The following is a 65,472-nucleotide window of genomic DNA, read 5'->3' on the forward strand; positions in this document are numbered from 1 at the left end:
CTCTTCCACTTTTAAATATAAAATTAAGCCTAATTTAGGCATAAAATATTTTATGATATTTTATCATATTAAAACAAAATTAAAATCAATTTTTACCAATTTTATTTATAATTAATTTGATAATGGAAGAACTGATCATATTAATCCATAATTTACTCTAGGAAATTTATTCCTTGATAAAATATAATTTGTTGAAATTACTTCACATCGACTTAGTTATAATTTATTTTAATAAATATATCAATTTTATAATTTAAAATAAATTTTAAATTAATTTAATCTTTTTAAATATAATTTAACTTAAAATCAATTTATATTATTAAATAATAAATATTAAGTTTTAACAAACCAATAAATTTCAAAAGAATAGGATAAAAAAAAAAAAAAAAAGCAAGCGTCGTTTTGGGTTGATAGGAGAAAAAAGCCCTAGGATTACAGTGGGATTTCTTGCCGAAGAGGGAGAAGACGAGGAGTACCACCCCTCGGCTTGCGGCTTAAGACTGGCTGGTTCCATCAACTCTCCCTTCGAACTGTGCTTCCAACACTCCATCTCTCTCTTGACGGCCCTCCAGTTTTTTTTGTTTTTTTTCCCCAAATAAAATCTGTGGTGTGATACTTGGATTTTTTTTAAGTTTTCTGTATAATTGGCTTATGCTTTTGGCAACAGAATAACCTACTATGTTGAGAAATTTAATGGGGTCAAAGATGGTGAAACGAAAGAAGGCTGCAAAGAGAAGTTCGAAAACTGGGTTTGAGAGTTTTCTTGAAATGGATATGCAGAAAGATATTTCTGCCCAAGAAGATTTGGAATTGGAAAGAAAATTAGCCAAGAAACTTAGGGTTAAAAATGGGAAATTAGGGGGAGAGGATGATGATGTCAACTTTTTATTTGAAGGTATCCCATCTGTTATTGGTTCTTTAGGAGAAGAAGGAATCACAGAGGCGGATGAATTTTCTGTCAAAAGCTCTGCGAAAAGCTCTTTGGGTAAGAAACGTAAGAAGAGAAAGCCATTGGAGCAAGGGTTGGAGGGTGGCACTGCAGTTGGAGACTTGAATCGTGTGGAAACCGATGGTGAGGATTTAGCATTGGAAGAAGCCCCTGCCAAGGTGCGGTCGAGAAAGAAACATAAGAAGAAGAAAGAGTTGTTGGAGCAAGACCATGAAGGTAGGATGGGAACCGAGGCGGCAGTTGAGGGATTGGAGCCTGTGGAAACTGCTGCAACAGAGACTATATTAGAAGAAGCTCCTGCAAAGGCAACTGCATTGGAGGGTAGTGTAAAATACATAGCTCCTCATTTGAGATCTCGTGCAGGAAATGAATTAGGAGAGTATCATCAAATTCGAAGACAGATACGAGGTATGGAAAAATTGGTCTTTGAATCAAATTTTTGCAATTTATAGATATTGTGATGGATAAACTTGAATTGCTTGCTAAAACTCAGACTTGTTCCAGGTCTTTTGAATAGGCTGTCCGAATCCAATGTGGAGTCAATTGCAGGGGAAATGTCCACAATTTTTCATGTATGTTATTCCTTCCTGTTTCGTTTTATTTGAATATTTGGCCTTTGTGTCTGGATATTCACAACCCATTTGTTTATTGGTTTCAGTCATAGTATAACATAAAAAACTTATATTTTTTGACTTTGTGCCTGAAATCTGAGAACACAACATTGTACAACTACACATAGGATGCAACCATTTTTATGCTGACTGTTTTGTAAATGTGATTAGTTATGTTTAATCATTCTAAATGTGATATTTTGAGATTTTTTTTTCATGGTGTATAGTTAAATACTTGCCTTTGAGACCGGGGAAGTGGAGTAACGTTTCCCAACATATGACAGATAATCAGTTATATTAAGTCAGATGTTTAATGCCTTAATTATGCGGAACATATTGAACCTATATATTCAATTTTTTTGGGATTAGCATAGCATTGTTTTTTTGTCAAGATCAATAGAAATATTACTATCACTTCCATAATCAAAATTTACCCCTTTGCAGTCTGCTGGTCGCCGTGTTGGCTCCCAGATTATCAGTGAGGAGGTTTTGGCATCATGTTCTGGAGGTCCTCGTGGAAATGAACAGTTAAGAGTTGATTATTTCTCACTTCTTGTTTCTCTTTTCCATCTTTATCAATGTTGCATCTAACTAACTAAAAGACTTGCTAATTGTAAGTTGGATCTAAATTGTGGAAGATTTTTATTTCTTCTTCTCACATTATGTTTCCTTATTATCTCTGTGTTTTGAAGTTGAACTTCCTCCTTGCATAAATTTCATCTATTCACTTATTTTTCCATGTTGGGAACAATTTTCTTGAGCAGCATTATAATTTATAATGTGTCTGACTCACTACAGAAAGTGTATATTGATTTCTTGAGTTCTAAATTGAAAAAAGTTACTACTACTGGGAAGACATTTTCTGACATGGTGAGGCTTGAAAAAGTCTTGGTTGACTGGAATTTAAAATTGATTTATGTTTTTCATCACATTGATTTTGGTTCCTGGAATCAAAGAAATTCTATAATGACATTCTTCAGAGAAAGAGAGATTTCAGAATTCTTTCAGTAATAATATATCCTTTTCAAGGAAACAGACACATCCTTAAGGAAGTATAAGTCTTCACCTGCGTTTAGTGGAAGAATGAATCATGAACACTGTTGTTTTGGTTTCACATTTCAAGAGGATACCCTCAATGCCTTTTTGATATTTTTTCTTCTTTTTTGGATTGGTATAGGTCCATTATTGTAGCCTTCTCATGTAGGCCGCTTTGTCTTTTCTTTTCCTCTCTTTTCTTCTCCTTCTCTTTGCTACTGTTTTTCCATGGAATATAAGCAGCAAAAAATGGTTCATTTTCAATCTCAGGTTTCTTAAACTGTTTAAATTGTCAATTGGTCTCTTCTGGAATCCCCCCATACCTCCCACAACATCCTCCACCGCCCAACTTTTTTATTTATTTGAAGTTGTGAGCCTAGAGAAACAAACCTGGTCCACCTGGCAGTAGCAGCATCAAAGAAATGAAGAATTTGTCTATAATTATGGTGATATGGATTTTAGCATTTGGAGCCTTGCACTTATCGAAGAAAAAAAAAGCATTTGGAGCCTTGCAAATGGTGGCAATTTCTACTTAAAATTTTGTTTTGACATTGTTCAAGGAATTGTCTGACTCACTGTCCTCCTTCTAGGTTGAGATAATTTGCAACCATTTGCTTCTTCTAAAAGCACACTACACATTGAGCGAAAATCCTTTTTCTGAGTCAACATGTTGGAGACTTCTTGAAGAATGAGTCTCTGTTTCATCATCTTTACTATTTGGTTAGGTTGGGGAATCAATTTCATCCTTTGCCATGTGGGCTATAGGGATATGATTTTCTTGGCATCATAGAGTTGAATTTGGTTTGTCTTCTTGGTATCTTGAATTGCATATGCTTCATATTACACCACTATTTGCATATATAGAGGCTGGTTGTTATTTTTATAACATCATGCTAGTTTATAATTTAGTCATGCTTGTGGTGTCATACTATCCAATTTTAACCAGGGTCCTTTTCTTCTTTCCTGTTTTTCCTTTGGTTTTATTTTGAACTTACCTTTCTTTTTTCTGTATTTCTTTGTGAAGGTATGCTGCTGTTTTTGCAGCTTTTGTTGCAGGCATGGCTTGCTTGGTTGGGATTGACTTCAGTGCAAAGCTTCTTGCTTCCCTTGCTAAATCTTTTGAGGTTTATCTCTCCAACCTGACCAAGAATTTTTTCATTTAGTCCTGGAAGAGACATTTTTAGCTGATAAATTGAAGTGATCTATAGTATCTAGGCATTTGCATTATAACTTCAGTTGGCTTGTAGCATGTGTTAATTAGAGCTTTTGAATATTTTAGTTGTGAATCACGGCAACTTCAACAATTTTTATTTTCTGTATCAGGATGAGTACATTAAAGAAGACAACCTTTCATTGCGAAATCTGACTCTTCTACTCGCCTATTTGTACATATTTGATGTTTTTGCAAGGTGAGAAACCTACACAATTCTGGATGCTAGGCTTTTCTCAAAACTAATATTGAGCAAAATAAGAAAATTGCAGGACAGTACTCCAGATATAGATTCCATTGCTACCTGTTAGAATGTGTTTGCAGATTAGATCATCTTTTTTGACATGGTTAAATTTGTGCCTATTGAAACTCTTCACTGCATGCTAACAGATATAGTGTTAAAATAGAAATTAGTTGGGGTATGTCTCCTTGCCCAAAGTCACTGGAACTGTTAGCCTCATGGTGGTCCCCTCTCTCAATGCAAATGAAACCCGGTATCATTTTACTGAAAAAGCAAGGGATATTTTAGCAGTACAATTATCTCCTTTATTACTGAAATGACTGCAGAAATCCTCTCTAGCATGATGATTGCCACAACTATAGCTGATCTTGGACCTTCCCTTGCTAGCTAGACCAGTTGTTATGAGTGTTGGATTATGTATTTTCCCTAGAATGGTATATGCTTTAAATTGGTCTCTGTATGTTTCAGCAATCCCATGTTAAAAACAGTGATTTGTTTGATGCTTTTCAGTGATTTGATATATGACTTTCTGATCATTCGGAGCAAGCAGCTGCTGGAGATTGATGTGTCTACTATCTTGACAATTCTACAATGTAAGCTTGTTATGATTGTTTTCATTCCCCTCCCCCCCCCCCCCCCCCTCTCCCCCTTCTCTCTCTCTCTGGACCGGTTTTTTTTTTTCTTATTTATTTATTTATTTTTATTTTGGACAATAATGGGGTTGATCCCACATTGGTGACACAAATTTTGGAGATTTTACCAGTAGGTTTGCTGGCATCTTCCATATTTTAGCTTTTGTGTTTATGAATTTTTGTCATGTGTTTTAAGTATTAAACTTAACTGGTTATTCATGAAGCTACCTATGACAAAGGAATGCGCTTTAAACAATTTTGACTTTTTTTAGTTACCTTTTTTCTTGTTCTTGCAGCGGTTGACACATTATTTTGGTATTTACACTATAAGAACTTTATTTTGCATATCAGGCTCTTAAACCAGCATGTAACTCAACTACCAACATATAAGAATATAAAAGATAATGAGGGTTGCAAACCAACCAGTCATGGCTAACATGAGCGGTAAACTGAACAGGTTGTGGAATGAAACTAAGGCGTGATGATCCTGCAGCCATGAAGGATTTTATTCAGAGTGTGCAGAATAGGGTGAATGAGTTAAAGGCTGCCTCTGGAGATGGCGAGTCAAATATAAACAACAAAAGAGTATGCTTTGTATAAAATTTTATTCAGAAACTCCTCTGATTTTTATATGCTTCTTTACAATTGTTTTCCTTGGCAATCCTTGCAGATGGAGTTCATGCTTGAAACCATATGCGATATAAAAAACAACAAGAAGAGAACTAAAGAGGAAACCATACAACATACACGGATAAATAAATGGCTACAGAAGGTATTGCTAGTCATTGTTAATTGTTTGTTGATCGTTTTTCAACTCTTTCCTTTTGTAGCAGATGCATTGCTTGAACCTATCACCCCACCCCATGGTCTGAAGAGACCCCACCAATCAATAGGTACTTTATGGGGAGGTGCACCACCATTATGGGAAGTCACGCTTCTGACCTGCACTTAAGCACAGCTCTTTGCACCAGCTGTGCTTGGGCCTAGAGCTCATTGGTGGACCTTTTACTTAAAGTTTATTTGTCTTATTTCTAATGGGTGATATTTTTCAGCTCAGTCAGCTTAACTCTTGATAGTTTGCTCTGAAACAATGAGGTTGGCTTATAACAATAGTTAGCTGTGAGAATAAAATGAGGGAGCACATCATGTGAGGCTTGTCATCATATTGTCAGTAGTACAGTCAAGAGTTATTTATAGCACTTGATACTTTATTTGCAGTTAAGAGTAGAAGATATTTTAATCAGAGGGCTCAAATGGAGCAAGCTACTTGATCCTAACAAGAAGGGCCAGTGGTGGTTGTCCGGGAATATGACTTCCCCAACAGATAATGCTGAAGAGGTTGCCACCAAAATTGACAAGGAGGTTCTGGAAGCACAGAAAATGCTGCAGCTTGCTGCTTCACAAAGGATGAACACAGATGCCAGAAGGGCAATCTTTTGTATAATAATGAGTGGAGAAGACTACCTTGATGCATTTGAGAAGCTTCTGAGGTTGGCTTTGCCTGGGAGGCAGGTGCTAATGGTTTCTTTCATTATTAATTTTTTTTTTTTTTGTTTTGTTCTTCCATTTTGTGATACTTTCTCGTGTGTATTTACAGGATAGAGAGATCATGCGAGTTCTTCTAGAATGCTGTTTACGAGAGAAAGCATTTAACAAATATTACATTGTTCTGGCTTCGAAATTATGTGAACATGACAAAAACCAGAAGTTTACTTTGCAGGTACTCCATTTGACTATAAGTAAGCAGACAATAGATAGGAGAAAAAATGGAATAATCTAGGAAATACACTTCAGTGGCAAAAGTGCTGCATTCTTCATAAACATACACAAATACACACACTAATTGCATTTTGTTGAGAGAAGGAATTTGTTTGTACACAATCCAAACTGAAAAAGTAAAGGTGTTCTAATCTTAGGAGATAAAATTAGTGACTGAGATGAGAATACTCATGTTTCCTCCCCTAGTGTATAGAGCATTTTTAGTTTGTATGCATTGCCTTTTTTGTCTATAGTAGTTTTGGCTTTATGTGGAGCAGTATTGGTATCTACTTTCTGATCAGCTAATGTGTATCTTAGAAGGATTGCCAATCCTTTGTATTTAATGAAGATGTTTGTTTCTAATTAAAACAGAAAATATTTATTCAGTTGATTGCAAAAGAAATGAAGGACAAAAAGGAAAAGGAAGAAAAAGAATATATGGCCTTCAATCTCATTAGCCTTATGCCTCCTAATGCTCTAGTTTGTGGTTTAACAACTATGTCAAAACCATATTGATTTGTGGAACTGAAATTCATGATTGGACCATATCATCTTTTCTGATGTAGTTGTCCATTTTCAGTTCAGGTTTGTGTACTTTTCCTATAAAATAGATGTACTCCTGTGCATTTTTGCATTTTAAAATAAAATTAGCTTTTATCTGAAAAAGGGGAAAAAAAATAGAAAATCACTAGTCTTGCACCTATATCTAATGATCTGGAAGTTAATTATATGCCCGATTGTGTATGCAATTTCTGGGGTCAAATTTTGGTTTTTGTTTGTAATTTGGAGCTTCTTGTACATTTGCATCATAATTAAATAGCTTGGATTTTGCTGACCTCAACTCGCATGAAAGTGAATTTTCCTCTAGTTTCAATCAAAAGTATGCTAGCCCTGCAATAAAGAATCAAGTCCAAGTCCCATTTAGTACCTTAGGTGTAAAAGAAATGACCTTGATTTGATCATTTCATCCATTGAAATCCCATTGATTTAATCATTTTTTGAGTGATCAGAATACTTTTGGAAGGGATTAGAAGAAAAATGGGGATATCGATTGAAGTAATCTGATCCATACAATCTTTTATAGTGTAGGGCTTTTAGTAAGAGCATTATATATAGTGGGTTATATTCCTTTTGCTGCTGATATGAGTTAACTTTAATGCAAACCTGTAGGAAACTGGAGGATTGCTGGACTTGCAGCAAGACAACCTTATAGTTGATGCAACCTTATAGTTAACTTTAATGCTTTCTGTTGCTTGCATTCAATCTAGTTCTAGTTGATGACCTTATGCACAATAGAAGCATTCCTCTATGTTATTTATGTGTAGAAGCATTCCATAATTTTAATGGGAAAGTGAACTTAGAATGAAATGGTAAAAAGGGGATCGCATACCTGACTGGAATTAGTCATACTTGAGGCTTTCTAACCCAAAAGGACACCACACCGGTTTCTGTCTACCTTCCTACCTTGCTCAGCAGTAGGGAACTGCCCTTCCAATACAGGAAATGCATCTTTTATCGGTTCTCGCAGGATTGCATAGAAGGGGAAATAAGTATATTTCTCAACAATGTAGAGCCTACTAGAGTAATTTTAAGGCATGTTTCAAGGTACAAGCTGGATTTCTTTTATGCAGTTGACATTGCATAGTACACTGTATTATTGACCTACTAAACTGAGAAAAAACTTACCAAATGTTGTTATCCCTAAAATTTCTCATATACGTTTTCTGTTCCTGCTCTTCACATCCAAAAATCAAATTGATAAGCCACTTCTGAAATACAAAACCATGTCTCCCGAATATTTGCTTGTTCATTCATATAGATGTTGCAACTTCTAGGCTCATGTAATTTGGTTATAACTCATTATTTCCCTTTCCTCTGGTGCAATTTGACAGTATTGCCTCTGGGACCATTTCAAAGAACTGGATTCAATGGAGCTGCTCAGATCAATGCACCTAGCAAAATTCATTGCAGAGATGCTTACATCCTTCACACTCTCACTGTCAGTCTTGAAGACAGTCGACCTGAGCGACTCCCTTCAGCTAACCCCAAGAAGGATCATGCACTTCCGGATGCTATTTGAGGCCATTTTCGAGAAGCCAGACAAGCTCGTGTGGAACGTCTTCACGCGCATAGCCGTCGCTCCTGAGCTTGAAACCCTTCGAAATGGCATCCTGTTTTTCATCAGGGAGTATGTCGCCAGCACCAACCAAGCTGCTGCTAAGAAGTTCAGAGTTGCAAAGAAGGCCCTCAATAATCTGGAAGGAGTTCTCATGTGAGTCTGATACTTACATTTTTGTCGCTAAATTTTTGTAGTTTACAGCCAATTCGTTAATTTAATTTCTGGGTTTAGCGGGTAATGACTGGATTCTCTTAGGCTGCAGTTGTTTATCAAAAACTGATCAGGCAATTAGAACTTTTAGTTGGATTATGCTCATGCTTAACTTCAATTTTTTTTTTGGGAAAATGTTTGAAGTTGTGATTGTAACATTATTGGTGAGAACTGATATGATTATAACATTGTTAGTGAGAACAGGGAATGAATTTTGGTTTGTGGTTTCTTCAAGCCAGGGTATAAGAAATAATAAAGGTATAAGAAAATTGAATTTAACTTGGGAAAATAGCCAAATAATTCTTATATTTTTTTATTATTTTTAAAACTAATTCTAATTAATATTTATTCAAGCAATTTTATGTTTTGTTAAAAAAAAAAAAAGTTCTGAAATGTATTTTATTAAACATATTTTCAAATCACTAAAATTCAAAAAGTTTTTTATTTTTATTTTCTAACAACTTGTACTAAGCTAGCGTGTCAATAAAAATTATTTAAACACTTACAAATTTTCAAATTCATAAAAATTAAATTTTATTTTTCAAATTTTTACTCATTTAATTTATCCTTTTTTTTTTTCTTTCTTTACTTTACTATCTTCTTTCATTTTCTAATTTCATCCTAAAGTTGCCCATAAAAAGCACCAACCTCCGCTTATAACGTATGTAATTTTTTTAAATAACAAAATGGTACATTATATTATGTACAATAGTTTTTATTATTTTTTAAAAAAACTACATTAAATTCATTCCATGGGAATATGAGCATCCACATGAGTAAAGCCAGGGACTGAGGCACCATGCATGCAAGCCAAGGGCCGAGGCACCATGCATGCGAGTTAGGGGCCGATGCACCATGCATGCGAGCCAGGGCTGAGGCACCATGCCATTCTATGGTCATCCATAGATTCTCATAAGAATTTGTAACACTTTCCTTTGAATGACCAACGTATCAATGGAATATGTCTATTGTTAAAACTTTATTAAAAATGATTTTATGGGAAAAATCTCAGTGAAGAAAAAAAGTATAATATTCTTTTAGTGTTCTTAAACTGCTAAAATTACTTTGTTAGAAACCTTACCGTAACCTAATGGAACAAAATCTAGACAAGGGAAAAAATATATAGAGTATTAACATCCTCAGTTATTGTGGATATGATTATGCTTTTTCCAATACTTTAGTTTTAAGATCTTTGAATCTTTGCATGATAATATTATGTATGACATTCTTGAATGTTGTACTAGATAGAACTTTTTTGAAGAAGTTTGTTATATTATCACTTGATTTTATTTGTTAAACATCGATTTCATCATTTTTTTGAAGCCCCTTATGTATAAAAGATTTTTGATGAAATATGTTTGGTTTGATCACCTTTAATATATCCTCTTTTATTTTGTGCAATATATGTAATATTGTTAAATTGTCTTTCATGGAGGATAATTTACACAACTGTTAAATATGTTGGATAATAGATTTTAATCACATACATTCACTACTTGTCTCATGAATCTCTGGTTTTTTTTTTGGATAATTTGAGGAAGTGACCACCATTGTTTGCTAAGACTTTCCTTATGATATCGCAATATTACCATAAGTAAATAAATATCTTGTGGGAGATCAAACTTTATGTATAAGGATGTAAAAGATATTCAACATTTGCATATCCCAAGAAACCATGGTTTTGAAATTTTAAAATAAAATAATGCTTGTTAGTTGTTTCATGAAAATATCATGGTATATATTTAATTCCATTCTAATGCTTAAATTTAACTAGCAAAATTTATATATTTGCTACTAAATTGATAAAGAAAGCTATATTTGGTTGTGCACAATCTACAAAATAAATCAATGCACCCATTGCATTTAGATATGGTACTTTTTGACCAAGCATTTCATGACTATCCTCGTTGGGATGAAATGAGTTATTGTTTACTTTAAGTGAATGAACAACCATAGGAGAATTAAATGAGTATGATTTATTCATATAAAAATGCTTTAAGACTTTCTCTATATATGTCGATTGATAAAACAACACACCACTTCGAAAATACTCAATTCACAAGTTAAGGCAAAATTTTGTTTTTTTCAAAATCTTTGAGTTCAAATTTTTTTCTTTTCATAGTTAGCTATTCTTGTGAGCATTTTAGAAGTATCAGTAATTCAAATTATTTATATATACTATAACAATTTAAAACACTATTTTTAAATTCTCAATGAAGATGCATAGGTAGTGTGATTATTTACATATGCTTCTTTAACAAAATTCACGAAGGCAATGGTACTATTGTTGGAATTTGATATCTTTTTGGCTTTACAGTGTATGTATTTAAGATCCTAAACATAACAAAAGTAATAAAAATAAAAACTTTGGCTTTATAGGGTGTGTTAGAAATCATACTTAAGGTTTGATTGTTCACAGACCTAAATCCTTTCACAGATAAAAACTTGGTGGTCCTTTGCCCAATAGCTCTTTCTTAGATCCATGACACTTGTGTAGTGTGGCTACACACCTTGAGAGAAAGAGAGATGAAGGCTATGGTTGTTTTTCTAAAAGAAAGGAATGAGTGGGTTGACTAATCCTAGGCCCTTAAGAGCTTCATATTGTTGGGATAAAACTCTTAAATACATAACATGATGTAACAAAATATAAATTTATTAATAAATTTATTTATTATGATTATAGTTCCCTTTTTCTATCCTTATTTGCATTAATTGTTATATGAGCATTCATACCCCTATAACTTGAATTATACATGACTTGAGTTGATTAAAAGTTGCACAAAAGATCCAAGTCATGAGTTCCTTACAAGATGATAAGTAGTTCACACTTAGTTTATGAATTTGATAATCCATTAATGACTATAGCGCATTAACTCCCAATTGGAGGGAAGACTTATCTATAGTGCACTACCTCATAATTGGAGGGACGACTTATCTTAGTCATCAGGATGGTTTTCCCATGATGATTACATTAGTGTGTATGGTTACATATTTGAAATGACCTATGGTGAATTATAATGTTAGCTACTAGGTACTCATGATTCATCAAACTACTATACTATATAGACTCCGATCCTTGAGAGAATTGAAGTCATCAATGGCTATGACCTATGAGTGAGATCCTAAGATGGTCATATATTCCATAGGAGTTGGGTCATTATTGATGGAGGCTAATGACAACAAGTATTCTCAATAGAGGCACCATGATATCCCATGAGTTTGAGATAATGTATCTCCTTGGGTAATCCTAAGGATATATGATCATGAAAATTATGGATATAATGTCAAGATAGAACCCTTGAAAGTATGATATGATGTAACATATATGAATTTATTATTTATTTAATAAGATTTTGGTTTCCCATTCCTATTTATCCTATTCCATGCATTATATTTTATGATCATTATAACTTGACATCTTTTGCATTGTATGTGATTTACGTGCATTAGGAGTTGTACAAAAGATTTAAGTCATGAGTTTTTTTGCAAGTAGATGATTCGTTCATAGTTGATTCATGGACTTGGGCAATCCATTTGAGGTTGCAGTGTACTACCTCATAATGGAAGGGATGACTAATCTTGGTCATTGGGATGAGTTTCTCATGGTGAGTGTACTAATGTGTATGATTACACATTGGACAAGATATGTGATGAATTATAACATAATGCTATTGTGATCTGCATTTTTTACGTGTGTCCCCACTCAATGGCAAGACTCATTTTTATTGGTGAAAAATTAGTTTTGAAAAAGTCAAAGTTGCCACTTATTTTATTTTATTTTAAAAGGGAAAATAAAATAAGAAAGAAAACCCTAAAGAAGTGACTCTATAGTTTTTAGAAAAATGTGTCTTTGAAAAACTCGAGCCTAGGTCCGAGGACCAGGTTACCTATTGGGAAGGTACCTTTAAAAGGTAGCACCCCTCTAAGCCTTACAAAAGTTTCTACTGACTAAGTTGAAGGAAATGTGACAATTAATTGGTTGATTATAGATACCTAGGTAGGCTAGGTGATTTAAAAAATAACATGACAAACAAGAAAACCAATCATAATCATAAAAAAGATTTAGGGTGTGTGTACTTGGACTACTTCTTGAGTGCTATCACAAGACATCAATGGTTAGTTTGGAAAATAAGACACATAACATGTATTTTACCTTAGTGTCTTAATCAAACATGGCAAACTAAACAAACTATAAAAAAGATATGCTAAACAGGTTGAAAATCGCATACGAAGCAATACATAACGATCATATATAAATCAATACATAATTTATGGAATTAAGATAGGAAGGTAAGAAACATACCTGAATAGTATAGGTAACTTGCAACGTGCTTCTACAAGACATGAGGGGTTAGATAATAAATAATAAAATAAAGAAATCCTAGCATGCTTGTTATCTAATTAGCATAGCAAAAATGAACAAAGTATACGAAATCATCAATTATCACATACATCTTGTATATAATTTCTAAAAAAATAGATAGATATGATTACAACAAGTAGCAAAGATGACAACAAAGATGAGTTTTGAAAAAATGATTTTATGTAGGGGTTTCACCAATTCCCTAATTGATATACACAAATCTAGTATAGAATTGTCCCATTTATTTTAGACTATAAGCTTGGATTCATGTCTTACTCAAAATTGTAGTTTTTATTGAAAATTGAGAAAGATTTGAATCAATCAAAACATGGTTGCATGTTATTAAAAAAAAAGGAGATTTTGATTCTAAGGACTCTAAATGAATTTTTAAAATAGATTTTCATGAGGAACATTTTGGGAAAAGGTTTCTTTATAAAAGGAAAGAATTAATTTGCAAACGACAATACTCAAAGATCAAACATAGGCAACCCAAAGGAAAACAAAATCACAAAATAAATTTTTTGACAACCAAGTCGACTAAAGTGGCAAGAATAAGGCCAACCTTCATGGGTTCCAGTGGCCTTCAAGAAAAAGGATTTGACCAACAATCACTAAGGCAACAAACTAATGACTTCCAAATTAAACAAACTAACAAAAATATTAATCAGGACTAACATCTAGAATTCAAGAAGTGCATGAACTAAGATAAAAACCAATCAAGGATTAAAACCAAACTTAACATATGGAGATAATAACATGAGATCAATTTAAGTAAATTAACTAAAATTATAAAACCACTTTGAAATTAATATTCACACATCAAAAATTAAATAAAGAGCTCTAACTTACATTTTTCAATAATGCATGGGCCATTTTCTACCATTAAAGCTACTGCACATGGGTCATCAACTGCAGCTGGGGTGTTCTTCTTCTCTCCAGCTTTCTGAATCATATCCTCTTGAGAATCTTTTTTCCTCCCAGCTGCTTGTGTATCATCGTGCTGCTTGTAGAGACAAATCAAGCCGTTTACGGATTGAAAAGTATTCCAATGAGGGGATCCGAAGAGTTGGCGCGTTTTTCCATCGCTTATGGAGAAAAGATGTCGATTCCTGCGAAGGCGGTGCATGTCGGGGAAGGAGATGAGGAGAGTGATGGCTGAACGGGATCGATGGGCCTTGACAAACGATAAGTAGGAGATCATAGACCGCCAGCTCTTGCAAACACCCCTGCATTGGAGTAGAGATTTGATAGGATGTAAGTGACTATTTCAAAAACTAACCCATCAGGGATTGAAACTGGATTGTTCTTCTCTCTGGGAGATTTTTTAAAGAAACACTTGCTACTAATTGTGTTAGAATGTGGCTCCATGGTGTAGATTCCTTCCAATGGCAGCCTTTGTGTGTGGTGGAGAATGCGTGTGATTGCATAGAGAAGCGTGTGGATACATGGAGAAGATTTCTTCTTTACTTAGAGAATCGTGCGACCGGTTCTTGTCTTCCTCAAAGCAACATGATATTCCGGGGGGTTATTCTTCTATGCGACTATGTGTGTGTGTTCTCTCATGCGACTGTGGAGACTCGTTTGTGCACGAACTCTTTCAAGGATGCAACCGCTTTGCTTATGGCAGTGTGCCCTGGCTATGCGTGATAACATGGAGAATCTCTTGATAGTGTTGCTACATGCGGTGTTTTATTTTTTTCTTTAATTCTTCTTGTTTCATCCTCCATCTCCATGCGTGCTATATATGGGTTTCCCCTCTTGCAAGCTGCTTCCCCGTCTTTTTCATCCATAAAGAAAATTCTCCCTCAAAAATTCGTTGAGTCTCTCATTCTTTTGATCCGTTGAGAAAAATCATATCATGGTGCGTCAGAGTGGCCACCCAATCTGCTATTTGAAGTCCTCTACTGATATCCAAAATCTATGTGTGCTTCCCTCCTTTGATCCGTGGAGAAAAATCCTCTCTTGGTGCATCATAGTGGCAACCCAATCTGCTATCCGAAGTCCTCTACTGCTCTCCAAAATCTATGCATGCTCCTAGGAGTGCCTTTTCCTGTCCTTATATTTTTATTTATTGGCAGCCAACTTTTTCTATGGCTGTGTGAGGATCCCAAAAATTCCTCTTAGTACAGCCAACCTATAGAGATCTTCTTATAGGAAGTGGGAATCTTCTGTGGCAACATTTCCCTCATTGAATATTCTGTTTCCTTTTTGAATGCATGTGGATATGGGAAGTGCATATATGCATGGCTTACTTGGAGATTTCCTCAAGGATGCAACTCGTGTCTTGTTTGGTAAGTGATCAAATCCTTCTAGAATGCCTATGCGAAAATCAAAGCGATGGTTCTCTTGGAAGCGAACTGTGCATGCTCCACTCAATGTGCGCAAACTATCTATGTCTTTGAGAGCCTTTTGTCGTGGCTTAATGAACCTGAATTGCAACCTGTATATAAAGTGAATGTGGTTGTGGACTGTTTGTAAAGATCCTTAAAGTAATTCTCAAAGTGGCCTATTGTCGGTGCGTGTCTTCTTGGAGAATAACCACCAACTGTGTGTGATGTGTGTTAATGTATATTATGGGTATATTATGTTATGGGCTTTAGGCCCAGTTAGGTTACTTGTACCGCACACATATGCCTCCTATATAAAAGCACTGATGTATATTCTTTATCTCAGGAAATACAATACAATCTTTCAGTATTTCTAACATGGTATTAGAACCACTGCTCCGACCCTTTCTTAGCAGTCTATCTTCATTAGTGTGACTTCCTTTCTTTTGAACGCTTCCGCCATCACAATTGCCGTCGCAGCCTTTTGCCGTTGAACCACCGACGTCATCCAGGCGTTGTCCTTGGGTTCCGGACCTGCAGCCACCGTCCTTAAGGAGTTTCACACCGCACAAGATCACTGTTTTTCGCATCACCGCTACGAATATTGCTCCGATTTCAATTTTGACGGTACCACTGAGATCGTCCAGTGTCGATCTACACATTCGTGGAAACCTCGTCGCCATCGGAGCCCGCACGCGCCCTCACGCGCCGCCCAAAGATTCGGCGACGCTGATCACGCGTCACACGCGCCACGCGTGCCTCCACTCGCCAGGCTTGTTCTGCTGACGTCATCCTCTCTGCCACGTCAGCCTTAGCTACATCACCACTGCTGACGTGTCAGTGCCACGCTAGCCCTAGCTGACATCATCTCCACGTCACCCGTTGACCAGCTGACCGTTGACTTTGACCAACATTGACCGTTGACCACCCGTTGACTGTTGACCGTTTTACCAGCGTTGATCGTTGACTTTGACCAGTGTTGACCGTTGACTTTCCTAGGGTTAACCAGGTTCTTCTTACCCAGTTTTTCGCGTAGATTTCACTTTTGTAGTCTGTTTTTGCATATTGTGTCTCTAAATGGATAAAAAAGGATATTTTTCTTTCTTGCCCCATCAATATTGTATTGGAGGGAAATAAAAATTACTTATCTTGGTCTCAAGCTATGCGCAGTTTTCTTAAGGGTCGCATGCTCTGGCATTATTGTACTGGTGCAATGACTATTCCTGTCAAGGGAGCAAGTGAAGGAGATGTTGTTTTTCTTAATCGCATGATTGAATGGGATAGTCATAACCACATGATCCTCACATGGATTCGGAACACTTCCATTCCCTCTATTTCCAATATGATGGGCAGCTTTGATGATGCAAAATCTGCATGGGATATGTTGGCCAAAAGGTACTCCACTACTCATGGATCCCTGAAATATCAGTTAGTGGTTGAATTACATCAACTCAGGCAAGAACCAGGGCAATCCATCAATGACTATTATGATCAGCTTCGCTTTATTTGGGACCAAATTGACCTTTCTGATCCAACTTGGACATGCTCAAAAGATGCTCAGCAATATGCTTCCATTAGAGATGAATTTCGGCTCTATGAATTCTTGATGTCACTTCACAAGGACTTTGAGCCCATTCGTGGTCAGCTACTCAATCACAGTCCTGCTCCTTCTCTTGATACTGCTGTAAATGAGTTGGTTAGAGAAGAAGCTCGTCTTGCAACCCTTCAAGCCCAGAATAAGCTCAATGTTTTGGCTATTACTCCATCTACTCCACTCATAGAGCAACCCCAGCAATCAGGTGATTCTTATGGCTCTAGCAATCGTCGCAAGTAGACCAACAAAAAGTTCTGCAACTATTGCAAGCGTCCTGGCCACACCATTGAGACTTGTTACCGTCGTAACAAATCTACTGCTGCTGTTGCTAATATTGAGCCTACTCCGCCAATGGCTTCCACCTCAGTTGAGTCCAAGTCTTCTGGATCTACTATCAACCTCTCCTCCACTAAACTACAGGAGATCATAGCTCAGGCTGTTCGTATGGCTGGTAATGCATCTCTTTCCACTGCCTTATCTGTTCTACCTGGTAAGTCTCAAACTTGGCTTTTTGATTTTGCCTGCTGCAATCACATGACACCTCACTCATCCCTATTCTCCAAACTTGACCCTGCACCACATCCTCTAAATATTCATATAGCTGATGGTTCCACCATGCATGGGAATAGTCTAGGTTTTGTTTCAACCTCTAATCTTTCTGTTCCTGGAGTCTTCCATGTTCCTGACCTATCTTATAATTTGTGCTCTGTGGGACAATTAGCTGAACTAGGTTATCGCCTTATTTTTTACTATTCTGGGTGTATTGTGTAGAATCCGAGGACAGGGCTGGAGCTTGGGACCGGTCCTAGAGTTGGGCGTATGTTTCCCGTGAGCAATCTTCATCTTCCACCTGTTGCTCCTATTTCTATTGCTACTGCAGCTGCTGTAGTTTCTTCCTTACCTTTTCTTGCACTTTGGCATTCTCGTCTTGGTCATGCATCATCTTCTCGGGTACAACAGTTAGTATCTAGGGGTCTGTTGGGTTCTATGTCTAAAGACATTTTTTATTGTACTTCTTGTTAGTTAGGAAAACAGCCAGCTTTGCCTTTTAATAACAGTGAATCCATTTCTAATAGTATTTTTGAGTTAATTCATTCTGATGTTTGGGGACCTTCTCCTATTGCTAGTATTGGTGGATCTCGATACTTTGTTGTTTTTATTGATGATTATTCTCGTTATAGTTGGATTTTCCCTATGAAATCTCGTTCCGAAATTTTATCAATATATAGCAATTTTGCAAAAATGGTTGAAACACAATTCTCCAAACGTATCAAAACCTTTCGATCTGATAATGCTCTTGAATATACTCAACATGCGTTTCAGGCTCTGTTACATTCCTATGGCACTGTACATCATCTAACTTGTCCAGGTACTTCTCAGCAAAATGGTCGAGCCGAAAGAAAACTTCATCATATTCTTGACACTGTTCGTGCTCTGCTTCTTTCTGCCAAAATTCCTACCCCATTTTGGGGTGAAGCGGCTCTTCATGCTGTTCATGCAATTAACCGTATTCCAAGTGCTGTCATCCATAATCAGACTCCGTATGAGCGTCTCTTTGGGTCACCCCCTGTCTATCATCACCTTCGCTCATTTGGATCTGCTTGTTTTGTTCTTCTTCAGTCTCATGAGCACAACAAACTTGAGCCTCGCTCTAGACTCTGTTGTTTCCTTGGTTATGGTGAAACTCAAAAGGGTATAGGTGTTATGATCCTGTCTCTCATCGTCTTCGTGTTTCTCGTAATGTTGTCTTTTGGGAACATCGATTGTTTGTTGAACTCTCTCACTTTCGTTCTTCCTTGACTAACTCTTCTGTTTTAGAAATCTTTCCAGATGAGTCTCTTGTTCCTTCTACAAATACTTTTGATCCTCCTTTGGACTTCTCTCCAGATATTTTTGATGTTTCTCCTAGACAGGTTGCAGATGAACAGATTGATGACGAGCTACCCCACTTTGAGACTGGGTCCCCTGCTCCTACTCTGCCTGAAGATCCTCCACAAGACATTCCATCTCGCCACTCAACCCGGGTAAGATCCATTCCTCCACACCTACTTGACTATCATTGTTACACTGCCCTTGCTACACTTCACGAGCCTCAAACCTATCGTGAGGCCTCTACTGACCCTTTATGGCAGATTGCTATGAAAGAGGAACTTGATGCATTAACCAAAAACCATACTTGGGACCTAGTTCCTTTCCCTCCTGGACAGTCTGTGGTTGGTTGTAAGTGGATCTATAAGATCAAGACTCGCTCTGATGGATCCGTTGAGCGCTACAAGGCTCGTCTTGTTGCCAAAGGCTTTACACAGGAATATGAGATTGATTATGAAGAGACTTTTGCTCCAGTTGCTCGTATCTCATCTGTTCGTGCTCTCTTAGCTGTTGCTGCTGCTCGTCAATGGGACCTTTTTCAGATGGATGTTAAAAATGCCTTACTTAATGGGGATCTGAGTGAAGCAGTCTATATGCAACCTCCTCCTGGTCTCTCTGTTGAATCAAACAAGGTTTGTCATCTTCGACGTGCACTTTATGGTCTTAAACAAGCCCCACGAGCTTGGTTTGCCAAGTTCAACTCCACTATTTTTCGCTTGGGTTACACTGCCAGTCCGTATGATTCTGCCTTATTTCTTCGTCGTACTGATAAAGGCACTATTTTGCTTCTTCTATATGTGGATGATATGATCATAACTGGTAATGACCTTAGTGGCATTCAAGAACTCAAGGATTTTCTCAGTCAGCAGTTTGAGATGAAAGATCTTGGACATCTCAGCTATTTCCTGGGTCTTGAAATTACTCATTCCACATATGGTCTTTATATTACTCAAGCCAAGTATGCTTCTGATCTGCTGTCTCAAGCCGGACTCACTAACAGTAAGAATGTTGACACTCCAGTTGAACTTAATGCGCATCTGACACCCTCCGGGAGGAAACCATTGTCCAATCCTTCTCTTTACAGACGATTGGTTGGCAGCTTAGTTTATCTCACAGTTACTCGTCCAGACATCTCCTATGCTGTTCATCAGGTGAGCCAGTATTTGTCTGCTCCACGATCAACTCACTATACTGCTGTTCTGCGCATTCTTCGATACCTGAAGGGTACCATTTTTCATGGCCTTTTCTACTCAGCTCAATCTCCTCTTGTACTCCGTGCATTCTCTGATGCTGATTGGGCAGGAGATCCTACTGATCGCAGGTCCACTACAGGTTACTGCTTCCTTCTTGGTTCTTCTTTGATTTCTTGGAGAAGTAAGAAACAAACTTTTGTGGCCCGCTCCAGTACTGAAGCAGAATATTGTGCCCTTGCCGATACCACATCTGAGCTCCTTTGGCTAAGATGGCTTCTTAAGGATTTGGGTGTGTCCACCTCCTCTACTACTCCCCTTTATTGTGATAACCAGAGTGCCATTCATATTGCTCACAATGATGTCTTTCATGAACGGACTAAACACATCGAGATTGATTGTCATTTTATCCGTTATCATCTTGTCCATGGTGCTCTTAAGCTTTTCTCCGTCTCCTCCAAAGATCAGCTTGCAGATATCTTCACCAAGTCACTTCCTACAAGACGCACTTGTGATTTAATTGACAACCTCAAGTTGGTCTCACATCCACCTTGAGTTTGAGGGGGGCTGTTAATGTATATTATGGGTATATTATGTTATGGGCTTTAGGCCCAGTTAGGTTACTTGTACCGCACACATATGCCTCCTATATAAAGGCACTGATGTATATTCTTTCTCTCAGGAAATACAATACAATCTTTCAGTATTTCTAACAATGTGGATTTTCAATTGATATTTCCTTCAAAATGCGTGTCTTTCCTTCCACTGATGGAGTGACCTAGTGTTTTTTCACCCCCTTGCTAAATGGCAGCCCCTTTTAAAATTATGGTAGTGATACCCATGAAGACAACAACCCATGGAGACCTATTGAGTGTGTGATCTCATGCCCATAGAAAGTGGACGGTGTGTCCCTTTAATACAATAGTGGGCTGCTGCTAGTATCTCTCTAAAGTAGCAGCTTGTGGAGAATATTAGAAGAGTAGGAAACAAAGAAAATCCAAATCCAAGAATTCCACATCCTATCGACTGTGTGTGCCGCTCTCCCGCCCTCCTTCAAACTCTCAGTGGTACGTGATGGATTCGAATTTCAATGGTGGGTGTTCTAGATTTCTGTAGGCGACTCGAATTGATGGTATGTGTTGTCGAATCCTTAATGCACAGGGTGTTAGTCAACATAGATAACTCTCATTTCTAAAAATAAATTCATCCATTTTTCCTATATCTGGTTGCCACTTCCAATGTATGCAACCCCATGTGATCTCCTTCAATATTTCCATTGGTGGACTTCCCTACCAAATTTCAAAGTTAATAGATTAAATAAGATAATAATAATAATCATGATAAAAATGAGTAAAAGCAATAATAATAATAATGATAATAAAAATAAAATTAAAAATAAAACATTTAAATAAAATTATTAAATTAAAATAGATAAGTAAGTACAAGTATTATGGAAAAGTGACAAAATAATAGGAAAGTAAAATAAAGGAGGAATAGACAAGATAAATAATAAAATAAACAAAATAAACAAAAATATAATAATAAAAAGTCAAGTCATGTGATTTTACAAAAACGAGCCATGCAAGTCATGCAAGCCACGTGAGACATGCAAGATGTGCCAAAAAGGTGACTTAAGCAAGACTAGGTAAACCTAAGTGGCCAAGGTGTGCCAAAATGGGCCCAGGTGAGCCTAGGTGAGCCTAAGTGAGCCTAAGTGGGGCAAGTGCATCTAAATGGGCCCAGTGTGCCTAGATATGCTATCCTAAAAGTGTATCTAAATGAGTTGTCCAAGCAGAAAGGAAAGTCCTAGGCCTAACTCAAGACTGCTAAGGGTCATAATAAGGGGTCAGATAAATCTCTCAATTAGAGTCTCCGAGGTGGCTTAGAAAAGATAAGCTACATGAGTAGTAATGAGCCACTAGGGAATTGCTGTAAAGTATCGAACAAACACCTAATAAGACATGTGCTAGGAGGACAAAATGGAGGGTTTACAACTATCGAATAGTCATGATTTCACTAAGTTGGTATATTGTATAGTCTCTTAAGCTTGAGAGAATATTGAGTTTGTGTTAAAGCTTACAATGACTTTGAGTTATGGGTGAGATTTAAGATGGTCATATATTCCGTATGAATTAGGTCATTATTGATTGAAACTAGTTAGTAGGTAGTCTTGATAAAGGTACCATGATATCTCATAGAGTCTGAGATAGTGTCTTCTTGGATGATCCTACGGAAATGTGCTTAAAAAAATTATGACTGTGAGAGTTTTTTTTAAGTGGAACTTGATATATATTTTTTGTGAGCTAGGACATGTTAGTTGATCTCATAATAAGAAAATTTGTAACTTAAGGGCTATATAGGTAATCTTGGGAGGTTGTTAGCATTCACCTTGTTAGATTACAAACACCAATTTATGGAAATATTACATACGATGGATAGTAGGTCATCAAATCGAGCATCTCATGTTTTGTTGTAATTTCATAAGGTACCAGAGTGCATTTGACTCTCCATAGTGGGATGTTGAGTCAACTTTAGAATTAGATTATGATGGAGCTAGTATTGTCCTATGAGTCCTAATGGTTCCCGATCAAGCTTATAGGATTGGATTGATTCTTAGTTCACTCATGTGTATATGGGTGTTTTGGTAAATACACAAAGTTACATAGGAGTTAGTGAACTGTGTCTCTAGACTGTGCTAATTGATTTCTCTAAGCCTAATTGAGCTAATTAATCAATTAGAACCCTTTTTGGACCATATTAAGTGACCCAAATCGAAGGTGGGCTCAAGTCACTTAAGCCAATGGAAAACGTATAAGTACCCCTCTTAGGTTTTTACTCTTAACACTTTTGTTTCTTATGCATTAAAGAAAGTGAGAGAGAACCTTAGCCTCCACCCTTTTGTGACTTCCACCATCTCAATGCCAAGCTTCAAGGAAGAGTCATTGATTGAAAGACTATACTAGATCTTATGCAGTTTTTATTTTACCCTTCATTGGTAGGAATAGATCTGGGAATATCCAGGTATTAGTGAGCACATCTAAATTTTTAAATCTAGATCCTTATAGTTTTTTTTATTTACTATGTTTGTTTTCGCTTGCTAGGATCTAATAGCCCTAGGAAGATTGCATGCACCTAGTCAGATCTAAGGCTAGGGAATGGAGTAATTTGAGATTCCTTGCAATTGGTATCAAAGCCCTAAACTAGGAAAAAACATGCTAGAACCTTTTTAAGATGTGCTAACCATTTTTTTTAAGGTTTGTTTATTCATTCCATGTCCCTAAGGATGAATGTATGCATAATATATTATTATCTTTTGTGTTGGTTAAATGAATGGATTATTATTTTTGTTCTTTAGATGGGTTGTACACCTTGTAAAGGGGTATATGATTTTTTTATTAGTTGTGAAAATCATATTTTTAATTTCATAGATTAGTTGTAAACTTTGATTTGAAGAATTATAGGCTTTTTTCATTTCTATGTAAAAAGTTTTATTTTTTATCAATCTTTGTAACCCTTGAGAGCATTGAGGTGACCAAATCAATCAAGGAACATCCATGGTGAATTCCCAATTAGAAAAAACTAAGTTTTTCGATGGAATAGTGGCTAAAGAAAAATTGGAATCACTCTCGGATTGGAGAATGCAATGGTATAGCTCGAGTAGCTAGATTAATGTTTGAGTGGGTATTGAGCGCTCAAACCCCTTCCAACATTGCATTCAACACCATAAGCCCTTCTAGTGCTCTAGTGATGCTTCTCGTGGTTATGGCAACAATAGGGGCAATATTAGGGTTTTATGGGGCATTTTAGGATTTCTTGTAAAATTTTCTAATCCTAATTTTGCTTCAGGTATTTTTGGTGTGTTTGGATATTTGAAAATCCAATATTTGGGCTTACTAAATATGCAGTAGGATTCTTAAGGCCATGGGAATTTTTTTTTTCCCACATATGTTATTTTTCCTTATATGCATATTTGATAAGTGGCATGGAATATATGAATTATGATAGAATAGATTGTAAGGTAATTTTGGAACTTCCTTTGGAAATTCACTCCAATTTCAAGCTCAGCCACTGGTTTGAGTTTTGAGTTTTGAGCTCTAAAACATGTTGAAACGAGTTCCAGATGCCTTCATCCAATTCGAAAATCATGATACTCATTTAGAACTCATAATATTTTAAGTCTTCTAGGTTGTTTATGACTTTTCTTTGTAATAAGTGGCCAATGGAAGTGTGCCCCATTTTAGGTTATTGTATAAAATCTCTTAGTTTAGGTTTTAGGAGGGTGAGAAGTTGGAAATTTTTGGTGGAAAAAAACAATAGGTTTGGTTTGTTTCCTTTTACTTTGACTTAATATATTGTTTTTAGTTTTTTATTTTATTTTATTTAATAAATGTCTTTTTACTCTATTATGGAGTGTGAAGATGACATCATTCCCATGAGAGACTAAAAAGTGATTGTAGGGTGTGAAGTATGAAAACCTAACGGTTAGAAACTTAGAGGAACAATGGAAAAAAAATTAAAGCAATGAGGTTAATGAATTGTTTGGGCTACAATTTATGAATCTATAGTTTTCTCCATGTTAGTTAGATCAGGAAATGATGTGGTAGACTATTTGCCAATACTAATGATTTTTGGCAACCTTTAATCACTAATTATCCTAGCTTTCCCTATCGTTATTTATCTTAAGACAAAGCTACAAGAAGTAAAAAAGGGTGAATAACCAAGACTTGAACCTGCACTTAATTCCATTCACTTTATGGTGTTTAGGAATCTAATTTGAAGAAACAAAAATAAGGTTTTGGATGCAATATTGAGTTGTAGAGTTCAGGTTGATCGTGAAAGACCAAGGATCCCTAAGACCTAAAGATTACCCTATGTAAGAAACCCTTGTTCTCTCTAACTTCTACTCCTACAGTTAGATTGTGGAAAGTCCCATACTTGAATCATTTGAATTAAAAATCAATATTTGTACCATTATTAATTTAGTTTTCTTTATTTAACTCTACCTCATAAAAATTAATTCACATACTATTTTCATTTTAGGATTGAAGTAAAAGCAACTCATTTGACCTAGTCTTGACAATTTCTATAGGTCAATCCCTAAGAATGGTACTTGGGATACTACAAAAGTTGTAGTAACTCTTCTCTGGTTTATCTCTAATGTATTTGAACTTTAGGATAGGTACTAATTTTCATATTATATCTAAATGACCCCTCACTATAAAGGGTCATGAGGTTCTAGATACAAAGACTTACTATTTACCTTCTTTAAACTTAGTAGCAAATGACCCTTTAAAAACATACTAAAAGCTTCTACATCAACTTAGAGGCATCCACACATGTTGAAAATAGAATTGGATTCCTTAGAGTTGTTGAAGACTCTAGAGAGTTGTTGAAGACTCTAGGGAGTTCTTCTAAACTCTTGTATATAACTTAATATGTAACATGTTAGGTAATTTCTAAGTTTCTAGAACATTTTAGAATTGCAAGGAATCATCAAAGGTTTCATAGAATTACACAAATGCCTATAAATAAGTGGATGCCTCATTTGGCTAAACATTGAAAAAAATTGAAAGCTTTAAGCATTTTTTGGTTTGCTAGTGCAATAAAATATCTCTTACTTCTATATCACGTAGCATTACTTACTATTACTATCTTAAGTTTGGAAGGCTAACTTAGTAACTTGAGTTGTCTAAATGTGGTACAAATTGTTTAGGAAACACCTAATGTCTCTAGTGAATTGTGCATTACATGATTCTCACTTCTCCAAATTATTTTCCATCTTATTTGCCTTAAATTTTTTTTTTTTTTTTTTATGTATTTCTAATAGTCAATATTTTCATTTATGAATTTGTAAATCTTGAAACTCTTTACAGTTGCGGCTCAAGGAAGAAGAAGAGAGTACAAGAGCCAAAGCATATGGAACCCAACAATCTTCTAATGTATGTTCTAATGAAAGTGAGATTGATGCCTCCAAGAAATAGAGATATGTAGAGAGCTATATGTGTCCTCCAAATCTTTCTGGTCTACGATACCAAGAGAGTTATATGAGTCCTCTGAATATTTCCACTGCTCAATGTCAAAGTGAAAACAAGGTTTTGTAAAAGATTTTGGAATAGACTCACTCTAAATGGATGACAAATTTGATGGCTGTAATAAGGTGGTAAGATAAGACTGGTTGAACATGGAATTCCATGTTAGAAATCTAATTTTCCATTTGAGGAAGAAAATAACACAAACTTATAAAGGCTTCTTCAAGACACTTTTTGTTACATAAGCTTAATCTTAAAGGTTGTACAACTTTAGTCAAGACTTAATTTGTAAATAATATTGTTACTTAATATCTATGAATTGTAATTATACAAGCTTGTATCTAATTTAATATTAATGCATATTATATATTTTGATTAACATTCAAAATTATATGACTTGAATATAAACGAGTAAGAAAATGAAATAACTTTAGAAATTAATTATTGTCAAACAATTTTTTTAATCTTTTTTCAAATTTCTAAGTTGTCTAACTTAACAACATTTTGATTGTTTTCTATTTTTTAACAACTAATATTCAATCTACCTTGTCAAATATATTTTCAATCAAAACTTTTGAAATTGTTCTTTACTATTTGTTTTGAAAAAAGTTATTCTTAAAAGTTATTTTAAGAGCATACAACCAAACAAGATGTTAACTTTTTTTATTTTTAATATATATATGTTGTTGTATTAGTAGCTCTAATCTTGCTATGTATACCTATATTTAGGAATTGAGAAAAATAATTTTCACATATTTGATTTACTAAGAAATAACCCATTTTTTTTATATTAATGTCATTTATTATTTCAAGTATTTACATGTAGAGTGTAAAAGAGAGGGTTATTGTTATAAGAAAATAATGAGGACATTTTTGTTCAAATGAGGTCGAAATAAGATGAAAGGTTAAATTTCAAAATTTGGGTCTTTAGTGACCCTTTTAATCAAATAGCCCATTTTAATATCCATGACAATGGATTGTTCATTCAATTCTCATTTCTTATTTCTAATAACTAACAGTATGAAAATGAGTGATGGAATGGATTTCCCATTCCTATTCCCTATTCCATTATTTCTAACATGCCCTTATGGTTTTTCTTTGTTGGGTTTTGTACCTGAATGAAGTGATCATGATGCCTTGGCTTTGAGGCATCACAAATGTATCGTGATGCCTTCATTTTTTTCATTTCCTTCGTACTTTCTTGGCACCAAACATAGAGTTAAGGATAAGAACTCAATATCAACAAGTAATTAGGCTTTAAAAAAAGGGCATTTTTCTCCTTTAGAAACATGATGGGGAATGGAATTTGAATCCCAAAAGGTAATCGAGAGAATTACAAACTTAACAGTCATAATACTTAGAAAAAAAAGAAGAAAAAAAAAAAAAAAAAGAAAGAAAAGAAAAACCATACAATAACCTTTCAAGCGTGGCACTCTTGCCATGCTTGCTAGAAAAGCTGTTGCACCAAAGCCAAAAATCTCTCTCCAAAATAGTCATCTTAATTTCTGGGTTTTCATCTTCTTCTTGTGACTCTCATATTTCTGCATATGGATTAAAAACAATAATAATAATAAAAAATCAATAAATAAAGATTCTATGGTTTTTCTATGTTATTGAAAAGCCATTTTTTGATACCATATCAAAAGTGACAACCAATTAAAAGTGGTTTCATCGCTATATTTGTTTAACTAATTTAATGAAATAGCTTATAGCTTAAAAAAGCTTAATATAGACACGAGAAAAATATTGCTTCTCTCAGAAGTTCAATTTTAGCTTATATAAGAAGTTATTTCATATTTAACAAAATTTTTACAATATCAATATGAACTTTTACTAATTATAACTTTGACTTCGATTTTAACTTCTAGCAAAAGCCAAAAATATCAAGGATTAACTTACATGTTTGGTATCCTACTGAAGAGCTATCATAGAATTTTCCAATATTCTACATACAAATTACTAAACATTGAGCAAGCATACTGTGATGGGAGACCATAAGTTCTATATTGAGGTTTGTAATCACAAGGTTTTGAGTTGTTAGTCAACTTGATATATTTTGTTGGCCATTATCTAGAAATTTAAGCTTTTGAGTTAATTGATTGTATAACATAATGTGAAACTCAAACTAGGAAAATGAGATATGTGGAAGCAGCAAACCTGAAAATTGGTGTTAATGAATGTTGAGACGTAGGCGTGGAGGCAAGGAAGGGAAAGCAGGGGAACCATCACTGCTGTCAGAGTCTCCCCTCAATGCATCCTCAACCTGAGCAGCAAACTGCAAGTTCCACAGCACATCCTCTATGGATGGTCTCTCTGCTGGGTCCTTAAACAGGCATCTGATGCAGATCTCCATCATTGTCTTCAGTGATTCATCCGAGCACGTCCTGTGAACTGCAGCATCCACCATGTTTCTTCTGGATGCATCGTCTGCTGTTACGCATGCTTGTAACTGCAGAGCAACCAGGAACTGTTAGAGCATGATATATATTATGAGCCTAAATCCAAAGAGTTTAAACCTATAGGAAAGTTGGTAGCTTAACATGGTATCAGACTTCTGGTTAACTAGAGGTCTGGAGTTCTATCTGTCTATTTACCAATATGGTTTTATATTTGCATTCAGTAAGCTGAAGTGTCCAAACTGACTGTAGTTCTGATTTTCCGACTTTGCAGGCCTCTTTTTCAAGTATTCATACAAACAAAGACAACAATGCTTGGAGAAGGAGAGATCTTTGTAGTTATGCTAAAGTACCACCAGAAAGCAAAAAGGTCTCATTCATACAACAGACAGGAAGTGGTACATACTTCTGATCAAACAAGAAGGAATATAATCTGATGGATTGGTTTTTTTGGATGCTATTGTTGATGACTATGCAGTGTATGTTGTTTTACAAAATCAAGTATGGTGCAGTGAACATTTCATGGACTCTTTCAAAGAAATTAGAAGAGAGTTAAAAAAGAGTGAAGCGATGCTCTCTTACCCAATTTCTTATGACATCCACTTCATTCGTGGAATTGAACGGCCTTCCCATGATGAGCTCAAGCAATATCACTCCAAAGTCATAAATATCAATTTTGTCCTCATGCTGTACCCTGTGGACCAATGATATGAGTCTTGGTATGCTGAACTATGAAACTATGGTTTAAAACTTGGATATTTTTCATCATACCTGGCATTGACACTGAGTTCTTTGGAACCACCAGAGGAAATTCCACTGCTAACCTGTGATATCAAGTATAGTTAACCATCAACTCTGCGAGTTCTTTTCAAGAAAAAAATTCTTATAAAAGAAAATTCGTAAGTCATACCTTTCCCATATTCTCTGTTAGCAAAGGCAGGTTGTAGCTGCTAATTTTTGCAACAAGGTTCTGATCCAGCAAAATATCTGTTATTTTCAGATTATTTGAATATACACCAGGCACAATTCCGGTATGCAGAAATTCGATACCCTTTGCTACCCCTATGGCAGCTGCTATGCGTTGTGTCCAAGAAAGTGTTTGTCTGGAACGTCCCTCTGCCAAGTACAATGTAAGACCGAGAAACACAAGTGCTATATATATATATGTGTGTGTGTAACAAACAGAATCAGGAGGGAGGACATGAAGTGATCCCTTTTTCGTCTCTGCTCTATGGTACATACGTGGGGAGTTTAATGTATCAACATTTGACAGAAGTGAAGAATCATTCAACTGATCATATTAGTAGAAGTAACTACTCAGCAATTTTGATCAATGAGATTTCCCACAAAGGAATGGTTATCATGATAAACTCAACCATCCTAAATGTGTGGCCTAACATAAGGGAGGAGCAAGGAGTGTGACTTCATATCCTCCATCCTGAGAGAGCAATTGAATAAGTACAAATGAACCGATATAGGTAGTTATGGTTCATGGATTACCAGATATCCAGCTCCTCAGTGTCCCATTGGGGACGTATTCAAATATGAGAAAAATTCTGCTGACGCTTGCATCATCCAAGTAACACTCAAAGCAGTGTCCAAGAGAACTGACCAAATGGCGATGTCTGAGCTTTAAAATCAGGTCTATGTGGTGCATAAAGTTTTGGGTGCTGTGGCTCTTTTTCATTTTTAGGCACCTAATAGCAACAAGGGAACCGTCCTTCAACTTACCTCTGTACATCTAAGGTCACAACAGAAGCAAGACAAACATTCATGTTTCAGTAACTCAGTAAGCACATCCACTTTGTATTTATAGCATTGGAATCTAAGGGCAAGATGTTTCCATATTTGATTCACCAATGCAATCCCTGACACAAATGTAGTTCCAAAAGTGCATAATGGCATTCATGCTCTATGAACACGTAAAAGCAACAGAGTAGAACTCATTGAACTGAGTAAAGATGATAATAGTTAAGAAAAAGAAGCAAGAAATGGTTAAATTCTCTTCTAGATATTGGCAAGGCTCTGGAGCAATTAAAAAAATGTGAGATTTTATTTATTTATTTATTTTTTGAGTTGATATTTGGGTTATATTGTGTTGAAGATAACATATGCAAGTTTGAAGCTTAAATTGTCTCGTGATTTTTCAGAAAAAGAGAAGTCTCTCAATGGCTAATCAAGAAATTTCCATTGGAATTTGTTAGGACACTTATCAAACCTAATTCATGGAGCAGATTCTTGCAGATAAGTAACAATGTTGGAGTATGATAATGTATCCACATACCTGACCTTGAGAACCTTCACCCATGAAAGTTGATGTATCAAAGTTATTTGTAGCCTCCTCAAGCTCTTCCAGTGAAAATGTCCGGTAAGCTGGAAGGCCGAGGGCTCCCAGATTCATTGTTTGAGATACATACCCTTCAAATGAAAAAAAAAAAAATCACTGTCAGATTTTGTGTACATAATAAGTATCAAGAATTAGTTGTGGCTGTAATCAGGATTCGACTTTCATCTTCCAATTGTTTTCACTATTTCATACATTTCTTTATAGGTACGAGGCTTTTTGATTCATCAAAACTCTGCTTGGAACTTGAAATTGGATGGGAAGGAAGTCAAACAAAAGGATATTTTTAAACATAAATGCAGAAAAATTTTGATCATCCATGATCTTAGAATCATCTGAGAAGAACTAAAAAGCAAAAGGAATAGACTAGGTTTCTTGGATGCAGCATGATGAATGTGAAAGAATCAGAAAAAAAATGGATGAAATAAAGAGAGAGAGAGAGAGCGGGAAAGAGATTTACTTGCATCAGAAAACAACTTTGAGGAGTACACAGTTGATGCATTCTCGGCTATTGATTTGGTAGGGGGTGTTTTTGTTGCTTTTTTGGCATTTACTCTTCTAACAACCAAGAAAGCTAGACAAAAAAGTGCAATTCCTCCAAGAATTCCTCCAATTGTGCCCAACGCAAGAACAGCTTTAGAAGCTCCTTTTTGTTTCTTTCGGTGAGGTATGATTCCAACAGCTAAAGCCTCATTACGACAAAAGGAGAATGGATGTTGATTTTGCTCTCCAGTTGCCAAACAATTCCTACCATAGAGGACAACCCTCTTCTTAGAATCTGACTTGAGACAATTGGGCAAGTTTCCAGTCAAGAGATTTGAGGACAAATCCACAAATTCAAGCCCAGCATTGCAGGATTGATATCCAAAAAGCATTCCAGTGAATTTGTTTCCTGCAATATTCAGATAAGTAACAGAGGGAAGAGCTAACAATGATGGTGGAAATGGTCCTGCAAATCGATTGTAAGAGATATCCAACCGTTCAAGTTGATAATAGGAGCTTACTTCAACAGGAATCCCAGAACTAAACCTGTTCTTTTTCAATACAAGGGTAACCAACTTGGTGCCAAGTCGAGGAAACTGAGGTCCAAGAGCGTTATCTTCCAAGTCAAGAACTTGAAGGTTGTCCAAACTGCTAAGATCAGGCACTTCTCCATAGAAGTGATTATGAGAAAGAGTAAGAATTCTGAGATTTTCCAAACTTCCCAATGAACTTGGCAATGACCCATTAAATGAATTCTTCTTCAAACTCAAAACAGCCAAAACAGGTAGCAAGCTCAGCCAATCAGAAAGTTCACCAATGAACATATTGTCATCTAGTATAAGTGTTTGGAGGCTTGTTAAATATGCAATCTCCTCAGGAATTGTACCATAAAAGTAATTTGAACTTATGTTGAGTATTTCAAGGGATGACAATCGTGCTATTTTACTAGGCATGGGACCCCATAAACCGAGAGAAACTAATGTGAGAACCTTCAAGCTTGGAAGCTTAACCAGCGTTGTTATGAAGGAATCTATGGAGAAATTCCTAGGCAATGGAGGAACCCCCTTGTGTCCAATAATATGCAGCTGGGTTATGCTTTCTTCATAGCATACAACAGTAAGAGATGAACTTGGTTCAGTGTCACAGAAGTCAGTATTGTTATTCCAGCTGCTTAAAATGGCTGGGAAGTTCAAAATTCCCTGAATTCTGATAAGGGTCTGAGCCTGGGAGGACGGGAGCTGCTCTGAAGGGCGGATTGAACCCAAAATCATAACCAGAACCAGAAGTGCCCAATGGCAGAATCCTTTTGCCATCAGTACTAATGCAGGAACTGGCAGTTATAGATCACTGAAATCCCAAAAAACACGAAAATTTTGCAGAGATACCATCAACAAACTAGGTAATAATCATCTAGGATGAAACCAAAACAGTACCAATAGAGTTCTGTGAATTTCACTCACATACAATGTCTGCAACCATATCAATGAACTGAAAAAAATTAAAGAAATAAATAGAAAATTCAGATAATTTTGAGATGCATATACATTACAGTTACAATTCCCTATGTTCTGTTTGACTGCCTAGAAATTGGAAGAAAATTTGGAGTCATGGAACAGCCACCCCAACTGCAAACCCGCCCTCAACAGGATTCCATGGTTTCATTTCTCTCTCCATAATTTCTCAGGAATCAAACAGAACAGGAGTATAGCTATACTTTCATACTATTATTTAACAAACTTATTTCTAAGTTCATGAAAAGCATACCTAACTCATGGAGAATCAAGAGAAACCCTTCACAAAGATGAAAAAAGCTTGTGAAATGACTCCAACCCAACTCAGATTAAGAAGTTCCCACTTGAATTCCACAGCCAGATCACCAAAAAAAAAGGAGGTAAATCTCACCATCAAGCCAGAAAACGTTATCCACACATTTTCACAGACACCAAGAGATTTCTTATGGACTGAGTTGGGCTGCAAAGAGAGACCAAAACAAATCACAAAGAGACAAGAACCTTAACATTTTTCTTTATCAGTATGTGCTTTTGAAGCTTCAAGGAGGGGCCACTCTGGAGTTGAGATGTAAAGCAAAAGTAGCATTCTTTTGCAGAGAGAAGCAGAAGCTTTATTCTCCTTGTATGCCACTGCCATATCTATATATATGAATTCATTAAAAACACTGTAACAACCCTTCTTCATCTATCTATGTTTCTATTCAAAATTATATATGATTAAAACCCTCTATCTAAAAAAGCTTAAGGTTTGAGGGAAAGAAAACAGTGAGGAAAAGGAGAAAAAAAAAGCAAAAGATGAGAAAAAAACATTATAATATAGAAATATAGAACCAAACATGACCTAAATACTTTCAATTTATCTCACTTTAATTTTTTTTTTTTTTTTTAAGATATATTTTGGAGAGTGGAGAATGAGAGACAGATGGGTTTGATTATGATGAAATTCTTTTTGAAGCGTGGAATGAATGAGTGATTGTAAGGGGAGAGGGGGTTGAGGTGGGGCTTTCACTTATTTTGTGGGACCATTCTAGTTGGTTGTCAGTTGCTTTTGCCGCCTTTTTTATTTTTTATTTTTATGCTTTTTGATTGGTTTTTTCACTAACCAACTATTGCCCTCTTAATGCCCATTGGACACCCTTCTTCTCACATGTCCATCAATTATTTTAAGGTTTTTTTTTTTTTTTAATCAATGGTATCCTTATTTTTGTTTCATTTTTATTTAAATATATATTTACTTTTTCTTTTTCAAGTTGTTTTTTTTTTATTTTAATTAAAATTTTGTGAGAAAATCATTGAAATTTAATTCATTTGTTTTCTTTGATGGGATGATGGTGGAAAAATGGATTGATTTTGCAAAATTGACTTTTAGTGGTCCTATGATAAGACAATGATATTCATTGTGATTAACTTTAGAAATATTAAGGATATTTAATTTTGTATGAATTTAAAAAAAAAAAAGAAAAAAGAAAAAGAAAATTGAAGATCATAAGAGTTGGGATCCTTGCATGAGAGGATATAAAATCATAATGAAAACTACCTTTTTACTTAAGTTATGATCATGATTGGTCTTAAAAATGACTCACCAACATGAATGAGTGATACCTTTTTTCAACAAGAAGAAAAAAACAAAAACAGAATTGAAGCAATCAATGATGCTTTATTCTAATTTTTCTAATTAATCCTTTAATCTTGTTTGGTAGGAAAGAGGTTGGAGTTTGATTATATCTTAAGTTCAAACCCTTCCTAGCAGTGTAAACAAAGAAAATCTCTCTTTGTTTAGAAGGGAAGATGAGTAATTTAAGACAATGAAATGGATGATGCATAATTCAATTGTATCACGGAAAAAAAATATATAAGGAAGATTATTTGGGTTTCTTAACACTTTCCTCCTCGGCCCGTACCTGACATAATTTGGATTCATAAACAAATGGAGAAAATACAAATATGAAAGAGAACGAAACAAATGAGATAAATACAAATTGCAGAAAAACTGTTTGAACACATGATTTTTCATTAAAAGAAGTTTTGATATCATGTTGAACTATCAATTTTTTTAAAAGTTTAAACTTATAAAATTTCAATTCAATATACATATCATACTAAAAAATTTACATTTTTTATATAATAAATATGTGAAAAATGTTAAATTTAAATATTTTTTTAATTATTATTTTCATTCTTTCTTTTCTTCCATTTTTTCCTTTGCTCTTCCAAGGTCCAAATTGAGGGCATTCTTGCATTGAACGGAATGTCTCAATTTGAATAGAAATCCATGCAAAATTATCATTTGAACTTTAAATTACAAACAAAACAAAGGTTAAAATATAAAATATTTGAAAATAAGAAAATAAAATTTTTTTAAAAATAAATAATGTTAACATATTTAAAGTTTTAACCAGAAAAAAAAAAAAAAACCGATGTAGTAGAGAAGGCACAGGTCTTAATTTTTGATAATGAATTTTATAAAATATCAAACATAAAGAAATAAATAGAAATGAATTTTGAAATTCTCTTATTTATTTTGCATTGATTTGCAATGAAAAATATAATAATAATAATAATAAAAGTAATAAAAAGTAAATATTTTGAAATGTGATAAATTATAGGGAGAAAAAAAAATTGAATTCAAACTTAATTTTTATTTCCCCACCCCTCTTCTCTTCTCTTTTTTCACATGTTTTTCAATATTAAAACAAAATTGGATCATCGCTTGATTTACGTTACTTAAAATGACTTAATAAGTTATTAAACATGTTTGGTAAAATAACTTAATAGCACAACTTAAAGTTAAAAATAATTTTTAAGTTTTAAATTAAAATAATTAACTTACTCTTAATTTCAAAATTTTTATTTTATTTACCCACATTTAATAAGAGTATTAATAATAATTTAACTTAAAATTAATTTTAGTTATTAAATAATAAGTATTACCTTTTACTAAACACCTACTATATTTACTAATTGTTTTCAATATATATATATATATGAAAACATGTTTGGTAATCCAATATTCTCAATCATAGGTTTTTGAGAATTGTTCTAAAAATAGGGTATTTTTGAAGAATATATTTTGATTGTTTGAAATTGTTTTCACTTCATTTTTGAGAAGTTATTTTAAAAAATAATTCTACAAGTATGGAGAATAATTAAAAATAAAGCATCATAAATAAAAATTAATTTTAAAAAATATAGAAAACAAGTTAAAAATTTTCAAAATTTTAAACAAATTTTTATTCTAAAAAATATCAGAGAACCATTTTCAAAACTATTTTTTTAGTTCTATTTTTTAAAGCATTCCCAAACAAACCCTTAACGATTAAATAATTTTAAAAATAAATAATGCATTTAAATAGGGTATTAGTTGAGAATCTATATTTATTTTAAATCCACATCAAAACAAAAACTAAATCCAACCCAATGAATCCAAACCCACCTAACTTTGATAAAATCATAAAATACCTCCTCCATTAATCAACTCTTAAAATCATTACTCAAAGACCATGACCATCACTCATTATAAAAATCAGAAATAACAAAGACCATTCCATGAATCAACTCTTGACATCATTATCCAAAAGACCATGAAGATTACTCATTGTAAAAATTAGAAATTACAAGTACCATTTTTTTGGAAGACTTCATGATATGTTTGGAAGTATTAGGCGGATTAAATCTCAATTGGTACAAGTCCAAAAGTTTGAGAATCAAACTTAGTTTAAATCCCTTTTTTTACGAGAGTTTCTTAAACACTAACCATCGTTTGAAGATCAAATATAACTTTTAGGAATAGTTGGATGGTTAGGCATCCGAACATCATTAATCAATGTTTTGGAGAAGGAATTTCATGGTTCTCTTCAAGTGAGGTGTCGGAAGAAAATTTTTATTTAATTGAAAATTTAAAATATCAAAGTATTAAATATATAAAATTAATTTAAATATTCTTTAATTTTAAAAATAAAGAATGATGCATCTATAATATTGAAGAATTTTTTTTTTCCATAATGTATTTTATGATATCAATATATCATAATGCTAGGAATAATTGGACTCTATTGAAAAATAACTTGTGTATAGATATGTGCACATATACATGGTAGAAATATTCATTTATTCGTATGTATACCACAATATCATGATGTTAACTTTGATATAAAATCTAAAGTTTGAGTAACACTTTTATATCAATTTTGTGACTTATTTTATATGAGGGGTAACTTTTTATTATTATTTGTGTTAAAAAAAAAAAGACAAAAAACCTATATTTTAAATTTAATTATATATATAGTGTTACAAAATTTCCTAATTTATCAAAGGTATGTGTAAACTTAAAGAAAACTCAAATCTTATTTTCAAGAAAATTGGTTTCTAATAAGTTGTTAGAAAATTTCCAAATTTGTTGAATGGATGTGTAAACTCAAAAAAAGTTGTTCATAAGCTATTTGCTCATAAGTCTATTTGTTTCCCATATTTAGCCTTTAGATATGGAATCACACAAAAAAGGGATTAAAAAAATGATACACATTCTACATTAAAATCCTACAAACCTAAATTCTTAGAGAAAAATTGATCATAATTAAGATTTAAGATGAAAAGACAAACATTATCTTTACCATTCATAGCTATTACCTTAACACCATAAAAGAGCCCGACCAAATGCTTTATTTCCTTAATAACTTGGGTGACTTGAAACATGGAGTGGTGTGTGTATTTGTCGGTGGCTTTGAAGAGAGAAAGCATTTTGGATTTGATTATGGGTAAGAATATGAAGACCCACTTTCCTCAAAGTGGGAGAATTCTCCATGGGTGATGAATCTTGAGGGAGCATTATTAAGAGGCAATTAAAGGTGGCTTGTCGCCTTTTCCCCTGTCACTTCTTTCTCAATTATTATATCACTAGCTTCCAACTTTCAAGCCTCAACTCATCATGCTTCACAACTCATTCCCCCATTATTATTTCATCATCACTTTATTCCAAAGTGAAGACATACAAATAAATATGTTATATGTATATTGGAGAATAAATTTTTCTATACGATTATGGTGCATTTGAATCTAATATCCAAGAATTTTATTTTGAAAAGGCTTTTTATTGAGATAAGAATCATTATTATATTTTCAAAAAATTTTATTAAATAAAAATTTAATTTCTTTTGTCAAGGAGTATGATATATATATCGAGTGTAAATCGTGCAAGTTTAAATTTTCAACATAATATCAAAGCTTCAATTGACGGGAGGTTGCAATTCGATAGAAATCCAAATTCTATCTATCTTTATTTGTTGGAAATAAATTTGTCTCTCTACGTGCAAGTATGAACACATGTGAGAAATGATGTTAAAGAGCATGATATGTATATTGAACCCAAATATTAGGAAGTTTAAGTTTTTAGGAAAATTGATAGTTCAACATTTTTCATACTTAAAAAAACATGTCTTCCTACTCCATTTACAACATAAAAAAAATCACTTTAAAAAAATGTGAGATTTATTATTAATAATTCTATTTAAATATTTCAAAAAATTGTATTTGATCTCTAATGTTGTTTTAGCATACTTGTTCATTCAAATATAGGATTTATATAAGACCCTTTAGTATATTTAAAGTATGTTTTTCTTTTTCTTTTTTATTCTTATCTCTTCTCTCTCTCTCCCTTTTTCTTTTTTCTTTTTAATTTTTTGCTTGTTTATTATTTTTATGGGGTAAAGCTCATGCATATTACCTAATTTATTATATAAAAGTAATATATGTGTATGGATTTTGTCCAAAGAGCACATAATTGTCATAGTCAAAAGCAATTACTAACTTTACAAAAGACTAATATTTTAGTGTATCTAATCCTCAATTTTCACTTTTTTTTTTCCCCTTCAATGCCTAAATTATATTTCTCAACTTTAATTTTTTGTCAAAAAGAAGTTGTGAAATTAAATTTTCATGAAATTACACTTTTAGTTAAAAAACTTAGGTTGCCTTTAGTTTGAAAAACATTTCTAATTTTCATTTTAGATTTATTTTTTTTGAAGATGTGTTTTCTTAAAAATAAAAACAATTATTTAAAAATAAGATTATAAAATATTGTTTGGTTTTAAGTTTTCATTAAAATAAGAATATATATAAGTTTTTTAAAAACTACTATAAAAGAATTTTGAATCATGCAATCCAACCTATTCAAATTTAATCCGATCGATCAGAGTTTAACCTGACTAATCCGAGTTTAATTTAATCAACTCGAGTTCAACCAAAAATTTTAAAAAATGAGATTGAGTTAGACTTGTGTTAAATACCTCCAATTAGAAGTTGAACTTAAATTGATTGTTTTTTAATTCTGGTTGAGATCAGGTTAACCATTAAACACGACTAACCCATGTAACTTGCAGCCCTTGATTTTGTTTCTTTTTATAGTGTTTCAATAATTTTTGTAAGAAAACTTTGAACAGCCAATTGACTTTACTGCTTTTTCTATTTTTGTGTTCAATTTTTCAAAAAATGAAAATGAAAGTGCCACCCAAATATTTTTTTTCTCCTAATTTTTATTTGAAAATAAAACCGTCTAAATTAACAGAATTTAAATTTTAATTTCTTGAAATTTCTTTTAGCATAAACAACATGAAAACCTTAATTCATATTTTAAACAATAACACATTTCAAACTTTAAACATTTTAGAAAATAATTTAAATTCTATTTGAGATAATAAATTTTAGAATTTTGTTTGATTATGCTTTTATAACCAACCTTTATAGTTATTAAAAACCTAATCGATGTGATCGATAAAATCGGTTTAGACCCCAATTTATTCATTTTTTATTATTTTTAAAAATTAACTACTAATTAAAAAAAAAACTTAATATGAAAATCTAAAAATATTGATTTTTTTAGAAACTCACAAAAAGCTTAACATAAAAATCTGAAAATTTTGGTTTCATTCTTAATGAAAATATCAATATTATTCTTGAAATCTATGATTGAAAAAAAAAAAAGAAAAAGAAAAAGAAAACCACTTTTGTCAACCCTCCAACCTCACAAAGCCAAATGTGATGTAGGCCTGCAGGACCCATCACACAAGCTCTTGCATTACAGTGGATTTTTCTCATAACCATTCACTATTTATAGATGGAAATCAAAGCACAGTGTACACCCAATAAAAAAAATAATAATAAAAAAAAGAGTTCTTCCTTTTAACATTCTGAGGTTTTCAACTCATAAAACCCACAAGAGAGAGAGAGAGAGAGATCTATGTTTTGAGGGTGCAGATGAGAAAGCTAGCAACTAGTGTCGATAATCTGTGGACCCAAGTACTCAGTCCAATCCATCTTTGAGTCCTCTGGCATCTCAACCTCTTCCAACCATCCATACCTCTCTTCTTCTTCTTCTCCATCCTCCTCTTTCCTCGTCCTTGCTTCTCCATCTGCATTATCATCAATGAACTTCAATCAGCATACACATGGAATCCAACATTTTCAACCCGAAAAAACCAATAATCTGAGATGAAATTATCAGCTTCCAAACTCCACTCAACATATAAAAAATTTTCATGTTTGGACATGAGATATGAACCCTTCAACATGGCCCCAGTAAAGGGCAATTTTCAACGCTTCTGGCCTCATTGAAGCCTAGATTAGTCTTCCTTGAAACTGAAACTCTAGCCTATTGTTTCCCAAAAGTGTTTGAAAATAGTGCATTTTCTGTGTTTCCATCAGCAATTGTATAATGTGCTAGTCAACTTTCCTACAAGCCAAACACCCTCACCCCACATTTGACCCCATGCCCGCATCATTAATAGTAGATAAATGGATGGGGGAATACAGTGGTAGGACAGACTCATACCAAGACCTCTACAGACACCATATTAGTATAGCAACTTTCTAAAAACTTAGTTAAGATTCGGGCTCCTAATATATAACAATATCACTAGATTTTTTCTTACTTGAGAAGGCAGTGAAGGGAGAATCTTTGTAGTATGAGCAGTCCCGGCCATCTTTTTTAGAATAAGGAGGGCCAAGAACATCAAGCACTGCACATGGTGTTATGGCTGTGAAGGCATGGATGTTGCCTCCTGAAGTTGGATACAATACTGAAGTGTTGCATGGAGCTGTGAAGACGCTGTCCGCCTTCAATCTTGCTAATCTCACTGCAAAAACCATATCTTACTTGGGTCAGAACACCGGTCAATCGATCAATCCTGCTTTCAGTTTAATCTAGATAGACTCACATTTGGAGGGGGGCGAAGAGGAATCAGAGCCAACAGGATCAACCCAGTCATAAGATTTGATGTGCATGCTTCCTAACAGAAGCTTGCTGAAGACCGTCATTCCCGGGTGGTTATGGAGGGGAATGACAGCTTTTGGAGGAAGAAAGAAAATACACAACTGCAAGGAGAAAATTTATAGCACGCCCATTAACAATTTGAGCTGAATTTTGATTATAACTTCTATAACTAAACCGAGAACTTCCACAAAATGTTTGATCTAAGGATGAGCATCCATGTATAAGCTGAAATCTGATTTTCCCCAATTAGTTCCTAGATTAATGAAGCATCCAGAAATGATCTCTTACCGAAAACTCCTCACACTTGTATACAGTAGCGCATGTAACTTTGGGAATCCCTTTGGCAGCCCTTTTGGCCTTGAAGAACGGGATATCTTTGCTTAGTCCTACATCTTCAGGCCTCATATTATCTGCCAGACCAGAAAGTATAAGTCAAACAACTCCATCTTCTTTTAGCAAACAAGTTATGTACTTGGCACAAAAAATTATTCCGTGTTACAGTACGAAGTGTATTATAGTATGCACATGCCCCTGTCCCCTGGAAAAGGAGGCATGCAGGTTGAAACAGCACATACTTTATGGTATCCTAAGCTTCTTAATTTCCAACAGATTTGGGCTTTTTTAATTGGTTGCAAAGGGTTAGACAGGATGCTGATATATGGCAAAAAATCAAAAGTTTGTGACCAGAACCAGGACACCAAGAAAGAAACAATATATCCAAAATCCCCAATTGCCCTTGCAAACAACTAGGGAGAAGAAAAAAATATATATATCCCCACTATCTAGTTAAGGGTACAACCACCTAAGAGGACAACAAAGAATCAAAGTTTGGAAATATGGTAATTGGGAAATCACAAATAAGAATCTGCCAAATCCCAATTAGTAACTATCTAAAGTCACTATCAAATTCTTTGTAGTGATGGAAGTAGGGCATTTGTAGAAAATGCAGCTAATTGTCCATGAATCTGTGTGATATTTCCACTTATAAAACCAAAATTTTCATACCCAAGCACCATTTTCAAGGCAATATCCATGGAACAGGTACATTTTCAACAGAATAGAAGCATGGCATCAAAAATCAAAGTCAAGTATCTAGGAAGAAGAAAAAAGGGAAAGAGGAACTACCCAGAATGTGGCAGAGCTTGGTTACATCAGTGGGCTGAGGAACGGTGCCAAGGCCTTTGAACACATCTCTGCAGGCCACAAACAGCCTCTGCAGAGAAGATCTTTTTGTCATCTTTTTGCATTTCTTCTTCTCAATACCCCTTCTCACTCTTCCAACGCCTTCCCTCCTCCTCTCCACCACCCCATTCTCAGTTGCAACCATTTCTTCGAATCCCCACAAAATACTACAACACCCACCCGTGCAGCACTTACACAACTTCAATCCTCGAGATTTGTATCGGAAACGACGGAGATCAGATTCCAAAAAAGCACCCGTGCAATACTTAAACAACTACAACCACTCTCGAATCGAGTAGGCTAGTAAGAGCCAGATAATAACCCAAAACCCTGTGAAGATGAAGGAATGAGAAAAGATCAAGCAAAAGCAAGTTACACAAAAGCACCCATGCAGGGGAAAGAAGATTAGAGTGAATGCAATCCAGAACCCAAAAACTTGTATGAAGATGGAGAGAGGGATGGGAAATATGAGAAAAAGAGATTGCTTGGTTGTTGGGAAAATGTTGGCTGAGGATGTGGAATGAAGAATATAAATAGAAGATGCGAGAGAGGAAGGAGGCAAAACAATGGGCCATCCCTTGTTAGAGACAGATGAATCGATAGAGAGAGACAGTTGGAAAATGTTGAAGGGAAAAAAAGGCAAAACCAGCGTTAGTTTTCCCTCCCGCCCCTAAGATTCAACCACCACCCTCGTCCCTGGTTTTGGGTTGACAACTTCAATTTACCATTTTACCCTCACTCTCCATTACTCTTTCCCTCTTGTTTATAATGCTAATTTTGGTAAATTATACTATATCATATTATGATATGCCCATTGACTTTCCTTACCGATTCACCCTTAACTTTTTTTTTTTTTGTTTGACTCATCTTTCCATTCTAAAAAAGCATTAGTTTATATTTTTTTAGTTATGAAATAGTCATGATTATGAAATGAAGATATTTAAGGTACTGTTTGGTTGCAATTTCTAGCTTCTATTTTAGAAAATAAAAAAATAATACTAATTTCCATATAAAATATAAAACTCTTATAACCTTACTTTAAAAAATAATTATTTTTAAGAACCATTTAAAAAGATAATAAGTTTTAAAAATTTTGAAATCAATATTTAAGAACTTGAGTAAGTTCCTATTTTTCAAATGGGATCTGACTGAAAGAATATGATCAGTATAAAAAGCAATCAAACTAGATTTGAATATAAACAATGAGATTAGATTTAAATTTAAAATAATGAGACTTAAAATGTATATATGACATGATTTGATTAATCCCATGTTTTAGATTGAATCAGATAGCGAGACCCATAGATATAGGAAATGTATCCAAATTATTTTTATGAATTAAAATAATAGTGATAGATGATATGAAAAGTCGAATTTAAAGAGATCATATCTTTAGGCCATTAAAGTGAATAAGCTCCACTCTTAAATTTAGTGATAAGAGAAAGGATGTTATTGGTTTTGTTTGTTAGTTACATAGTGAAGGACCATTTAAATAAGGAAGCATTAGAAATAGATCACCTCAAGTCTAATTTCAAGGGAAATATGATATTTTCAAATGTTGTATGTAATTTGTTTCTTTATAATATATTTTTAAAAATTATTTACGAAGAAGAAAATTAAAAAAACAGGCTTTTATAAGCTTTTTATTTTTATTTTTTTTTCCCCTAAAAGGCTAAAAAAAGGGAAGATATTTTCAAAACCCAAAACTATCATGAAAATTTCCTATTTCAAAAGGCAAACCCACTAAGCAAGCACTTAGAGCCGTGCCTAAAGAGCAGTGCCTAACCATGATGCCCATGGAGTGGTGTGATTTGATGGTAACATGTCAAAGTCTTGACAGTCTTTTTTTTTTTCCTTTTTTCTTTTTTCCTTGATTTAATTTAATTATTTTACTTTATTTTATTTTTTGGGTTTTATTAGGTTGCCACATATGCCTCTTTTTTATTGACTTATATTATTTTATTTTAATTTGGTCAATTAAATATTGAGGTGGGTTTAAGCCCAATGGTTGGTATCTTCCAATGTGTAAAGTTAAACAGTGGGTGAGGCACAACACACAAGGGCCCACACATTCATCATCCCACCAAAAGCCCTACAAAACAATGTGCTATTTTGTATATATTACTAATAATAATAATAATAATAATAATAATTAAAAATAGAAGATAAAACAAAAAGGAAAAGTTAAACAAAATCATATCTATGTCCACATTAAAATAAAATTATCATCACCACAGAAATTGTACTTTTAAGACACAGTTTTGAGTCTATTTAAGTACATATAAATATGAAAGTTGTACTATTTTCAAGATATTTTTCTCATAAATTTTATAATTTTATAGATACTAAGTTTTTTTATTTAATTTTTATTTTTAAATATTTTGTACTTATTATGTATTTAAAAATTAATCTTAATTATAAACATCACTATTTAGAATATGGATCCCATTTAATAATTAAATTTAATTGGTTAAATAAATTAAATTATTTTATTTAAAAATAATTTTAAATATTGGGTTAAAATAACTAACTTCTTTTTAATTTCAAAGTTTTTTTTTCTTCTTTTTGTTTATATTCATGATTCATATTTTATAATAATTTTATTTTTGTATAATAGTTTTAATGAAATAAATTTATTACTTAAGATTAATAAGTGTGAATATTAATTAAAATTAATGAAGATGAATATTAGTAAAAATGAATAAAAATAAATTATCAATTTGATAATTTAGAAAAAAATAAATTAATTTTATAATAAAAATTAAATAATAAATTTTAAGTGAATAATTTAAGAATAATTTAATTTAAATTTAAGATTGGAAAGTGAGTAGGGAAAGGGGTAGTTGAGACATTTGAAGAGGAATGCCAAAAAGAACAAGCAGCCCATATGTTGGAGATGGAGTCTGGTTTTCTTCTTGCTTTTTGGGAATTCCAACTCTCTTTCTCCTTTTTAATTTTATTATTTTTATTTCAATCTCCAAACTGACAAAGTTCACATTTTTCTTTATTTATTTATTTTTATATCCTTATCTTCTCCTCTTCTCTCTATCCATTTATTTATTTTTTCTTATATCCACATAAAATTTTTATTTATTTTTAAAATTTAAGATCTTCAAATATGATAATAAGAATTATCAAAAATCAAATTAATTGAAATAATGGCAAATTTTATTTTGGAAAATTTGGGTAAAACATGTTTGAAAAATTTGTTATGAATTATTACAATAAAAACCCCAATAAAATAATACTCTTAGGCAAGGAGAAATTATAATCATAGTAGAAATTTTGATTTATTAATTTTTTTTAAATGAATATTTATTAATTTAAAAAAAGTGTTATGTTTTTATTACAATACTAATACAAGGAAAATGCAATTCCATTTATATATGATGAAAAGGTAGAATTTAGATACAAAGAAAAGAAAGAACTTTTAAAGCATAATTTGAGAAAGAATTGAATCGAGATAATAAAAATTATAAAAAGTTACTTAATATTGTATTATGAATTTTTTTTAATTATTATCTCATACATTTAGTTAAGTTATTGCTTTGTCTTAAACCCTTAAAGCTCTGAAAGGTGCTAAAAGGGGTCTCATAAACTAAAACAAAGGAACTTATGTTGGATATGTACCATTTTATTTATCTAATCCGATTTTGATCAAGCCTCATTTTGGCTTAGATGGAAATTAAGAGGTCTCACTTGACATGATCGTATGCTTACTTAATGTCCATCTTAAAACCAAACCCGATGTTGTTACTTTTTAATCTTGAATCAATGGTTTCACCTATAATAATAATTATGTTCAAAATCTATCAACCCTTCACCTAAAAGCATGTTGATAAGCTTAAACCATATTTTCCACCGCTTTGTTTATCATATTTATTAGAACTTTAACTAAAATATTGTATAATTCCTTACTAAGATGATAGACATAAAATCTTTCAACATCGTTTTCTTCACGGTCTATTTTAGAGATCAAGAACAAGAAAATGACAATTAAGTTTCTTTGAAAAGTACATTAGTGGAAAAATTCCCTAAAATAATCCATCAACTTGAACTTTAGAAAATCATAACACGACTGACAAGATGTTATATGAAGCCAATTTGGCCTAAGAGCCTTATCCCCATACGTATGGAAAATGCAAGAAAAATCTCCCATTCAAAAAAGGCTGCTCTAAGCTCCCTAGGACAAGATGTCATCACTTCCTAGGACTTCAAAGCTTATTCCATTAATGCTTGATCTCCCATTCACATTTTGTGGAAAAAATTTGGTGTTTTTATTCCTATCTCTTAGCCAAATTTTCCTTTATTTCTATCTCTATAGCCAAATTTCCCTTTATTTCTATCTCTATATAGTCTTTTTTTTCTCCATTAATGCCCACTTTCTAAACTCCTCCAAGCCACCTCTTTGACCCAAAGGGTTATTTCTCTCTTATTGGAGTCCTAAAAATTGATTTGGGATAAAGCCTCTAATTTTCTGGTTGCAACATTCCCAAAATCTTCTTAATTCCATAATTTCGGGTCCTTTTTAAGGGCTTTTAATTTTTAATTTCATTGCCCACACAATACCTATAAGAACCACTTACATATCCCATCCACCAATTTGTTACAAGATCTTTGAAATTGTTAGTCTTAAGCCATATGTTCTCAGACCTAAAAGGCAACTTGCCCCTCTTTAACCTATTATATCGTTAAGAATAATGGGAGAGGGTTAGAGATCGGCTTTGATAAGACTCTTAGGTTATGTTTGGTTCCCGAAAAATACTAAGGAAAGAAAAAAAATACAAAGAAAAATGATTTTTTCATGTTTGGTTGTCTTATGAAAAATATAAAAGAAAATCAAATATAATTAAAACTAATTAAAAACTTATATATTTTAAAATTATTTAATCTTTATATTAATGAGTTAAAATAAATAAAATGAGTTTGAAGTAAAAAATAAAAATAACGTATCAACTTTTAATCCATTTTTTATTTTCCTTCATTTTTTCTTTCTTTCTATTCTTCCTTTGTATTTTCTTTCCCTTACATTTTCCCTCAAATTTTCTGAAAACCAAACATAGCCTTAAAGTTAAGCCTGAAAAAATGGTTCTCCTACTCTTTTGACACTAAGAAATGGTCCAACCCTTTCTTTTTATAAGCCTAAGATATCGATCAACCTTGAAAACGACTAAAAACTATGTTCTCTGCTTAACATGAAAGGCCTCCCTATAAGAGGAAGATCCCTTAAATTAAATTCCTTTATAGTATCTAAAAAATGCCCCATCTCGAAATTTAGCCTTATGCCATTATTCCTTTTGCTCCAAGGAATCTAACCATATTAAAGTCTCCATTTAGCATTCCAGTTTCCAAAACTCCCCTCTCAAAATGAGAAATTGAGGTTAGCTCCCCATCACCTCTTTTGGCCTCCATGTTCCTTAGCAGGGAATTATCTCTATTTATAAGCCCTCAATTGGCATTCCCACATAAGAGCGGAAACAAGTTGGTTTGCTAAGGGGCCAATCTACAAGAACCTTGTCCCCTTCCAGAAAAGGGCAATTGAATTCCTGCACTGAGCCGGCCTCCTATTTGCTCTCTACGTCATCGATGCTCCCTCACATCCTAGAAAAATTTTCCACAAACTCCACTGACGTGCTATCCTGAAGGACCATTCTCAACAACCTTCTTATCATAGCAACAATGTCAACCGTAACACCCCTACTCTACTCCATCTAAAAGTCGCCTGCCTTCTGGGAAGGCTAAAGAAAACCTCTTTTCTTCCATTGAGAGGGCAGACCAAAGAAAAACCTCCCCACCCCATTACAGCGCAACTACAGCTTGTATTGCATCCGAACCTTCTTAAAGTGTTTTCAACCCTTTTCTGCACTACAAGCCTCTATCCCTTTCAACAGCAAAGCAAGATCCTTCTATCCAAACCTACTCCATGAGGCCAAACCTTGACCCTTCTCCACAATCTTTTCAGGCATCCGGCCTTTCACTATTTTGATTGGAATCTCAAGATTTCGATTGAACTCCAAACCAAGATTTTCCACTGTCCATTCCAACCTTTTCCAAGAATTTGTTTCAAAGAAGAAAAATCTCCCACCAATTTGGCTCTTTTCCCAGATCTAAAGCCTACCAGGTTAACACCCATAACCCATGTGCAAAGTTACTGTCTCTAAATCATAGGTGCTGAAACTCCATTACAGACTTGGTATTTTAGAAAATCATAAGAATTGTTAACTTAAACTGATCCTAAAAGTAAAAAAATTATAGTAATGTCCTAAACCCAGTATGTTAAAGATTGACTTTTTTTTTTTAATTTTTACTATCAGACTTAAATAATTTACTTGATGACACAAAAAATTAAGATAATTAAAAAATTTAAAATTGTAATTTTTTTTTTTTTTTAAACTTCAGATTTGAAGAAAGCCATTTTCTGAAGTAAAAAAAAAAAAAAAAAAAAAATCGAATATCAAACTTTTTACGCTACATTCCACAATTAATATGTATACTAAAAAAAAAATAAAAATAGGGTGTTTTATCCCCAAATATACAAATACATGTAGTAATATAAGTTTGTGTGGTGCCCAAAAGCCCTCCCAGGAAATTGGATGAAGAAATTGGGGATATTAAAATTGGGAGAAATCAATGCGCCCACCTCCAAAAGGTGTACAAGACCACGACTGACACAACCATGCCTGTATATTTGATCCATTTGTCCACACGGTTCCGCCTCTCAATCAGCTTCAATACCGAGTTGGACAGCCCCACTGTGTTGAGGACATCCAAAGCTTTCCTATGCGCTCCCTGCACCAAAACAAAGAAGTTGTGTGTCAAAAAGGTCATCAGCATTGGTATATACTGCTGCAATAAAAACAAATGAAAATACAAGGGAAGGGTTGAGGAGTTGGGCGGAAGAGGGAGAGGAAAAGAGAAAGAGAGAAAGAGGGAGGGGGAGAGAGAGAGAAAGAGATAGAAAGAGGAGAAAAAGGTGTAAAATTTGCAGCTGGTGTTAATCCTGCTTAAGTTAAACATGAAATTTGGTAGTACTCTGTAGCCTACAGCTGGATAACTTGTGAGACAGGTGCCAAAAAGAGGAAGGAAAACAGATGGCACATCAGAATATGACCTTTGGAGGATGTTTGAAATTTGAAATAGGGGATGAAATGGAAAACCCATTCCAAGTCCCATCCATTACTGTTTTTAGATGACTTACTAGAAATGGGAATAAGAATCAAAGATTTATTCCCATGAAAACCAAAATTTAGTCATGTGAGAATTTGGATGTTTTTCTCCCGTATGGTACTATGATTTAACTCCATTCCCTTCTTATTCCCATTTCTACTCTTACACATTAAATGCACCCTCCTCATTGTAGTTGCCAACACAGAATATATGGATTTATCATGAAAAATCAGGATCCTCTTGATCCCTTTGTAGTTGCCAAAGCAACATAAAGAAAAGTGAAGGATGCAATATAGCTTGATAAAAGAAATGAGACAGGGAGTGTTCCAGCTAATGACTATCATTACAATGCTAACCTGAAAATCCATCAAATGCTAACAAATTAACTAGATAAGGGCACAAACAAATCAAACATGCCCTCTTCAGGAGTATGCAATTAGTAACAAAGACAAAAGGGAACTCAAAAACACAATACAAAGAAACAATCTTTTGGTAGATAGATTAAGGTAGTGTTTGTTTTTTTGACTTAATTATAAATAGAACTAAAGACTAAATAGTGCTTAATAATGTTAAGTATTAATTTATTTATTTTTAATATTTTTTTCTATTAAGTATTAAGAAAAAAAAAAACTAATAGGTTCATTTTAGTTATGGTTGTTCACTTTTAGTATTCAGAAAAAAAAATCCAGACATTTTTAACTTTTTCTATTCAATCAAAAAATTTAACAAATAAGTCAATAAAAAGTAAAAAAAGCAAATTATTTGAAATTTGAAAGCAAGTTACTTTCAGTAAGAAGTTAAAAAAAAATGCCTAAGCATAACAACTCTATTTGTTCCTCAAGATGTATTTCATCTGCATAACACCAGCCTGATCACTTTATGCAACTGTCTCTTTTTCTTTCTTTTTTCTTATTCTTTTTATTTTTCCTCCTGTCTTTCAGCTAGGCAATTAAAAAAGCGCCCAGCAAAAACAAAGGGAGCAAGACCCAGGTATATAGGATACATGTAATCATCTCATATTTTATTTGAAATATTTGGACTTCAAACCATAAGAGTCATTCCTAATGGAAGAGTTTATAGCAACTTATCAGTGTTGATTCTCTTGGAAGAAAAGAACTTCAGAATGGGTGCATTATCTTGCTTAATCAAATAAAGGAAAGAAGAATATAACTGAAACAATCAAGCAATCAATTGCAAAAATTGAAGATACCTTCAAGCGATCTCTCTGATCTGCATATTTGGTAAGGATGGCCACTCCCTTTGAATAAGCTTCTTCTAGCATCATAGATGAATTACGAGCTGACTGCATTGCTTGTGCTTCCTCATCAAAGATTCTCAAAACATGAGCAGAGTCCCCATTCTATAACGTAAATAAACCCATGACATGGTCAAGCAAAGGTAACCATATACAAAAAAGAAAGAGGAGAATATCAGTAATTAATACATCAAATGAAAGAAAGAAAGACTGCATACAGCTCTTCCAAGCAATTCTGCCCTCTCTTTTGCTTCCATCATCCGTTTCTGATGCCTCAAGAAATACTTATCCAAACTCTCTTTTAAAGATTCAGACTCTTCAGCTACCTGTTCCACTTTTCTGAAAGTTGAAACATACATTACATCTGATTAGGATATCAGCCAATCAAATTGCAAGAAATTGTAATACATGAAACAAAATTAATTAGAACTACACACCTTGATCATCATAAAAATTATTAAAAATACCACATGAAAGTACCATTACTGCATCTTTTTTAAAGAAGGCTGACAGAGGTAACTAAGTAGGTAGCTGTTAGCTTGCCAGGGTAGCCCAGTTGGTCAGGGCCAATGTTAGGATATGAGGCACATGGTCCCAGGTTCGAATCCTACCATTGATGATACCTTGATTTACTCAGAGCTGGTTATTGCGGGTGCGGTCAGCACCCTAAGGTTTGGGTTCCTGTGGAGAGTCCTAAGGGCTTGGCCATGGAAGGTTCCTCGGTTATCAAAAAAAAAAAGGGAGGCAAGAAGTACATAGTTGTTCCCAGAAGTGAAGTCATGTTTAGCTAGATAAGATCATTTCTACAAGGTTGAAAACTATCAGTATGAGCACTTTTCTACCATTCTTCCATAGTGTAAAGAAAATGGAGAAAGCTTCTGGTGTCAGCTTAATTTCAATATTTGAGGGAGCAAAAGAATACATTTATCAATAGGGTATTTGACCATTCTCTAGAAATGGAATTGGGCCATTGTGTTTAACAGAGAATTCTCACGAAAAAATTCCATTCAAGCATTTTTACAACTGTGGTGAAAACTCCATTTTCCATGAGAGAGCATTTCCAGTAGAGAGCTTTTCAGTTAAATGCAAAGGAAAAAACCATCAACCCTCAAAGCACACCCTGTGAGTCTTAACACACTATTGATACATCAACACTTTGCTTCTAGTAATGATTTGCTTAATTAACTGAAATCTCCAACACCAATATTATCAAAATACAGAAAAAAACATTAAAACCCCATCAGTTAAAAAGCATAAACAGAACAATAAACTCATTTATGATAAAAAGAGACTGACCTAAACAAACCAAACCCAAAAATTTGATGATAAATGTAAGCATGTTTGCTCATTGGAAAACCTTAAGAAAAACTACTTTCCTGTAGCTATACTAGAATAAAATGTGACATCATAAATGGATAATATAAGCAAGCTTCCCCAACCAAAACTGGAAAAGAGCAAGCATATGTAAAACCTGAGTTACTTTGTTTGGTTCTTAGTCAACTGAAATCTCCATTACCCATCATTAAAATTCAAAGAACCCAACTTAAAACCCTTAGCCCCAAGAACCACATTAAAAAATGAATAAACTCGTCTATCAAACGCAAAGACTGAAACCTAAAACTCCAGAGCTTGACGAATAACTATTATTATTTCTTAATAAACCACCCAACCAGCCCCGCCCTGAAGATTATAAAATTAAAACAAGAAAAGGGAGGAAAACAAACAACAAAAAAAAAACTATCCTTTCCCAACCAAAATCAAGAAAGAAGTGAATCAAAAGACAATATTGTGATTCTAGCATATGCAAATTACTTAACCATCTGAAATCTCCAACACCCATATCATAAAAATATGGACAAACTTGTTAAAAAATTTAACCCAGAGACCAGATCAATGTAAAAACCATGATAATACAACAAACCTTGTTTAGCATTGTAAAAGTGTCCAACTATCTAATGCAAACCAAAGAAGAAACGAAATAAATCAAATATTTTGTCCAAGCAATTTCCAGATCCATTGTAGCACTGAATTTTAAATATTTCACTATTTGAGATCCATATTCTTAATTTTCTTTCCTTTTCCAGCCTGAGGGAAAAGACAATCTTGAGCTGTAACTACAATTCTATTTTTTGGAAAAATGAAAAATAAAAAACTGCTCTAACAATATACAGGAATTAAAGATATACAAGTTTATTTCCCACCCTAAATAAGAGAATTCAAACAGAAATTAAACCATTCACATTCCTAAGACCCAAGTGGAACAAAATGAAACCAAAATTTCCCCACAAAGTCAAAAAGAAAAAACCAACAAAAAGAAATAAATCAAATCCTAAAGATAAACAGGAAACAAAGATGCATACATTCGATTCTCATCCCTAAACCAGTTGATTTTATCTTCAAACCCTAAGCAGAGCGACTCAAAATCAAAATGTCCAAGAAATTCAAACAAATAAAAAACAATCCAATCAATAGGAAAATTAGCAGTCATAGAGAGAACAAAACTTCATCCCTAAACCATAAGTAAAACAACTCAAGAGCCAAATATTCTCCAAAGAAATCCAAACAAATGGAAACACAACTCAGAAATAAAAATTACTGAGCAGCAATGAAAGATAAACCACTCCCATCTAAACTATAAGCAACACAACTCAAAAACCGAATTTCAAATAAAATCCAAACAAATGGCACCACAACTCTGAAATTCAAATTTCTAATCAGCAAAAGATTAACCATTCTCATCCACAAACCCTAAGCACAAAACTCAGGTTTTCCAAAGAAAACAGACAAATCTAAACACAACTCAGAGTCATTCTCATACCTAACGTATAACTAAACAACTCAAAGCTTGAATTTTCCAGGAAAAACCCAAACAAATCGAAACACAACTTAAAGCTCAGCCAAGCAGCAACAAAGGACCAGGCATTCTTATCCCTAAACTATGAGAAACAACTAAAAAAATCGAGTAAAAAAAAAAACGAAACAAATCGATAAACAATCCAATCAAATAGAAAAAGTAGTAGCCATAGAGCGAGAGAAAATCAACCTCTTCCAGAGATCGCGCTGTGATTTGGCGGAGATGGAGCGCCATAGGCGATCCATCTCTACGCAAAGAGACTGGATCTGAGAGATGTCCTTCTTGACGGCAAAGGCGAGCTCCGGCGAATCCACGGGATTCGACGACGAGAACTCGAGGCGTTCAAGCCTCTCCAACCCATCTCTGGTTCTCAGCAGCAGCTTCTTCGAGTTTTGGTAGATCTCCGAAAACGTCGTTCCCCCTCCCTCCATGGTCGTGACCGTTGTTTGGCGATCGATTTCAGCCGTTTTCCAAAGCCTATGGAAATATTAAGAAGATGCTTGGGTGTTTTTGACATTTCGGCACCACCGAACTCCACTTCATCTTTCCAATAAAAACGCGCCACGTCATCCACAATTTAGTTAGGAAGAAAAATATTGAAATTAATCAAATTATTGACTTAAGAGTGAAAAGAATTAATTAATTTATCATTTATTTCTAAAAATAAAATATAAATACATTTAAAAAAACATATTTAAATTGGAATTTTATTTTTAACTCTAAAATTTGGTAGTATTATATATATATATATATATATTTATAAATAAGTAAAAAAAACATATATATTTTATAAAAAAAAAGTATTTATTTCCTTTAACACTAAAAAAACACAAATCATTTTTTTAAAAATCCTTTAAATATTTTTAAAATAATTTATTTTTAAACACAAATCTATCGCTCCATCCTACACCAAACGCTCTCACACGTCACTAAGTATAGGGTGAGCCAAGTCAAACTTTGTTTTAATATCAATTAATGTAGGACTACATACACTCTCATAAACGTAAGCTAACGGGAAAAAGGAGGCCCATATATGAAGCCCAACAAAAGTTGGTGATCAATTGATTGGAACATTGAACTTCCATTTATACTATATCATTGTTGTGAAACTAAGGTTTGGTTAATCTTGATTTTGATGATAACAAAACAAGGTTTAGAACTAATGATCATATTTAAGTGTGATTAGGCAAGACGATTTCCAAAGTGGCAATCACAAAGACAAATCAAGTCAAGGAGAAATCATGAAAAAGAATATCACCTCAAAGAGAAGAGTTTTTCAAGACAAAAGCTTCATAAGATCTTTTTGTAAAATAGTTGGTGCACTAGGACTTTCATGCATTTCATTCTTTATTTATGCACCAAAATCATCCAAGAATAATATTGTTTTAAATATCTTAAGAATTAAATGATTTCATATTTTCAACTAAAATTTTGTGTTAAATGATTTTTAAACTTGTGTTAAAAGGTTTTAAGTTGAAAAAGGTTGGGTGTTCAGCCAAAAAATGGCTTAACCGGTTCAACCGATCGACCGGTTGTGCTCGTCCGGTCGATGACCGATTGAGGGAGGCCAAAAAGTTTCTCTATCTCCTAGTGGCCTTCTCTTCCCGATCAAGGTTGAACCTCAATCGGTCAAGGTCCGGTTGAGGTCCGGTGGAGGTCCAGTTGAGGCCCAACGGTCACTTGCCAAACATTGAATGCTAACGGCTAGTCAACCGGTCGACCCCTAGCTCGACCAGTCGAATCCCTAACGGCTAGTTTGACTTTTTTCTTCTATAAAAAGGCTCCAATCTTCATTGTTTCAAATGCTTAACCTTCCCAAATCTTTCTTGATTATATTTGAGCATTGGAAGAGTATTTTTTAGTGCACCATTATTTCAAAACTTGCATATCTTTAGTGCACCATTCAATCATAGTTTTTCTTGTATCATTTGGGCTTAAAGTATTTGTGCTAGGATTTTTAAGAGATCATTCATTTGTAAATCTTTGAGAAGAAGTTTCTCAAGTGTGGGGTATCACTTGAAGGGTTGTTCAAGAGTGGGATATCTCTTGAGAAGTGTAAAGGGTGCTTGGAGCCAAAAGTCTGAGAAGGTGAATTGGAACCATAATCCAATTGTATTGCTTGAAGGCTTGGTTTGGAAGCCTTGGATTAGTGGAACCTCAAGCTCGGGATTGAAGTTAGAGGAGAGTGGATGTAGGCTGGGTTGCACCGAACCACTATAAACTCTTGTGTTTGCATTCTCTCTTCCTTACTCTTTAATTTATATGCAATTGTCTATATATTGATTATTATATACTTGCATATAATTGTCTCTTGCATTCACTTGTTTAAATTTGCGAAAAGATACCATCACCCTATTCACCCCCCCCTCTAGGGTGATTATCATAGGTTGGATTAGCCTCAAATTCCTAACAATTGTAAATACCAATATTTTTAAAATCGGATCGGTCATTGAATTGGAAAAGTTACAGGTTCACGGTTCATTAGTTGAACTGACAGTCAAATAGTGGTCAAACCGATAAGATCATAAATATATATTTAATATATTATTAAAATTAAAAATAATTTTAAAAATAAAAATGATAATTTATGAGTAACACAATATTTTCATAAATTTATTTAAAATCATAATATTTTCATTAATTTGAATTAAAAATATAATTCTAGAAACCATAAAGTTAAAAAAAATCACAATTGTAAAATTAAAATAAATAATAATGGAAGTAAACTAATAAAATAAATAAAAATAAAAAATATAAAGAAAATATGAAAATGTGAGTGAAATACTCATAATCTCGTGTTTTTATATTTAAATATTATTTTTTGACATTTTTATTTTATAATTCATATTTAACAACACATATGAAATGTTAAGATTTAAATATTGATATGTTATTGAATCATTAATTCACTATTTTTTTTTAAATTTAACTATGATACCAAAAAAATAATTTCTCTATCACAAATCTCATTTTCAACTAATGACAAACTTCTATGTATATAATTGGTATTTTCAATCAATAACATATTTATATGTATATAATAGATATTTTAAAGTTTTTCTCTTTAAAGATAATCAATTCAAATATCAAGATTTTTTTGACTTATTTAATAACCAAATTTAAAATTCACAAAATTAGTAGATTAGAGCCCAAATTTAGTCATTTTGACATTTCTATATTAAAACTTTAAAATTTATTGAATTATTGAATTATTACTTATGGAAAGAGTCAATGTTATGACCATTCAAATGGCATCATTGTGGAGATGGTGTTCGAGATTGCTTCATCGTCGGGATGGGTTACTGTCAAGATTGTGCGATTGTCGAGCCGATGACGACGTTGTACCCGAGCTGGAGGGGGAGGTGATAGCAACACAGAGAACGTTGTCGTCGAGATGGGTCATCGTCAGGATGGCATCCCCGTCGGAATGGTGTGGTTGTTGGGCCGATGACAACGTTGGACTGGAGTTGGGGGGCGACAATGACGCAAAGTAGAAGGTAAAGGCAATGGGTTTAAGGGACAAAACATTGTCGTTTTGAAATAGAGAGAAAAAAAAACTTTTGAACTGTTTAGTTCGTCCAAAATCGGTTAGATATGCTAGTTCTCTATCTGACCACCGATTATAGTGGTTTGAGGCCTGTTCAAAAGCTATTTGGCTCAAAGGTGTGAATCGAATCGAAATAGTGACCAACCTACGGTTCGACTGATCAGACCAACCGGTCTGGTCTAGTTTTTAAAACCATGGTAAATACCAATTTTGCATTTTTACATGTATCATAGTTGACCCAAAATCCATTTTAAAAGTAACTTCAACCTTAAATGATGCCTAAATGTCAAATAACCTTTATTGACAATATTTTTATGGTAAAAAAATAGATGGAAATGCCTATATGTGGGATATCAACATCATAAGTGATTTTGGCATGAATTTTAACTGACATTATAATTAGGGGTATAAATAAGGTCGATTTGGTCAGTTTTTGAATAAAAAATGAATCAAATCGATATAATTAGTTTTATATGTGATAAAAACCGAACCAACCAGATTTGGAGTGAAAAAATTGACTTCGGTTTTTGTGGATCAATTTTGACCCAACTTATTTAACCTTTTTTAGTCTTAAACCTAGTTGTAGATTTATGTTTGTTTTGAACACAAATTCTATTAATTTGAGTTTATATTAGGCCATAAGTCTAAATTGTTTTTAAATAATTGAAACTAACTTGGATTTGATGTTAAATATATATTAAATGCTTTTAGAATGAATTTGACCATAATATAAAAACAATGAATTACTTTAATAGAATCTAATATTTTTTTTTTTTTTATATCAAATATCAAACAATTATATATAAGTTTTAGGATATCAGTTATGAGATAAGAAAATCAAAAACCGAACCGACAATATCGATTTTCGAAATTCTCAAATAGAATCGACCTTTTTATTTTTGAAAACCAAATCAATTTGATCGATTTTGGTTGATTTGGATCGGTTTATTGGTTTTTCAATTTTGCTTACACCCTAATTATAATATTCAAGTGCTTATGTTTTTTAGTTTTTTAGTTTCTCTAGATGAAAAATCATAGCATAAATTATTATTTGATATTTGGGTATAGTTTTAGCTTGATATTGCTTCACAAAAAAATTTAGGGACTAAATTAGGATGTGTTGGTGTTGTGCCAACTGGATGCAGGTGTGGACCCCACATTTTTAATGATGCGTCCCCACTTGATTGGCGAGACTCACTTTTCGTTTATTTGGTGAAAAAAAATATGATTTTTAGAAAAGAATTGGACTTGGCACTTACTTTTATTTATTTTTAAAGGGAAAAACAAGTAAGAATAAAACCCTTAAATGGACTCCTAATTTTATTTTATTTTTTGGAAAAGTTGTCTACGAAAAACATGAGTCTGGGTCTGAGGATCAGGTTACTTATTGGGAAGGTACGGTAAAGATCGTAGCACCCCTCTAAACCCCTAAAAAATGGGTCTCTACTAAATAAGGTGAAATAGACATGACAGTTAACTAGGAGATCAATGGATACCAAAATGATCATAGTTCAAAAATAAGTTATGATAACGAAATAATAAACAAAGTGAGAGTGAGAGTGTACCTTTGTAGCAGGTAATAAAGCGATGTCATGAAAACAATGTTAGTGTATAATGATAAATGTAAAAAATATCATACAAAGCCAAATCAAAATCAAACAAAATCGAGCGCACAACTTACTTGAATTATTTTTGAAAGAAATGTTATGAATGTCAGGCCTCCACCAAAGCCCAATTTATTTTTGCTATGAATTAATTCTCATAAATTTCATCATTTTGGAATTATGAAAACTTATTCATTTTTATATTTTAAAAATTTTGAAAATAGGAATTTTGAAAATTAAATTTGAAAATTTGGAAAATTTGGAAAATTTTTGGAAATTTTGGAAGTGGAATTTTAAAAATAAGTTTGGAAATTTTGGAAATCTATTTGAGAATGGTATTTCAAAATAAATAAATAAATAAATAAATAAATAAAATAAAATAATGAATAAAAAAATAAATTTTGAATTTTGGAAAATGGGAATTTCAAGAATGAAATTTTGAAAAATTAAATTAAAAAATTGGAAATTTGGAAAGATTATTTTGAAAAATGAAATTTCGAAAAATTAAATTTAAAATTTCGAAAATTGGAAAATTAGAATTTTGAGAATGGAATTTCTGAAAATTAAACTTAAAAAATGAAATTTTGGAAAATTATTTTGAAAATAGAAATTTTTGGAAAATTGGAATTTTGAAAAATTATTTTTGAAAATCGAAACGTGAAGATCGGAGTTTTGAAAATTATATTTTGACATATGAGAATAAAAATAATAAATAAAAAAAAATAAATAAATAAATAAAGAAGGATGGTACATAATCGGTGGGACTCGCATGACCATGCAAAGTGTGGGCCTGGGATAGAATATCTTATAACATAATAATAATAATAATAATAATAATAATAATAATAATAATAATAATAATAATAAAAAATCAATCTCAACCTTACATACTTTAATACTATTTACACATGAAATATTGAAAACTGACAACTGGAATATCAGAACATGAGAAAATTAATTAAGAGAAACTAACCCTAAAATTATTAAGAATATATACTAAAATGAGACATTAAAATAAATCAACACTAGGGATATTAAAAACCTAAATTAATGAGGAACAACCAAACTAATGTTAGAGATAATAAAAACATGAACTAATTTAGGTTCAATAAGAATGAATAATTGGAAAATAATAAAAACTAACATATAAGGATATTTAAATCCCAAACTAATAAGAGGTAAATAAAAACTAAAACCTTAAGATTTAAAGAAAACTATTGAACAACAATGGATCAACTGAAATATCAATTGATAATTCAAAGAGCAATATATATCAACATGGATCAACCCAAACCAAAAACTAAAAATTCAAGAAGCAATATATACTAATATGAGTTATTAAAATCAACAATTAAAAACTAAAAATTCAAAGGACCACAAAGAATTAACATGGATCAACCAAAATAACAATTAATAATTTTAATGACAATGCAAATTAACGTGGATCGACCAAAAATAAGAATAAAAAATTTAAGGAGCAATATAAATTAACATAGATATTTAAAATTAAAAACAAATGATTTTACGAAAATGAAGAAAAAATAAATAAATAAATAAATACATAAACAAACAAACAAACAAAATTTCATGAATATTATAAAGCTACATGGATATTAGTTTTCATTTCTTTCATTTTAAATTTATAACAATGTAAACCAATAACACCTGATCCACCACACTCACTTTAATTTTTAATTCAATGAAACAAACCACTAACATACTTGAAACATCTCATAGCCGACCATATGTATATACATCAATCTCACTTTGAATTTTATTTTAACAATGTAAACTAATAACTCCATGACCCACCACATTCACTTTAATTTTTAATTCAATGAAACAAACCACTAACATACTTGAAACATCTCATGGCCTGCCATATGCAAATGCATCAATCTTACTTTTAATTTTTTATATTAAAAAAAAAACACTCAATCTTCCACTATTATTCGAAATTAACCAAAACTATAAAATAAAATCATATTTTGTATTATTATTTAAAATTAAACAAAACTAAAATTAAAAAAAATTCAAAATTTCACTATTATTCGAAATTAACTAGAACTAAAATTAATTAAAAGAGAGAATTTAAGAAAACTAATTTACCATGGATCATTGAGAAATAGCAATTAAAATGAATGTTAAAAATTATTTTAATTGTCTTCATGTTCAAATGAATTTACGAGGAATAAAACAAAAATTCTTATGCCGTGATATCAAACCGAACACTTTAAATAAATAATAAACACGCAATAGCTTAGAACCTAAAATACAAGAGCCTATAAAAATAATAATACACTACAGTTCATGAACTGAGCACCTCATTGTTTCATGCATATTATAATATAAGTCTACACGAAATGCTATGTCCACTATGCATCAATAATCCCTTAAATAATAAAGTTAGTGCATTCCGAATGCCTTATAATGCTATAATAGTTAAAGACAAAAAAAGAACCTCCTATCTTAAAGCATTGGCAGTGAGTCTTATGTAGTGAAAAAGAAAGTGTGCACCAAAGGTCCGTGCATGGCCATGTAGGGCGCGGGCCCCAATGTGTAACTAGGTGAGAGAAATGACTTATGGGTATGGACATCCAGTAAAAAGTTAATATGAAATTGGACCAGAAAATATGATGTCATAAGATTGCTTAAATGGAGGTTCGGAGAGATGGGGAAAGCAAACTTCCCAAAGAACATTGGACCTTTGACAATTTCTTTACACATTTCCCTCCAGGATCTACAAACAGCAGCGCATGCAACAACATGCTTGCAGGAAGGCCACGTACTCTCACTTGCCTCTAACCTCTTAATCACATCACGGAGTAGCTCAGGTGGAGGACCAACCCGACTATTTTGGACCACCAGAGGCTGGTCCTGCAACTCATGGACCGAGCCATGGGATTTCCCTCTATAATGGTCAGGAAGTCTAACATCAAAACTTCGCCTTGATAAGCTCTCAAACCCATCCCTCACATCACAAACAATGCCGTGAAACGACATTCACTCCAATAGGGCTGATATTTCTGCCAATCTTGTCACATAAATTATATTTCTCTTGAGTAAAATAATGACCACAAACAGTTACACTTGCATACAACTGAGCATCACAAGGTTGGAATATCAATACACCACTATCAAAGATCGATTCTTTCACTTAGAAACCATAGATCCATACATACAACAGAATCAATCATGCAAAGATGAAAATTTTCTACAAAAACCCATAAAAACTAGAAGCTGCAAAATTCACACCTTCACGCCCCTAGGGCTCCTCACATATCATTACAGCACGATCTCTCTCTCATATCTCTATATTAAGATTTATCATTTTCTAAGACTTGAAAGTCAGTCCGTCAACCCAACAGTTTCACATGGAGAAGAAGAAAAACCCAAAATCATTTGGGTTGCTTCACTACCCGCCATAATTCGCTCTCGATATCTTATGCAGGGCGGGGTATTTACGCGGAGCTTAGGATTAGAAGTAGGCTCTAAAATGGGGAACATACTAGCAAAAAGGAGTGAGAACTTACTGTGAACATTCATGAAAGGGTGCAAAATCAAGGAAACAAAGACCTAGAGAAATAAAGAAGAAGAAAACTTAGTAAAAGATATCCAAATCAGTCACATTTCATCATCTTTTCAACGGGATTAGCAGAAATAAATGAAAAGACCCAGAAAGTGGGTTTAATAGACACCAGAATATGATCCCAAGACATCATGTAACATAGATGAACCTGAATTCATGCAGTGTTCTAAAAAAAAAACATGTAAATAATAAACAACACCATGCTAGAGAGAATTCATACACAAACCATTGAATAATGCCTAGAAAATTAGAGATAATCGGAGAGAATGAAAGAAAAATAGAGTAATGAGTGAAAATGATCAAAGAAGCTACAACAAACGCACCTGGAAATGCTCCTTCCAACTAGAACAACTGGGCTCCAAGCTGCTCTGTTTTTTTTTTTTTTTTAAACCTCTAGCAAACCACCGCAAAATCAGCTTCCATTTCTCTCCCCTACTTTTCTCACACTCTTGCTTTGTTTTTTCCCTCTTACTCTCCGAATTGTTCTTTTCTCAAAACCTTCCCAACTTCCCTTTTTCAGACCTCCTTTCTTCTCTCCTAAGTCTCCATTTTTATCCTCTACTCAAAACCCCTTCATTCCATCTCAAAAATATACTCTTTCCTTTCCCATGCAGCTCCTCGAAAACCCCTCCCTCTTAGATTTTTTTTTCTTTTGATTTCCCTTTTCTTCCCTACTAAGATTCTCAATCGACTCCCATTTTTCATTTCTTGTAATCTCTCCCTCATCTTTTCGCCATCAAAGTCTCTTAATTTTTAGCAAAATTACTATTCCACATCAAAGCCTCTCCTCCTAGTCCACCAGTTCCCCATTTTTCCTCTTTATCTTTTTTTTTTTTAATAAACTAAAAGAATAAAAATAAAATTAAAGGTAAACAAACCTATATAAAAAATGAAAACTAAAATAAGAAGAATGTAATAATAATAAAACAAACATATAGGGAGTACATACTACTAATGATATTAATAATACTAATAGTAATACTAATAATGATGATACTAATATTAATAATAACACTAATAATAATAATAATAATACTAATAATACTAATAATAATAACAACTAATAATACTAGTAATAATAATGATAATAATACAAGATCCCTGACCATCTGCAATTTTCTGAAAATAAATACGTGGATGAATAAATAAATAAAATATGAAAAATAAATAAATGTCGCATGCACGTAACAATAGTCTAAATATTAAACTAAAACACAAATAAAATAAAATAAAATACCAAGCTGATACAATTAAACATCGAAAATTCATCTCAAGCAATCCAAATAAAACAATAAAAAAAATACTCACCTAGTCTCAAAAATCCATCAATCAATGAACTAATCTTAGGGAATTAAGTTCACAAAAAATATCTAAGTGACCTATGTGACCTAAGTGGAAAGTGCCAAGGTGAATTAAGTGGAAACTAAACCAAGGAGATGTCCAAGTGATCAAAGAAACATGCCAAGTGACTTAGGAGTACACCTAATGGACTAGCTGCATCTAAATGGGCCTAGGATGCCAAAAACACCAAAAAAACCAATCAGTCGATCCGGTTGAGAAAAATTATCAAATTTTGATAGAGTGTCCCTCGAAGAATAATGAATCCAACAAAAAATACGGTGCACAATTCCAAGCTCAAATGAGAGAGAAATAACTAAAACAAGCCAGAGTGGTCCCGACTTGGATGGGCTTCAGCGAACTTCAACTGAACTACAGTCTTTAGGAAGACCTTAACTTCTAACTTGTAGTATGATACAAACCCAGGAATTGACCATGACGATATTTCATAATGGACCAAATGCTCGCACTAAATCAAACCATAGTTGAACTCACGTGATGTCCGAAAACCGATTAACCCCAACTAGGGTCCCATGGTCGTGACATACAAACATTGGGTGCGGGTGACACCCCCAAGATACATGCAAGTATCAAGGGACAAAATTGAGGGTCTACAGCAGGCTCGTCTAGCTTCATCAGAGTCAGAATAATTGCTTCCTTGCACAAAAGGATGTCTAGACAGGTGGTTCGGACACACTTCTCTGAAACTTAAGTTAGAATCTAGCACGAGTGAATCCAATTTTTTTGAATGACTATGTATGCGCGTACCTTTTTCATGCTTTTGGAGGGGTTTTTATAGAATGTATGGCACCATCATTGCAACGTTGATTGTGCATTCATGTTCTTTTTGTGCTGATGAATATTGTCGTGGCAGATATTATGCCTTAATAAGATATTTAATGTTATTTTATTAGAGCAGATTGGGCAATCATGTCAAATAAGAGTTGTTGATTAGCACCATTTGTTGTTTGTCGTGTAAGAATTTTGGACCATATTGTTGATTGTGCATTTATGTTTGTCAATGTCAATTATTGCACATAACGACTGAGGGACATTGATTTTCGAGCGTAAATGTGTTTTGATTGTCGCTTAGGCATTGGTGGCGATTAATCATTCGCTCAATGTTTGGAATTTTCGACTGGCTTGGTTTGCCCGTTTTGAAGTCCCTAATCGGCTTGGCCTATCCATTTTGTCTTTTTGACAACATTACTATCTCATTTATGAGGAGAGTGGCAGTTATCCCGGCTAATGCATTGGTCTTTCCATTCTCCCACCGTGGCACTCGTATGATGATCCACTTGTTTAGTTTTTTCAAGCGTTATTCCACCATAGCGAGGTATCAGGCCATACATTCATCATTTGCTTCATGTTCTCGTTGAATATGCCCTACAATTAGCCTACAATCACTTTTAACTTCCAACCTGGCAACGAAAAGTATTAGAGCAAGATCTAATTCGACTAGCATAGCTTCATATTCTGCTTCATTGTTTGAAGCTGAGAAGTTGAGGCGGATAGCTTGTTCCATTAGTTCACCGGTTGATGATTGTAGGACTAGACTTACCCCTAATCCAGACACCTTGGATGGCCTATATACATGAAGAATCCACCATTGCTCTCTAGGGTGGTTGGTTGGATGTGTTTGCTTTTAAGAGAATTCAACTATAAAATCAATCATAATATGCCTTTCTAAGGATAATCGTGACTGGCACTTGATCTCATACTCACTCAACTTGATTGCCCATTTCATCATTTGTTCAAATAGGTCTGGCTTGTGCAAGGTGACTTGGAACGGCTGGTTTGTG

General features: G+C 33.5%; 5 protein-coding genes across 7 annotated transcripts; 2 read left to right on the forward strand and 3 right to left on the reverse strand.

Annotated features, from left to right (window-relative positions):
* Positions 1-400: 400 nt before the first annotated feature.
* On the forward strand, positions 401-8,999 carry LOC117920839 (nucleolar MIF4G domain-containing protein 1). Its single transcript, XM_034838498.1, has 11 exons — positions 401-1,357; positions 1,454-1,521; positions 2,005-2,087; positions 3,620-3,719; positions 3,919-4,004; positions 4,557-4,639; positions 5,136-5,263; positions 5,349-5,450; positions 5,897-6,190; positions 6,276-6,398; positions 8,329-8,999. The coding sequence occupies exons 1-11, from the start codon at positions 679-681 to the stop codon at positions 8,710-8,712; spliced, it is 2,130 nt and encodes a 709-aa protein (XP_034694389.1). The 5' UTR covers positions 401-678; the 3' UTR covers positions 8,713-8,999.
* A 10,794-nt stretch (positions 9,000-19,793) lies between these two features.
* Positions 19,794-20,663, forward strand: LOC117920206 (uncharacterized mitochondrial protein AtMg00810-like). The gene has a single exon (XM_034837606.1). The coding sequence runs from the start codon at positions 19,794-19,796 to the stop codon at positions 20,661-20,663; it is 870 nt and encodes a 289-aa protein (XP_034693497.1).
* A 6,724-nt stretch (positions 20,664-27,387) lies between these two features.
* On the reverse strand, positions 27,388-33,631 carry LOC117921061 (probable inactive leucine-rich repeat receptor-like protein kinase At3g03770). Of its 3 annotated transcripts, XM_034838830.1 has the most exons (10): positions 33,125-33,631; positions 32,821-32,848; positions 31,338-32,707; positions 30,818-30,951; positions 30,034-30,274; positions 29,444-29,649; positions 29,305-29,357; positions 29,116-29,227; positions 28,295-28,586; positions 27,388-27,678 (listed from the first exon to the last, which is right to left on the reverse strand). In XM_034838830.1, exons 3-9 carry the CDS (start codon positions 32,671-32,673, stop codon positions 28,308-28,310), a joined length of 2,361 nt encoding a protein of 786 aa, XP_034694721.1. In that variant the 5' UTR covers positions 32,674-32,707; positions 32,821-32,848; positions 33,125-33,631; the 3' UTR covers positions 27,388-27,678; positions 28,295-28,307. The 3 variants fall into 3 exon arrangements, with proteins under 3 accessions (XP_034694721.1, XP_034694722.1, XP_034694720.1); XM_034838831.1 differs by lacking the exon at positions 32,821-32,848; XM_034838829.1 differs by having other exon boundaries at positions 31,338-32,829.
* Positions 33,632-39,950: 6,319 nt separating this feature from the next.
* LOC117919902 (plant cysteine oxidase 2-like) lies at positions 39,951-42,864 on the reverse strand. The gene is made up of 5 exons (XM_034837191.1): positions 42,260-42,864; positions 41,423-41,544; positions 41,079-41,235; positions 40,794-40,997; positions 39,951-40,274 (listed from the first exon to the last, which is right to left on the reverse strand). The coding sequence occupies exons 1-5, from the start codon at positions 42,459-42,461 to the stop codon at positions 40,129-40,131; spliced, it is 831 nt and encodes a 276-aa protein (XP_034693082.1). The 5' UTR covers positions 42,462-42,864; the 3' UTR covers positions 39,951-40,128.
* Positions 42,865-48,765: 5,901 nt separating this feature from the next.
* On the reverse strand, positions 48,766-54,057 carry LOC117919807 (membrin-11-like). Its single transcript, XM_034837065.1, has 4 exons — positions 53,782-54,057; positions 50,957-51,077; positions 50,694-50,843; positions 48,766-49,105 (listed from the first exon to the last, which is right to left on the reverse strand). Exons 1-4 carry the CDS (start codon positions 54,021-54,023, stop codon positions 48,944-48,946), a joined length of 675 nt encoding a protein of 224 aa, XP_034692956.1. The 5' UTR covers positions 54,024-54,057; the 3' UTR covers positions 48,766-48,943.
* Between the last annotated feature and the right edge of the window lie 11,415 nt (positions 54,058-65,472).

The sequence above is a fragment of the Vitis riparia genome, chromosome 8 (genome assembly GCF_004353265.1).
Source record: "Vitis riparia cultivar Riparia Gloire de Montpellier isolate 1030 chromosome 8, EGFV_Vit.rip_1.0, whole genome shotgun sequence".
NCBI lineage: Eukaryota > Viridiplantae > Streptophyta > Magnoliopsida > Vitales > Vitaceae > Vitis > Vitis riparia.

What these genes read in the sequence shown, in the direction of transcription:
- LOC117920839 (XM_034838498.1), top strand. Translation starts at nt 679, where the DNA reads ATGTTGAGAAATTTAATGGGGTCAAAGATGGTGAAACGAAAGAAGGCT. An exon ending in CAAATATAAACAACAAAAGA is followed by an intron (nt 5,264 to 5,348) that starts GTATGCTTTGTA and finishes CAATCCTTGCAG; the next exon opens with ATGGAGTTCATGCTTGAAAC. An exon ending in TAAATAAATGGCTACAGAAG is followed by an intron (nt 5,451 to 5,896) that starts GTATTGCTAGTC and finishes CTTTATTTGCAG; the next exon opens with TTAAGAGTAGAAGATATTTT.
- LOC117920206 (XM_034837606.1), top strand. Translation starts at nt 19,794, where the DNA reads ATGAAAGATCTTGGACATCTCAGCTATTTCCTGGGTCTTGAAATTACT.
- LOC117921061 (XM_034838831.1), bottom strand. Translation starts at nt 32,673, where the DNA reads ATGGCAAAAGGATTCTGCCATTGGGCACTTCTGGTTCTGGTTATGATT. An exon ending in ACTGAGGAGCTGGATATCTG is followed by an intron (nt 29,650 to 30,033) that starts GTAATCCATGAA and finishes TGTACTTGGCAG; the next exon opens with AGGGACGTTCCAGACAAACA. An exon ending in TAACAGAGAATATGGGAAAG is followed by an intron (nt 29,358 to 29,443) that starts GTATGACTTACG and finishes TTGATATCACAG; the next exon opens with GTTAGCAGTGGAATTTCCTC.
- LOC117919902 (XM_034837191.1), bottom strand. Translation starts at nt 42,461, where the DNA reads ATGGTTGCAACTGAGAATGGGGTGGTGGAGAGGAGGAGGGAAGGCGTT. An exon ending in CAAGCTCTGCCACATTCTGG is followed by an intron (nt 41,545 to 42,259) that starts GTAGTTCCTCTT and finishes CTGGTCTGGCAG; the next exon opens with ATAATATGAGGCCTGAAGAT. An exon ending in ACAAGTGTGAGGAGTTTTCG is followed by an intron (nt 41,236 to 41,422) that starts GTAAGAGATCAT and finishes TTCTCCTTGCAG; the next exon opens with TTGTGTATTTTCTTTCTTCC.
- LOC117919807 (XM_034837065.1), bottom strand. Translation starts at nt 54,023, where the DNA reads ATGGAGGGAGGGGGAACGACGTTTTCGGAGATCTACCAAAACTCGAAG. An exon ending in CAGCGCGATCTCTGGAAGAG is followed by an intron (nt 51,078 to 53,781) that starts GTTGATTTTCTC and finishes TTCAACTTTCAG; the next exon opens with AAAAGTGGAACAGGTAGCTG. An exon ending in ATCAGAGAGATCGCTTGAAG is followed by an intron (nt 49,106 to 50,693) that starts GTATCTTCAATT and finishes GTTTTGGTGCAG; the next exon opens with GGAGCGCATAGGAAAGCTTT.